The sequence below is a fragment of the Phalangium opilio genome, unplaced genomic scaffold (genome assembly GCF_054372755.1).
Source record: "Phalangium opilio isolate 3A_F unplaced genomic scaffold, DU_Popi_V2 ptg000039l_2, whole genome shotgun sequence".
Classification (NCBI taxonomy): Eukaryota; Metazoa; Arthropoda; class Arachnida; order Opiliones; family Phalangiidae; genus Phalangium; species Phalangium opilio.
In genome coordinates, this window is record NW_028324163.1 from 4,585,900 (window position 1) to 4,657,988 (window position 72,089).

The 72,089-nt window shown below is 38.1% G+C and overlaps 4 protein-coding genes across 4 annotated transcripts; 1 reads left to right on the forward strand and 3 right to left on the reverse strand.

Annotated features, from left to right (window-relative positions):
- Positions 1 to 11,394: 11,394 nt before the first annotated feature.
- On the reverse strand, positions 11,395 to 34,851 carry LOC149680666 (uncharacterized). The gene is made up of 3 exons (XM_089834620.1): positions 34,218 to 34,851; positions 34,035 to 34,168; positions 11,395 to 11,649 (listed from the first exon to the last, which is right to left on the reverse strand). Exons 1-3 carry the CDS (start codon positions 34,849 to 34,851, stop codon positions 11,395 to 11,397), a joined length of 1,023 nt encoding a protein of 340 aa, XP_089690746.1.
- On the reverse strand, positions 34,848 to 37,896 carry LOC149680667 (uncharacterized). The gene is made up of 4 exons (XM_089834621.1): positions 37,131 to 37,896; positions 36,551 to 37,068; positions 35,069 to 36,442; positions 34,848 to 34,970 (listed from the first exon to the last, which is right to left on the reverse strand). Exons 1-4 carry the CDS (start codon positions 37,894 to 37,896, stop codon positions 34,848 to 34,850), a joined length of 2,781 nt encoding a protein of 926 aa, XP_089690747.1.
- Positions 37,897 to 38,036: 140 nt separating this feature from the next.
- Positions 38,037 to 39,341, reverse strand: LOC149680668 (uncharacterized). Its single transcript, XM_089834622.1, has one exon. It carries the CDS (start codon positions 39,339 to 39,341, stop codon positions 38,037 to 38,039), a length of 1,305 nt encoding a protein of 434 aa, XP_089690748.1.
- Positions 39,342 to 62,047: 22,706 nt separating this feature from the next.
- LOC149680669 (uncharacterized) lies at positions 62,048 to 64,743 on the forward strand. Its single transcript, XM_089834624.1, has 3 exons — positions 62,048 to 62,834; positions 62,951 to 63,059; positions 64,671 to 64,743. Exons 1-3 carry the CDS (start codon positions 62,048 to 62,050, stop codon positions 64,741 to 64,743), a joined length of 969 nt encoding a protein of 322 aa, XP_089690750.1.
- Positions 64,744 to 72,089: the final 7,346 nt, after the last annotated feature.

Here is a 72,089-nt window from a genome sequence, read left to right on the forward strand (position 1 = left end):
TCATCAAAATTGTTAAACTGGTCTATAATTTATCGCTTGCTTTATAACTAAATTCCCTCCGAAACTTGCGATATCGGTCTCTAAGCCCTTTCCATTTCGAAGTCAGTTGGTTTCTAATGATATGAATATTAATAATGTTATACACAAAACGTAATACGAAACTTACTTGTCCATTGATGGAACTCATCCTATTATCTTTCATTACATCATCTTTGAAGCTAAAATTCTTCTTATCCCAAAGATATGGGTATTTTCTAATTTCTTCTCCTAAATCATCAGAATCGAGTTTAGTCATTTTGAAATTATGTCAAAAAGATGAACTGATTAAAAGCCACGAAGGAATTTGATGAACGATAATAATAAGTTCAAAATGGGCACTCGATTCAACAAAGCGGACCACGCGGTCCCACAAAACCTCGTCACTCGTATACCGCCTAATATTGGTTTTTGACTACAGTGGAAAAAAGGCGCGCCTACAGATAAATCCGCAACAATAGAAATAGCATCCGCTATGCAGAAACGCGAAGTTCGACAAAGTAATCGATACAGTTTTATCATTTTCCGAAAAATATGCGAAAATCGTTGCAAATTCGTCCATTGAAAACCTGGTGTCAAGGTTCAAAACTATTAACAAATTGATCTCTAAAAACAAAATCTAATATTTTCAAATAGGAACATAAACTGTATATGCGGATGCGAGTTTTCTTCTAATGTCTATAAATTCGTTGTAAGTACTTTAAATAATATGGGTTTTTCATCTAGAGGATTTGTTTCCCCCAAAGTTCAGTTTAAAAAGATGACCCCGTCCAGGCACTTGTTACGCACTTCATTTGTAAAGCCTAAACGGCTTCTGCTATAACACCTTCTCAGGTGGTGGCCAACCCTGATCATATAACCCTTAGTGCACTAAGTTTAAGAGTATTTGTTTAGGAAAAGTCTGATCTTGCAAATACTTTAATCCCTAATAAGACTGAGGAATGCAGAAAATTAGAACTGAAGGAGTACTCCAATCTCTCGGATAACGTAAGTGCAAACCAAAAAATAAAAAAAACAGAGTAATAGTTCCACTTTTTACTAAATGCTTGGCTGCGTTCAGTAACACTCATCAGGAAAAACATCGATGTTTGGGAAAATGAAATCGGTGTTCTTTCGAGGTCATGATGACGTTGCAGTTGTTGAACGGCACAATTTTGGGTAATCGATGCTTTTCTTAATGGCGACGATATTATGATAAAGTTAGGCAAAGGCTTAAATAATAAATCCGAACTATTTACAAAGATATTGTACTTCAATTTATCAATTAAATAGAAATTCTGTCAGAATCCATTTTTTTACCAAAATAATATATTGCTTTTCAGTATTATTATCCATAAGGATAATATTTGTCAATTCTTCATTATTTTAAATTGGTAGAGATTGGGATGTAGTTCCCCCCATTTTTGGTCGCGGCGCAAAATGACGAAATTTACGTCATGAATCCGATGCTCATCAAAAAAACCTCCTCTCACAGCTGATTTTTCTGATGGGCATCAGATGAGCATCATGACGTCACGCCCAAAGACGCGAAAAACCGTTCAGTAAGACATCGATGTCATCTTTTAGTCATCGATGTTTTTGATGCCGGTTACTGAACGCAGCCCTTTATTAACAAGAGCATAAATTATACAAAAACGACTTTTGATTCGCAGTCCTTAAAAAAATACATTTATGCACAATCCATGGCTAAGCAAGACCATTTTTTGAAACCCACAAAGTGCCAGAAATTAGAAATTATTATATGTATTGTAATTTGAAATTAAGTTCAATCGATAAGAGAAATATAGTTTTAATTGCTTAGGTCAAACATTTGTTATGATTCGAATTCTTACATCAAAAACGGGTATGACTGCGGCATTTCGGAACAAATAGCTAAAATCAAGAAAGATTATGATTCGAATTGAAGTTTAAATTTCATACAGTATGTAAAAACAGACAGATAAGGACACCTATTCTCAGGGGCGTTCGAAGGGACTAGGTGGGGGGGGGGGAGCCCACTTCAATTTGTCAACTAGAAAACAAAATTTGCCAAGCGAACCGTGGTAATGTAGTATCAAGTTACTGTACAGACTAAGATAGTAGAACATGCTGTATGTATAAACTGAGGTTTAAATGTGTTAGAGAGATTACATTGTTTTGATGAATTACATTATCTTTAAATTATATTTTTACTCAAATATCTGAATTGTCATCAAAGTACATTATAAAATGCCGCAATACTATTTTAAGTTAAAACATTAATTCTTCTATGTTTCAATTGCAACCACGAGTGAACAATATCAGATAGACCTATGCTATCTGTTAAGTCCTTTTCACTGCTGAGAAGCATTAAATAATTTAGTCTATCGTCTGTCATTGTTGTACGTAAAACATTTTTACAAAAGTTAATTTGCTGAATTTTCGTTCGTTTGTAGCAAAAGAATAGCCAGCAGTAAAGACCAGTCTTACAACTAGAAACGCTAGTTTCAATAAATGTTTCAAGTCGCAATTCAATTTCTTCAGTTTCCAAGTCACTAATTCGAAAAGCTGCAATTGCACAGGGTTTTGAAGATGTGCTATCACCTAAATCTTTCTTTAAAATAGGGGATTCAGACTCAGTTGATAATTCTAGTTCTTTGTAAACGGTTCTAAGAATTTCCAAATCGGCACTATTTCTAATATCTGGTAAAGGACTAGTAAGATTTGTTTCATCAAGTACTTGTGCTTTATTTCCAATTTCAGACTGACTTATAGATACTTGCGACTAAATGTTCGACTCTTTTTTGGAGGCGGGTTCAACCGCCTCTTTTAGGATTGGTAGTGCTTTTACGTTGGTCAGACGCGGGCATATGGCGATATAGGGGCTGTTACTGTAAAGTTGTCAAGTGAAGGTCTAAGCGGGAAGTAATTACAGAGCGTTAAGAGCCGTTTTTCTCTTACCTTTTTTCCATGGAGTATATTTACTGGATTGGTAATGAAAGATGCATTAGTTTGGTTAGTATTCTAGCACTTTCACGTTATTCTGACGCAAGTATGCCTCAATCCCAACTAATATTTTATTTATATTTGTGGGTTAAGCGTCTTTATTAGTTAATATGTATATAGGAACCCCAACCCCGAAAAAAAAAATCCCGCAAGGCTTCCAACCAGAGAATGTGATTTTGTAGGCAGTTTCTTTAAATTATGGATTGCTTTGATATACTATGGATGTTTCATTTGAAGTATAGTTTTGGTAAAGTGAACTTTATTTTTCACATTGGTCTACAAGAAATGCATAATTATGTGCTTTTTTGGTCGTTTTCTGTGAAATTTACACAATTTTTAAATGGTACCACAAATCGCATTCTTCACATTGCACCATGTTAATTTTCGTTGATACGGTAGGGCATTTTCCGCACTTCCATTCCGCTTTCTTACTTTTCAATACTTCACGTATTGCAAGCCAGGCATCTGGCGAAATGAATTCTTTGACGAACTCTACCGTTGTGTCTTTGATGTTAATTACGTCGTCGTCAACATTTTCAGGGATCATATCTATGTCTTCTTCGTCTATTTGACGTGTCCCATTAATAGTTTCTTCAACCTTTTCTTTGTTCACGAAGAACTCGAGGAACGCCTGAATTTGTTTCTTTTTTTCCTTTCCGAAAGATCTTGATAACTTAGAAATAGGTTTTGAACGGCAAGGTACATCTGAAGCATTGAACCTGCAGTAAGAATGTTCAGATTCAGAATTTTTGCTGGTGGTGGCTCCGCTGTTAGGTTGTGACAAATAAAAAAAAAGTGAGGCCTTTTCATTTAAATCTGGTTTCGCGTATCGTATATTGTTTGTCTTTCTTTTCTTCACTGTTGAAAAGAACCGTTTTTGTTTCTCTGCCAACTTATTATGGGGGACATTCTGTATTTTATTACGTTCTTCCCTAGAACTGTCTGTCTTTTGTTTACCCGCTTGGTTATCTTTTTTGGTTTCGGCAGTTTGAATTTCTAAGAGTGACTTTAGATGACCTGGTCTGTTTGGTGACTACGTCTAAAATATTACTGTTTTCACATTTTGTAATGGCACCAATCAATGACATGACTTCTGAAATAAGAGCTTCTTTTTTCAACTCGAGATTTTCTTTTCCACTTTATTCTGCCAAAATCTTCATCAGGAAAGTTTTGTCTGTGGGAACGCTTATTTCATCAATGTCTTCAGTTGGACCTTTTTCATTGTTCACATAATTTGACCCTTTTTCTGAGACTGCATTTCCGTAACTATGAACTCTAGGAGTGGAATCTTTATCTTCAATGGTATTTTGATTGAGGTACCGAATACATAGGTGAATGTGCTTACATATCACTGTGTGTATTAACCGATCCGGACAAGAACACGTAAATTGGTGAATACACGTGTTGCACGCAACACATATGGAGTTGCATTTTTTTACACATTTCTTGCTGCTTAGTAACTATGTACTTCAGATCGTCATTAGCGTCCGTTTCATTGTCTTTCAAGGTGGCTTCGCTCGCGATGGACCCAGAGCACTGTGAGATTGGTTCGACGCGAGACAAAGGCAAATCCATGGTGTGTTTGTACTTGAAGATGGCTCTGTCTTTTCTCACCCTAAACCCTTAAAGCCCTTGTAATAGAACTACTTGGTTCACATGAATGTTCGTGACTCTGAGGTATATCAATATCAGTAGCTTCATTTTTACGACGTTTTTCAGCGTCAAATGTATTTGAAGGTGCTCCAACCCCCTTCAACTGTAACTATCTTACCATTATGTCAAGCTGCTTCGTGAGGTTTCTTATAGTCATTGATAAAAACTGCTTTGCAACTCAAACATTCTACTTTAAAACGATAACTACTCCTCGAACTCAATTTTATTAAGTATCTCGCGGGTCACTTAATTGAGATAAGTATTAAGTAAAATAAACTGTAACATTACTGAAACAAACAATAAATAAAGAGCTAAAAGCAGTAACCAAATACAATGCCGATATGAGTCACGAGATTCACGGGTGCGACGATGCTTCTCACTCAGAAATATTGAAAAAAACCTACGCCCCCGCTTTCCCCCGCAGTGTATCTCAGCTCAGAAGTCTTTCCCGAGGGAAAAGGGCTGAAAGCCCGAAACCGTCGAAACGCGCCTACACTCGCATGATCATGAAGTAGAAAGGCCAGAGAGAATTTAGAGCAACAAAAATTCGGTTTGGGATAAATTCAGAAATCGTATTAAAATAGTTTACCTACAAATTAAAACTACAAGAGCCCAACAGACAAGAACATAATATTTTCGTTCTACCAAGTGAGCGTCAATTTGCCAACTCCAAAAATTTTTTAAACCCTCCCCCCCCCCCAAGGATCGCCCCTGCCTATTCTGAATGTATGATAAATGTCAGAAATACGACACTGCTTATAAAGCCACGAAACAGAATGAGGGAACCCATTTTAGTAAAAGCGACATTTTACTTGAAATAATCATTCTAATCTGTCCCACCCTGAATAATTAAAATTCTGCAAGCTCATATTGTATGAATTCGCCTTAACTATTTGACATTGATAAGTTTTTACGAGAACAGATTCTATGCAATTTCATGCATGAATATCTCAGCTCCCTTTACCTCGAAACGTCGCATTTATACCCGTTTTTGTTGTAAAATTTCGAATCATAACAAATATTTGAACAATGTAATTAAAACCAAATTTCGCATTTCCATTAAAGTTATTTTCGAATTGCAAAACATGTAATATTTTCACATTTCTGGCCCTTTGTTAGTTTCAAACTATGTCCTTTTTCGCCAAGGATTGTTTATAAATGCAGTTTGGACTGTGAAGCAAAACTCGTTTTTGTATAATATCTGTCCCATTTCGGGGAGAAACGTTACTTAGGAAACTGTCGAATTCAATCGTCCAATTTTTTAAAACTAATGGAATGAATTTTGACTAAGTCTTAACTCTCTTTTAGGGAATGGTCGAAAATACATTACCCTGTATCAAAGCGCAATATTCAAGATATTTTCGTTGAAACCGCGTGAAAGTAACCGACAAATTCAAGATAATTATAAAAATGTCCTGGCTATTTCATTGTCATCATTTAACCTTAGGCTTAGCAAGACAAAAAGTAGGCCTAAAATGTTTTAAAAAATTGCGTGACCTTAATTTGAGAACCAAAATTGTGAAAGTGACCGCGAGATTTGAAACTTGTAGCGCGTGATGGCACGTGGTTTAAAAATAATTAATTTTGAAACCTACAGAAAATGGCCAACTTAACTTTTCACTACGAGAAGTGAAATACTATACCATTTCAGCCTTTACCACTGCTGTAAAGTTTGGTTGTGAAAAAAGTGTACCCCCTTGATCGCAAAATCTTGGGTCTAACTCACAAAAATTCTTTGACCTCGCAATATTAAGCTCCATAGAGATTAATATTAGGAGTTCGGATTGAGTATAAATAGAAAATCACTGACGGGATTTTCTAAATTTTATCTTAGATTTTGCATATCGATAAACGAGCTTTACCTGTTGGTAAAATTTTGGAAAGCGTTTCTATGAAACGTCGAACAAATCACGCGCCAATTTTCTTTGATTATGAGGAAGCTCTCACTATTTCTAATCCAATCATAAAAGAAACTACAAGTTTACAGTTCCTAATGATCGACTCGAAAGTTAGAAATTTTAGCGTTGCTATGTATTTGGTTTGATCCGTTCATTCTAGGTAGGATAATTTTTCTTAAAATAGTTTTACCGAATTTTCCATCTGAAATATTGAAAACAAAAACAATCGTAAGTTTTAGAGATAACCCGCAGGTTATAAAGCTAATTAAACCTTAACTTTCGTAACAAATATTAGAGATGGGCCGATACCGATATATCGGATTAGCCAAATATCGGTACCGATACCCATATATCGGTTTAGCCAAATATCGGTACCGATACCGATATATCGGCTTAACCAAATATCGGTACCGATACCGATATATCGGTTTAACCAAATATCGGTACCGATACCGATTTATCGGTTTAACCAAATATCGGTACTGATACCGATTTATCGGTTTAGCCAAATATCGGTACTGATACCGATACCAGTTTAAACCGATATCGGTATTGGCCCATCTCAAACAAATATCATCGATGTTGCAATGAATAATCTTAAAATATGCGGTTTTGTAACGAAGTAATTTTGGTAACCACGTTTAGAAGATAGAGGTCAGGGGAGTTCCGTCAAAATGTTTACTTCTAATGACGATTACATCAAGAAGAGAAATTTCACTTCATGCCTTTGTCTGTAGGGGTTTGTGTTGCAAATCAGGGCAAAACTTAACAATTTCTCAACAAACTTAATTAAAATGAAGACTGAAGGAACAGATATTAATAAAAAACTGTCTCAGTAGACAAAGACTAGAAAAAGTGAACGATAAGAGAAGAAAATGGAATGACCGAAGTCCCAGATATTAAAATTTTTAAGTTTAATGACATGATTATAAACATCAATTATTTAATAAAATACTTATATTCGTTTTTTTTCACCAAAATTCCATTTGCCCAAAATATTTTATCATGAAATTTTGCAATATTGTCGAGAGAGCACGTGCGAGGACTGAGTATTAACCAAAGTACCATAAAAGGGTAATTATGGTATTAATTTTATGCCACTTTTTGATTTTGAAAATGAAGGATGAAACTTAATCTTTCATCATGATTTTCGGTATGACGACCACTAGCTGTTTTACGAAGAGCACACTGTAGACAGTGTATGGAAAACGTTGCCAACGAAAAACGTGAGTGAACACAGACTAATGTCGAGCTGTCTATCTTTTTCATTACTGGACTTGCTTTCCACTATCTCAAGACGTATTTAAAACGTATATATTATTTGAAATAACCTTTATATCCCTTTAAATAACCCTAGAGTATTTTCCAAGGACTGCGATGACCGCTTGGGGTACATGTAAACAATATTGCATGTGTTTGTTATATAGTAATTCCTTCACACGAACCCTTCGCAAAATAATCCAAAATTTCATAATTAATATATTTTGGGCAAATGGAATTCTGCTGCTTAAACGAAGATAAGTATTATTTTAAATAATTGATGTTTTATAATCATGTCATTAAACTGAAAAATTTTAATATCTGGACATCGGTCATTCCATTTTCTTCCCTTATCGTTTACTTTTTTGTCTTTGTCCACAAAGACAGTTTTTTATTAATACATACATCGCCCTTGCTAATTCCCACCTGGTATTATCTATCATTCGATTTTGCTAACATAGACCAAAATTATTTTGCGATACTCCGTGTGATTTCCAATGTGCTAAGGATGTACAATGCCCAACAATGATCAAAGGTAATGCAGTATGTCGCATACCCTATAAAGTTACAAAGAGTGCCACATAAATTTGAGAAATGCCTGCCCCATTCAATACTTGCGGGATACAGTGACCTTGGCACTTTAAGGTGCTATGTTTAGTTTAGCATACATTTTTTCTTATGTCTTTAGCCTACCTATTCTTTCTCAAACTTGTCGCGATTGAGAGCTTCAATAGTTTAAAGCGCTACACACTTTCTCTCTTGAAGCAGGCAGTTTAAAAGCTATATGATAAGCCTCGATTATACGAGAAAGAATCGCAACATTGTAGAGGAAACCCTGTTTGCAAAAGTCTTGTCTATTTACATTTATAGGTATACAATCTGGTTCTGATGTTGTAAGACTAGTGAAAGTCAGGACCGATATACAATCAATCCTCACAATGTTTTTATAAACACAAAGTTTGAAAAAATATTCCAACTAATGCGAGTGTCGACTTCAAATATCGCGGGTGTGAATTTAAAATATAACTATTGTCCATTTAAATTTTGTAAAGCGTCCAGTTCAGAAATTCCAGGCTACTAGTAAGCCAAGAGGCTGCAGGGAGAAAGGCTAGCAGTTCAGTTTCAATTAGTACTTGACCATCTTGGCTTTTCCCACCCCAATCATTTCAAACATTATTCACACATCATGTAACGTCCTGGGATGTGACTATATAAAAGTCTCAAAATGTTAAGTCCCTAAAATTTTAGATTGGTCAAACTAAACATTCAATTTTTACCTCATTTTACTTTTGTTGTTTATAGTGTATGAGCCACCTACATTTTCGAGTACCAACTCTAGGGACTAAAAACGAATGTAATTTTCGGAAAGATGGTTGGATAGGGTTTGCAAAACCGTGTGATGGCACTGTCTATCGCCCAGCTATTCAAGATGGCGCCGGTTTCAAGATGGCGGCTTAAGGAAAAATTAAATCGGCTGTATCTAATTAACTACTAATTGTATTGCAATGTTTAATATCTCAAATGGAAGATATTAAACAGTTCTTTAATTTATTAACACTGGTGTTTCATCAAAAGTTGCATATTTTTGCAGAAAATTACCAAAAAAGAGATTTTGACCTTCTTAAGATACGATGTTTTGTTTTATTGAAGGGAAACACTACGACTTGGAAAATTTTCAACATCATATATCATATCTAAATTAAATAAGCTGCATTTTAAGCTATTATTTACCTTCCTACGTTAATTTATGAATAAGTGGTGGAAAGAAAGATGTAGGGGCTGCCTTACTTTTAGTCAAATCTGGAGCGTTTTATTGTGCTTTATATATTTTTCAAAAAAATAAAAATTACCTTATTCAGTTGGAGATAATAATTTTAATAGTTATTTCGTTTTAAACTTAAAAAATAACACATTTTAATTTAAGTGCAGCAGTCCTTAAAAAAATACATTTATGCACAATCCATGGCTAAGCAAGACCATTTTTTGAAACCCACAAAGTGCCAGAAATTAGAAATTATTATATGTATTGTAATTTGAAATTAAGTTCAATCGATAAGAGAAATATAGTTTTAATTGCTTAGGTCAAACATTTGTTATGATTCGAATTCTTACATCAAAAACGGGTATGACTGCGGCATTTCGGAACAAACAGCTAAAATCAAGAAAGATTATGATTCGAATTGAAGTTTAAATTTCATACAGTATGTAAAAACAGACAGATAAGGACACCTATTCTCAGGGGCGTTCGAAGGGACTAGGTGGGGGGGGAGCCCACTTCAATTTGTCAACTAGAAAACAAAATTTGCCAAGCGAACCGTGGTAATGTAGTATCAAGTTACTGTACAGACTAAGATAGTAGAACATGCTGTATGTATAAACTGAGGTTTAAATGTGTTAGAGAGATTACATTGTTTTGATGAATTACATTATCTTTAAATTATATTTTTACTTAAATATCTGAATTGTCATCAAAGTACATTATAAAATGCCGCAATACTATTTTAAGTTAAAACATTAATTCTTCTATGTTTCAATTGCAACCACGAGTGAACAATATCAGATAGATCTATGCTATCTGTTAAGTCCTTTTCACTGCTGAGAAGCATTAAATAATTTAGTCTATCGTCTGTCATTGTTGTACGTAAAACATTTTTACAAAAGTTAATTTGCTGAATTTTCGTTCGTTTGTAGCAAAAGAATAGCCAGCAGTAAAGACCAGTCTTACAACTAGAAACGCTAGTTTCAATAAATGTTTCAAGTCGCAATTCAATTTCTTCAGTTTCCAAGTCACTAATTCGAAAAGCTGCAATTGCACAGGGTTTTGAAGATGTGCTATCACCTAAATCTTTCTTTAAAATAGGGGATTCAGACAGTTGATAATTCTAGTTCTTTGTAAACGGTTCTAAGAATTTCCAAATCGGCACTATTTCAAATATCTGGTAAAGGACTAGTAAGATTTGTTTCATCAAGTACTTGTGCTTTATTTCCAATTTCAGACTGACTTATAGATACTTGCGACTAAATGTTCGACTCTTTTTTGGAGGCGGGTTCAACCGCCTCTTTTAGGATTGGTCGATTTATTTTAATATAGTAGTGCTTTTACGTTGGTCAGACGCGGGCATATGGCGATATAGGGGCTGTTACTGTAAAGTTGTCAAATGAAGGTCTAAGCGGGAAGTAATTACAGAGCGTTAAGAGCCGTTTTTCTCTTACCTTTTTTCCATGGAGTATATTTACTGGATTGGTAATGAAAGATGCATTAGTTTGGTTAGTATTCTAGTACTTTCACGTTATTCTGACGCAAGTATGCCTCAATCCCAACTAATATTTTATTTATATTTGTGGGTTAAGCGTCTTTATTAGTTAATATGTATATAGGAACCCCAACCCCGAAAAAAAAAATCCCGCAAGGCTTCCAACCAGAGAATGTGATTTTGTAGGCGGTTTCTTTAAATTATGGATTGCTTTGATATACTATGGATGTTTCATTTAAAGTATAGTTTTGGTAAAGTGAACTTTATTTTTCACATTGGTCTACAAGAAATGCATAATTATGTGCTTTTTTGGTCGTTTTCTGTGAAATTTACACAATTTTTAAATGGTACCACAAATCGCATTCTTCACATTGCACCATGTTAATTTTCGTTGATACGGTAGGGCATTTTCCGCACTTCCATTCCGCTTTCTTACTTTTCAATACTTCACGTATTGCAAGCGAGGCATCTGGCGAAATGAATTCTTTGACGAACTCTACCGTTGTGTCTTTGATGTTAATTACGTCGTCGTCAACATTTTCAGGGATCATATCTATGTCTTCTTCGTCTATTTGACTAATGACCTATTCAACGATATTTCCTTCTTTGGACAGGTTTTAAAGAAGTCCTCCGAGGTCAAATACCTTGGCGTGACTTTCGATGCCAAGCTTACTTGGAAGTCCCACCTTGATCTGAGTATCAAGAAGGCCAAAATTTTATTTTGGCGTTTAAGAAGTTCAGTCAGCAAGTCCTGGGGCTTAAGCCCTAGCGCTGTAAACTGGATTTATACCAGGATCATCAGGCCAGTGGTCTCCTATGGAGCTCTTGTCTGGTGGCCCAGGGTTCGCCTTAAAACAGCCCAAGATGAACTACGCAAGCTTCAAAGGCTGGCGTGCATCGGTATCACGGGGTCCATGAGAACAGCCCCCACAGCTTCTCTGGAAATCCTTCGCAATATGCTTCCTCTTCACCTTTTTATTGAGGAGGAAGCTATTATGGGAGCCTGTAGGCTCAACAACCTCGGCTGGTGGAAGCCCAAGCATTGGGACTTCAGTCACACCAAGCTTTTCAGTGAGTACAGCAGTACTGAGCCATCACTCGTGATGGTCTCAGATAAGTCTGTTATATCATACCATTTCGACAAGCCCTTCAGCGTGCACTTTCCCAGTCGCGCTGATTGGGAGACAACCCCAGTCCTCTGGACTGGGGGGGAGTCCGTCTGGTTCACGGACGGCTCTAAGACGGACTCTGGAGTTGGTGCCGGGGTCTACTGCTTGACCAAGAAGTTTGGTTTTTACGAGAGCCTTGGCAACTATGCCAGCGTTTTCCAGGCGGAAATCATGGCCATTTGTTTATGCGCGGATTTCTGCAACAAGAAAAACTATCGCGGACGGACGATTCAGATCTATTCGGATAGTCAGGCCGCCCTCAAGGCGCTGAATCAGTGCCTTGTCGATTCCAGACTGGTGCTCAGCTGTCTGGATCTGCTGGGTTCTTTGGCTGCCCGCAACAAGGTTCAATTGCTGTGGGTGCCAGGGCACTGCGGATACCTGGGCAATGAGAGGGCTGATATGTATGCCAAAAGGGGGGCTGAGGCGAAGTTCTTCGGACCAGAGCCTGCGGTTCCCATCCCCCATGGCATCATTCGCCATAGGATTCACTGCCGGATGTCTGCACTTCAACTGCAGCTCTGGCTTGACATGGATGGACAGAGACAGGCCAAGGAGTTTGTCCCGGGTCCTTCTATGACTAGGACAAAGGAACTGCTTGCCCTCACCAAAAACAAAATTAGGCTGGTCACCAGTCTCCTCACTGGACACTGCCGGCTGAATAGACACCTGCACTTATTGGGCATCGTTGATGACCCACTCTGTAGGTTCTGCCGGGAGGTAGAGGAAACCTCCTCCCATATCCTCTGTAGCTGCGACTACCTCGCGGCCATGAGGTTCGAGCATTTCGACATGCATACTATGGAACCTCACCAGTTCTCTACTGTCTCGGCCAATCGGATTCTCCGATTCATCGAGGCGACAGGACTCTTCGTAGTCTAACAAGCTCGGGGCGCACAATATACCCTTGGTATCGGTGCTCGGCGCGGCGACGCGCCACCCCCTTCAACAATAACAATAACAATAACAATAGCATAGGGACATGGTAGTGGAAATAGTAATCTAGAATTTTGTTCGTTCAAACCTTAATATATCATGAAAAATTCAAGTGAGGAGACGACACTACCTAGAAAGATTGAGATTGGCAGATAACAGCGAAAAAATTATGTTCTACACACACTGGGACTATGGGAGAGTTTCAGGGCCGCAGGTCGCACATGATGAAATTTCAACTCCAGTTACATCAATTCTCCCTGGTCGTATTAGTAGCAGGTTAAGCTATAGTTTGCTCAGGTCCTGTTAGTCTCGAAAGGGTTATATAGTGCTTGTAACTTTTAAAAGGTTGTTGTCATGGCTTAAAAGACCGCTATTACAGTTTTCTTATTGTTTAATAGGTTATTTTGACTCGTTATCTCCCAAAAGTAATTAATGTAATGATAAAATGTTTTCGGGGAATAGAATTGTGGTCGAAAAGCCGAGATAAGTAAATTTTTGAAATTGATTACCAGTAAAATAATTTATTTCAACGGAAAACGGCAATGGAACATTATTTTATTATTATTATATTATTTTTCTTAAGCATGTGTTTGCGTGTTCTTAAACAACTACACAAGGTTAATTACTATTAAAAGATGATTTATTTACAAGTGGGTTACATGAGTCGAGGTCGTCACTATAACTGCCTAGTATTGATAAGGGCTGAGCTATATATACAAGTTATATGCTACGTCATAGAGAGAGGCACAATAGATAAGGAAAATAGACCTAAACGCCTAAAGTCAATATTACACGATAACTAATATCATGAGTAGATATTACACAGCATGCATTTAAGTTTCAATTAAAAAGAAAAATTAATATCTGATCCTTCAGACAAGTGATAACCTCAGTCTTATCGATACTTTTTAGGTCATTTTTGATTAATATCTCTTCCTTCAGTCTTCATTTTAATTAAGAATGTTAGGAATTTGTTCTTCATTTTCAAAATCTGCACTAAGCAGAAACATATAAAGGGGACCATAACTTTAGTTCAATCAGACATTTTTTTATAATGATACTTCAAAAAAAAAAAACGTAAATCATTAAAAGTTTGTTTTCTTATTGTATTTAACATAATACAATTTTTTACAATCATTTATTGAAACGCGAGGCGCCCCCCCTAAAAATTCCAGAAATAAAACCAAATTGACAATTTTACAAAACTTTTAAAAATGCTGATTTATGTCCGTTTAACATTTAGCTCAAAATTGTCATAAGCCCAATATGAAATTCGGATATCCTTAAAACGATCCGAGATTGTCAATTTCAAACTTTTTGTAGCATAAACTAACGTCTGTTTGATATTAAGCTTAAAACCTTAAATAAAATATAGTCAGGGCTACCCTAAAAGTTCACAAAGATGATCCAAGATTGTTAATACGCCTAAAAAGTGCCATCTTCAAAATATGTAGCCGGGGAAAAGAGAGCGCGATCGAGTGGGCTATGCTAGTGGTGGGAAGTCGCGGGGGTTAGGACAGGGATAAAGGAGTTGAGATGGATTGGAAATGATGATGGGCGACCTGCAGCACCGTATCTCTCCCAATGTACCTCGCGCACGCCCCTACCCTTCGGTAGGCGATTGCTAAGTGCTGCCGCGTAGCGCCATTTTATTTGTATGAGAACTAGCTTCTATTTTGAAGATAGAGGATGCACCCTTTACAATTTCGTCCAACACGACCCTACCTATCCGCTGAGGATGCTGGGAGGACTATGGTGCCGTAGGTGGGGGTACACAGGCAACGCTATAGGTATGGGGGTTTCCACTCCATCCCTCTCTCCTTCAAGGTTGGGACTCCAGGCATAGCCGACTCCATCACGCTCTCGACAACGCAAAGAAACTCGCGCCAGCGTGGAAAATAAGGCGGTGGCACAGGGCAAATGACCAGTTTAAAAATTGCCTGGTACATTTCAAAAATTAAATCGGAGGGGGGATCAGTGGTGCACGAGACTACTAAGAAAGTTCAAGGGTAACCAGACTCCACACATTAAAATTCTAATATTTTATAGTTATCCACTTCTTTTGTTTAGCAGACGACGTGCTCTGGTCAATGGTCACGGACCAGTTTATTTATTCCAAGTCAGGAAAGACGCTGGCCTAATGTCCAGTTTAAAAATTCTTATTTGGTCATGGACCAGAAAACTCACGTAAACGCGACGCGAATGACGAAAACTACGTATTTTCCGACTGAGGAGAGGCGAAATAGCCCGGCCTCCTTTTACGTCCCCCCTTGTATTTTGAAAGTGTGACTGGGTCTATGGCGCGCAAATACTAAGGCATCTTATACCTTCTCCCTAGTACACTAGATGTCGTTCCTTGGTAAAACTTTATATAGCTAAAACCATAAGTTTATAAGATATGTTCCATAACATGGTTCGTACAACTTTTGGAAAACAAATTTCCCTGAGATTTCCAGGCTTTTCCCCATATACTTCCCTGAGTTTTCCAGGTTTTTCCCGTATATGGAGTATCCTATGGAGCAAATGTTAACGAAGGAGGGAAGGACTATTACATAGTCAAAGGATATCCCCGTATCTCTAATATAACCAGAGTTACAAGCTTCCAAAATTTAGTGTAATGTTAATCCTATGGAGAAGGCAAAGTACCTACAAGCACCCGGGGAAAGTACCTACAAGCACTCACAAGCGCCTATAAGTACCCGGGTCAAGTACCAACAAGCACCAGGAGCAAGTACCTACAAGCATCCGGAACAAGTACCTACAAGCACCCGGAGCAAGTACATACAAGCACCCAGAGCAAGTACCTACAAGCACCCGGATTAAGTACCTACAAGCACTCACAAGCACCAGGAGCAAGTACCTACAAAAAACCCGGAGAAAGTACCTACAAGGACCCGGATCAAGTACCTACAAGCACCCGGAGCAAGTGCCTACAAGCACCCGGGGCAAGTACCTACAAGAACCCGGAGCAAGTGCCTACAAGCACCCGGGGCAAGTACATACAAGCACCCGGGGCAAGTACCTACAAGCACCCGGGGCAAGTACATACAAGCACCCGGGGCAAGTACCTACAAGCACCCGGGGCAAGTACATACAACCACCCGGGGCAAGCACCCAGGAGCACCCGGGGCAAGCACCCAGAGGCACCCGGGGCAAGCACCCAGAGGCACCCGGGGCAAGTACCCACAAGTACCTACAAGCACCCACAAGTACCTACAAACACCCACAATTACCTACAAACACCCACAATTACCTAAAAGCGCCCACAAGTACCTACAAGCACCCACAAGTACCTTCAATCACCCACAAGTACCTTCAAGAACCCACAAGTACTTCAAGCACCCACAAGTACCTACAAGCACCTACAAGCACCCACAAGGACCCACAAGTACCCACAAGTACCCACAAGTACCAACAAGCACCCACAAGTACCTTCAAGTACCCACAAGTACCTTCAAGTACCCACAAGTACCTTCAAGCACCCACAAGCACCCACAAGTACCTACAAGCACCCACAAGTACCTACAAGCACCCGCAAGTACCTACAAGTACCCGCAAGCACATACAAGCACCCAAAAGTACCTACAAGTACCCACAAGTACCTTCAAACACCCACAAGCACCTAAAAGCACCCACAAGTACCTACAAGCACACACAAGCACCTTCAAACACCCACAAGCACCTACAAGCACCCACAAGTACCTACAAGCAAACACAAGTACCTACAAACACCCACAAGTACCCGGGGAAAGCACCCACAAGTACCTAAAAGCACCCACAAGTACCTACAAGTACCCACAAGCACCTACAAGTACCCACAAGCACCTACAAGTACCCACAAGCACCTACAAGTACCCAAGAGCACCTACAAGTACCCACGAGCACCTACAAGAACCCACAAGTACCCACTAGCACCTACAAGTATCCACAAGCAACCACAAGTACTTCAAGCACCCACAAGTACTTCAAGCACCCACAAGTACTTCAAGCACCCACAAGTACTTCAAGCACCCACAAGTACTTCAAGCACCCACAAGTACCTACAAGTACCAGCAAGTACCTACAAGTATTCGATTTTTTTCATTTTGTGCTACTTAGAATTTACAAATGTATATAACGTTGTGCCGTGCCATATCAAATAGTCTCTAACCATTGTTAGAAACTACAGAGAGAAATTGGGCAGTAACACTGATCATGCCCTGAACTATGAGAAAGAACAATGCGACGGTTGACTAAAGTACACTTGATATTACATCATTTCGCAAAACCGCGAGTAAAAATCTTACTGTCCCTATTGAATTTGGCGCCATTGGTTTTAGAATAATTAAAATGTTCCATTGCGAAGCCTGCCGGTCACGAATGGGGATGTAACGTCTTTAGGAACCTTTAAAAACGCAAAACCATACACGTACTCTCCCAAAAGTAATTAATGTAATGATAAAATGTTTTCGGGGAATGGAATTGTGGTTGAAAAGCCGAGATAAGTAAATTTTTGAAATTGATTACCAGTAAAATAATTTATTTCAACGGAAAACGGTAATGGAACGTTGTTTTTTCTTAAGCATGCATTTAAGTTTAAATTAAAAAGAAAAATTAGCCTCTAATGCTAAAGGAGGGTTCTTTGATTGGCCGTAACTTTTTTTTCGTATTGTGTTTGCTGCTTTGAAATTTTGCCAGTGAACTAAACTTTGGGCCCTAATTTTGTGGTTAAAATTTCAAAGAGATCCAACTAGGCCTAATAGTTAATTCTATAATGAAAAAAAATGTTAAGGGTGGTTTTAGAATCCATAAAATGAATCCGACATTTGGTGAAAGATACAATATTCTTCCATAGACATAACATGGGAATTTTATAAAAAAAAAGAGTATTTTCTCAGAAGGCATATAAGGAAAACTATTCACTCGTTACGTTTGGGAACCATCTTAAATGAAAGATAACACTTCATTCTACCGACTTTTCAAGTTTCATAAAGATCAATTAAGTTTAAGTATTGATTCTTATCATTATTAACACATAGGGTTAGTCCCCCTATTATCGGACACATTTTAAAAAATTATGGTTAAATGTAAGAAAATCACAGAAAACCTTTGAAAAGTTTATGAAATATTTATTTTGAACGTTTCTGCACCTAATGGTATAGAAATAATTCCAAAAGAACGATGTAATGTTGTCCCAATCATGGATTTTATTCGGCAAGTATCGTACCCTATTATCGGCTATTTGGATGTTGATTCGGACACCCATGTTCCATTTATCGGACGCCTATACATCCAACTCGGACACTGGGATCTCAGAATCGGACAGTGGGTCTTTGTAGCCCGGACACTGGGATCTCAGTATCGGACAGTGGGTCTTCGTTATCGGACACTAGGATCTCTGAATCGGACAGTGGGTCTTCGAGATCGGACATTGGGATCTCTGTATCGGACAATGGTTCCTCAATTGGGACACCAATTTTTTTTAACAATAAAAGACCCTTGAAAATTGTTACTTCTCTGACACTTCTGGACCCATTCTGAACATCACTTACCGCTTTAAGCATTAAATATTTACAATCCCTCTCTTATTGTAAGCCTATGTTAAATACTTGTCTTTAAAACGTGTTTGAAAGCTGTCCGATAATAGGTTTTCTACATTAGATACGATTCGCGTTGTATTTTCATGTAAACAAACCTAGAACTAACTGTTAAAGCAGCAATTTATAGAAAAAGTTTCGGGCTTTACAGCCATACTCATAACTTATAATTGGCTTCTATTTATATACCTCTAAACACGATTTAAAAATGGGGGGAAGAATTTTTCCGGCCCCTCAATTAGTTTTAATTAATCAAAAAAATTGGATATCTGGTTCGTTCGCGCTTTCCTCCTCTGACATCGCGCCCCTTCCCTGTTTTTACATGCAACATACAGATTTCGACACCCTCTTTAAAATTAGGTAACTTACAGTGTTCCCTTTTTCCCCGGCAGTTTTATAAACAACTTTTTAAAAATGTGTCCGATAATAGGAGCGTCCGATAATAGGGGGACTAACCCTATATTTGCTTGAATTAAAGCTAAAGTACAAAAATAATGGTTTCAGTGGTTATATTTTAAAATAGTGAAAAAATTCTCAAAATGTGCTTCTCTGGCCGAGAAACGTCGATTTTGAAAATGTTATTAAAACTCGAGGTACATTTTTATTTATTGATCAATCGAAATGAAATCACTTTTAATGAGTATTTTATAGGTAATTTATTTGAATTCGGTCAAATAATTGTCCAGAAAAAAATGCATTAAAAAGTGTACCGAAAAAATCGCATGTTTTTTTTCTTCAAGATGCAAAATACGTGACAACGATTTCTTATTGAAAATTGAATATGAACAGTTTTTTGAATGAATATCGTTATATTTGCTTGAATTAAAGCAAAAAGTACAAAAATAGTGGTTTTAGTGGTTATATTTTAAAATAGTGAAAAAATTCTCAAAATGTGCTTCTCTGGCCGAGAAACGTCGATTTTGAAAATGTTATTAAAAATAAAGGTACATTTTTATTTATTGATCAATCAATATGAAATCACTTTTAATGAGTATTTTATAGGTAAATAAGCTGAATTCGGTCAAAAATTTGTCCAGAAAAAAAATCATTAAAAAGTGTACCGAAAAAATCGCATGTTTTTTTTCTTCAAGATACAAAATCCGTGACAACGATTTCTTATTGGAAATTGAATTTTAACAGTTTTTTGGATGAATATCGTTATATTTGCTTGAATTAAAGCAAAAAGTACAAAAATAATGGTTTCAATGGTTATATTTTAAAATAGTGAAAAAATTCTCAAAATGTTTTTCTCTGGCCGAGAAACGTCGATTTTGAAAATGTTTTTAAAAATCGAGGTTCATTTTTATTTATTGATCAATCGAGATGAAATCACTTATATTGAGTATTTTATAGGTAAATAAGCTGAATTCGGTCAAATATTTGTCCAGAAAAAAATTCATTAAAAAGTGTACCGAAAAAATCGCATGTTTTTTTTCTTCATGATACAAAATCCGTGACAACTATTTCTTATTGGAAATTGAATTTTAACAGTTTTTTGGATGAATATCGTTATATTTGCTTGAATTAAAGCAAAATTTACAAAAATAATGGTTTCAGTGGTTATATTTTAAAATAGTGAAAAAATTCTCAAAATGTGCTTCTCTGGCCGAGAAACGTCGATTTTGAAAATGTTATTAAAACTCGAGGTACATTTTTATTTATTGATCAATCGATATGAAATATCTTTTAATGAGTATTTTATAGGTAATAAAGCTGAATTCGGTCAAAAATTTGTCCAGAAAAAAAATCATTAAAAAGTGTACCGAAAAAATCGCATGTTTTTTTTCTTCAAGATACAAAATCCGTGACAACTATTTCTTATTGGAAATTGAATTTTAACAGTTTTTTGGATGAATATCGTTATATTTGCTTGAATTAAAGCAAAAAGTACAAAAATAATGGTTTCATTGGTTATATTTTAAAATAGTGAAAAAATTCTTAAAATGTTTTTCTCTGGCCGAGAAACGTCGATTTTGAAAATGTTATTAAAAATCGAGGTTCATTTTTATTTATTGATCAATCGAGATGAAATCACTTTTATTGAGTATTTTATAGGTAATAAAGCTGAATTCGGTCAAAAATTTGTCCAGAAAAAAAATCATTAAAAAGTGTACCGAAAAAATCGCATGTTTTTTTTCTTCAAGATACAAAATCCGTGACAACTATTTCTTATTGGAAATTGAATTTTAACAGTTTTTTGGATGAATATCGTTATATTTGCTTGAATTAAAGCAAAAAGTACAAAAATAATGGTTTCATTGGTTATATTTTAAAATAGTGAAAAAATTCTTAAAATGTTTTTCTCTGGCCGAGAAACGTCTATTTTGAAAATGTTATTAAAAATCGAGGTTCATTTTTATTTATTGATCAATCGAGATGAAATCACTTTTAATGAGTATTTTATAGGTAATAAAGCTGAATTCGGTCAAAAATTTGTCCAGAAAAAAAATCATTAAAAAGTGTACCGAAAAAATCGCATGTTTTTTTTCTTCAAGATACAAAATCCGTGACAACTATTTCTTATTGGAAATTGAATTTTAACAGTTTTTTGGATGAATATCGTTATATTTGCTTGAATTAAAGCAAAATTTACAAAAATAATGGTTTCAGTGGTTATATTTTAAAATAGTGAAAAAATTCTCAAAATGTGCTTCTCTGGCCGAGAAACGTCGATTTTGAAAATGTTATTAAAACTCGAGGTACATTTTTATTTATTGATCAATCGATATGAAATATCTTTTAATGAGTATTTTATAGGTAAATAAGCTGAATTCGGTCAAAAATTTGTCCAGTAAAAAATTCATTAAAAAGTGTACCGAAAAAATCGCATGTTTTTTTTCTTCAAGAGACAAAATCCGTGACAACGATTTCTTATTGGAAATTGAATTTTAACAGTTTTTTGGATGAATATCGTTACCTACTTTGACTTACGTTGTTTTGGGTATTGGAATTACAGCGTTTTACCACTGTTATTTAGCCCTAATTTTTTAAATTGAACTTACGGCGTTTTTGTCGTGATTCACGCCATTAGAGGGATATTAAGCAAGAAAAACATGGCGTTTGAGCTCTTGTAGGTGCTTTGCCCGGGTTCTTGTGGGTACTTGTGGATGGTTGTAGGTACTTGTGGGTACTTGTAGGTACTTGTGGGTACTTGTGGGTACTTGTAGGTACTTGTAAGTTCTTGTGGGTACTTGTGGGTGCTTGTGGGTGCTTGTAGGTACTTGTGGGTGCTTGTAGGTACTTGTGGGTGCTTGTAGGTGCTTGTGAGTGCTTGTAGGAAATTGTGGGTGCTTGTAGGCACTTGTGGGTGCTTGTGGGTGTTTGAAGGTACTTTTGGGTACTTGTAGGTACTTCTGGGTACTTGTAGGTACTTCTGGGTGCTTGTAGGTACTTCTGGGTGCTTGTAGGTACTTCTGGGTGCTTGTAGGTACTTCTGGGTGCTTGTAGGTACTTGTGGGTGCTTGTAGGTACTTGTCGGTACTTGTGGGTGTTTGTAGGTACTTGTGGATACTTGTGGGTGTTTGTAGGTACTTGTGGGTACTTGTAGGTACTTCTGGGTACTTCTGGGTGCTTGTGGGTGCTTGTAGGTGCTTGTGGGTGCTTGTAGGTGCTTGTAGGTGCTTCTGATTACTTGTAGGTGCTAGTAGGTACTTGTGGGTACTTTTGGGTACTTGTGGGTACTTGTAGGTGCTTGTAGGTACTTGTGGGTGCTTGTAGGTACTTGTGGGTGCTTGTAGGTGCTTTTAGGTACTTGTGGGTACTTGTAGGTACTTCTGGGTGCTTGTGGGTGCTTGTTGGTACTTGTGGGTGCTTGTAGGTGCTTGTAGGTTCTTGAGAGTACTTGTGTGTGATTGTAGGTTCTTGTGGGTACTTGTGGGTGCTTGTAGGTTCTTGTGGGTGCTTGTAGGTACTTGTGGGTACTTGTAGGTACCTGTGGGTATTTGTGGGTGCTTGTGGGTACTTGTGGGTTCTTGTGGGTGCTTGTAGGTACTTGTTGGTTCTAGTGGGTACTTGTGGGTGCTTGTAGGTACTTGTGGGTACTTGTAGGTACTTGTGGGTATTTGTGGGTGCTTGTGGGTGCTTGTGGGTACTTGTGAGTTCTTGTGGGTGCTTGTGGGTTCTTGTGGGTGCTTGTAGGTACTTGTTGGTTCTAGTGGGTACTTGTGGGTGCTTGTGGGTACTTGTGAGTTCTTGTGGGTGCTTGTGGGTTCTTGTGGGTGCTTGTAGGTACTTGTGGGTTCTAGTGGGTACTTGTGGGTGCTTGTAGGTTCTTGTGGGTGCTTGTAGGTTCTTGTGGGTACTTGTGGGTGCTTGTAGGTTCTTGAGGGTACTTGTGGGTGCTTGTGGGTGCTTGTAGGTACTTGTGGGTACTTGTGGGTGCTTGTATTTGCTTGTGGGTGTTCGAAGGTACTTGTGGGTGTTTGAAGGTACTTGTAGGTACATGTGGGTTCTAGTGGGTACTTGTGGGTGCTTGTAGGTTCTTGTGGGTACTTGTGGGTGCTTGTAGGTTCTTGTGGGTACTTGTGGGTGCTTGTAGGTTCTTGTGGGTACTTGTGGGTACTTGTAGGTACTTGTAGGTACTTGTGGGTATTTGTATGTACTTGTGGGTACTTGTAGGTACTTGTGGGTACTTGTAGGTACTTGTGGGTGCTTGTGGGTGCTTGTGGGTACTTGTGGGTTCTTGTGGGTGCTTGTGGGTACTTGCCTCGGGTACTTGTGGGTGCGTGTAGGTACTTATGGGTACTTGTAGGTGCTTGTGGGTTCGTGTAGGTACTTGTGGGTACTTGTGGGTTCTTGTGGGTGCTTTTAGGTACTTATGGGTACTTGTGGTTGCTTGTGGGTGCTTTTAGGTACTTGTGGGTGCTCTTAGGTACTTGTGGGTGCTTGTAGGTACTTGTCGGTACTTGTGGGTGTTTGTAGGTACTTGTGGGTGTTTGTAGGTACTTGTGGGTACTTGTAAGTACTTTTGGGTACTTGTAGGTACTTTTGGGTACTTGTAGGTACTTTTGGGTACTTGTAGGTACTTCTGGGTACTTGTAGGTGCTTGTGGGTACTTGTGGGTGCTTGTAGGTACTTGTGGGTGCTTGTAGGTACTTGTGGGTGCTTGTAGGTACTTGTGGGTGCTTGTAGGTACTTGTGGGTGCTTGTAGGTGCTTGTGGGTACTTGAAGATGCTTGTGGGTACTTGAAGGTGCTTGTGGGTACTTGTGGATACTTGTGGGTGCTTGTAGGTGCTTGTGGGTACTTGTAGGTGCTTGTGGGTACTTGTAGGTGCTTTTGGGTGCTTGTAGGTGCTTTTGGGTGCTTGTGGGTACTTGTAGGTGCTTGTGGGTAATTGTGGGTACTTGTGGGTGCTTGTAGGTACTTGTGGGTGCTTGTAGGTGCTTTTAGGTACTTGTGGGTACTTGTAGGTACTTCTGGGTGCTTGTGGGTGCTTGTTGGTACTTGTGGGTGCTTGTAGGTGCTTGTAGGTTCTTGAGAGTACTTGTGTGTGATTGTAGGTTCTTGTGGGTACTTGTGGGTGCTTGTAGGTTCTTGTGGGTGCTTGTAGGTACTTGTGGGTACTTGTGGGTACTTGTAGGTACCTGTGGGTATTTGTGGGTGCTTGTGGGTACTTGTGGGTTCTTGTGGGTGCTTGTAGGTACTTGTTGGTTCTAGTGGGTACTTGTGGGTGCTTGTAGGTACTTGTGGGTACTTGTAGGTACTTGTAGGTATTTGTGGGTGCTTGTGGGTACTTGTGGGTGCTTGTGGGTACTTGTGAGTTCTTGTGGGTGTTTGTGGGTTCTTGTGGGTGCTTGTAGGTACTTGTGGGTTCTAGTGGGTACTTGTGGGTGCTTGTAGGTTCTTGTGGGTACTTGTGGGTGCTTGTAGGTTCTTGTGGGTACTTGTGGGTGCTTGTAGGTTCTTGTGGGTACTTGTGGGTGCTTGTAGGTTCTCGAGGGTACTTGTGGGTGCTTGTAGGTACTTGTGGGTACTTGTGGGTGCTTGTATTTGCTTGTGGGTGTTCGAAGGTACTTGTGGGTGTTTGAAGGTACTTGTAGGTACTTGTGGGTACTTGTGGGTTCTTGTGGGTGCTTGTAGGTACATGTGGGTTCTAGTGGGTACTTGTGGGTGCTTGTAGGTTCTTGTGGGTACTTGTGGGTGCTTGTAGGTTCTTGTGGGTACTTGTGGGTGCTTGTAGGTTCTTGTGGGTACTTGTGGGTACTTGTAGGTACTTGTAGGTACTTGTAGGTACTTGTAGGTACTTGTGGGTATTTGTATGTACTTGTGGGTACTTGTAGGTACTTGTGGGTACTTGTAGGTACTTGTGGGTGCTTGTGGGTACTTGTGGGTTCTTGTGGGTGCTTGTAGGTACTTGTGGGTTCTTGTGGGTGCTTGTGGGTACTTGCCTCGGGTACTTGTGGGTGCGTGTAGGTACTTATGGGTACTTGTAGGTGCTTGTGGGTTCGTGTAGGTACTTGTGGGTACTTGTGGGTTCTTGTGGGTGCTTGTAGGTACTTATGGGTACTTGTGGTTGCTTGTGGGTGCTTTTAGGTACTTGTGGGTGCTCTTAGGTACTTGTGGGTGCTTGTAGGTACTTGTCGGTACTTGTGGGTGTTTGTAGGTACTTGTGGGTGTTTGTAGGTACTTGTGGGTACTTGTAAGTACTTTTGGGTACTTGTAGGTACTTTTGGGTACTTGTAGGTACTTTTGGGTACTTGTAGGTACTTCTGGGTACTTGTAGGTACTTGTGGGTACTTGTGGGTGCTTGTAGGTACTTGTGGGTGCTTGTAGGTACTTGTGGGTGCTTGTAGGTACTTGTGGGTGCTTGTAGGTACTTGTGGGTGCTTGTAGGTGCTTGTGGGTACTTGAAGATGCTTGTGGGTACTTGAAGGTGCTTGTGGGTACTTGTGGATACTTGTGGGTGCTTGTAGGTGCTTGTGGGTACTTGTAGGTGCTTGTGGGTACTTGTAGGTGCTTTTGGGTGCTTGTAGGTGCTTTTGGGTGCTTGTGGGTACTTGTAGGTGCTTGTGGGTACTTGTGGGTACTTGTGGGTTCTTGTGGGTGCTTGTAGGTACTTGTGGGTTCTAGTGGGTACTTGTGGGTGCTTGTAGGTTCTTGTGGGTACTTGTAGGTTCTTGTGGGTGCTTGTATTTGCTTGTGGGTGTTTGAAGGTACTTGTGGGTGCTTGTAGGTACTTGTGGGTGCTTTTAGGTACTTGTGGGTTCTAGTGGGTACTTGTGGGTACTTGTAGGTACTTGTGGGTGCTTGTGGGTACTTGTGGGTTCTTGTGGGTGCTTTTAGGTACTTGTGGGTGCTTGAAGGTACTTGTGGGTACTTGCCCCGGGTACTTGTGGGTGCGTGTAGGTACTTGTTTTTACCAAGAAGCGATATCTAGTTCACTAAGGAGAAGGTATAAGATGCCTAAGTATTCGCGCGCCATAGTCCCAGTCCCCCTTTCAAAATGCAACGGAGGGGGACGTAAAAGGAGGCCGGGCTATTTCGCCTCTCCTCAGTCGGAAAATACGTAGTTTTCGTCATTCGCGTCGCGTTTACGCTAAGACCATTAAACACAGATGGACTAGAATGATAAGCTAAAACCCCTATCTTGAAATTTCAGCGCGTATCATCGCCCCTAGCGGGAGACTCCCGAAACATTTCGAGGCATCTTTGTGACCTTTATTATGTCGTCTGCTCTGTTGAATTTTTATGATTGTACGGTCTAGGCACGGTTAGGTTTTTCCTCTCCGCTTTTTCGCCTTTTATGTTCGTTTTCTTATATGAAATTTAAAGTATTAGTTTGGGTATTTAAGATGCCAAGCAAAAGGTGCGTTTTCGAAGTTTGTAAAAATGATCAACGTTATTCTGATAAATCCCATATGAAAGGCATTACTTTCTACACAATATCAAACCCCAAATATCAACTTTCTAAAAGTGAGCTATGGATTAAGGCTTGTATAGTAATTCTTATACCTATTTAAATTAAAAATATAATTGAAAGTAACTTACATTCAACTAAACACTTTGTCTAACTTAGGTTACGTTCTGACCTAACATAGACTTTCGAGCTTTAACGGGCCTAATGTAGTCTGCTATTTCACGCGCTTGGAAATAGTTTCAATATTGGTCGCGGCGTGGCGCTAAAGAGACGCTTCCCACAAGGAACCACTCGCCCTATCTCCATTCCAGTCCATCTGTGTTTAATGGTCTTAGGTTTACGTGAGTTTTCTGGCCCGTGACCAAATAAGCATTTTTTAAACTGGACATTAGGCCAGCGACTTTAATGACTTGGAATAAAAAACTGGTCCGTGACCATTGACCAGAGCACGTCGTCTGCTAAACTAAAGAAGTGGATAATTAAAATATTAGAATTTTAATGTGTGGAGTCTGGTTACCCTTGAACTTTCTTAGTAGTCTCGTGGACCACTGAACCCCCCCCCCTCCGATTTAATTTTTGAACTGGACCACGCAATTTTTAAACTGGTCATTTGCCTTGTGTCACCGCCTTATTTCCCACGCTGGCGAGAGTTGCTTTGCGTTGTCGAGTGCGTGATGGAGTCGGCTATGCCTGGAGTCCCAACCTTTGAGGAGAGAGGATTGGAGTGGAAACCCACATACCTATAGCGTTGCCTGTGTACCCCCACCTACGGCACCATAGTCCTCCCAGCATCCTCAGCGGTTAGGTAGGGTCGTACTAGACGAAGTTGTAAAAGGCGCTCCCTCTATCTTCAAAATAAAAGCTAGTTCTCATACAAATAAAATCGCGCTACGCGGCAGCACTTAGCAATCACCTACCGAAGGGTAGGGGCGTGTGCGAGGTACATTGGGAGAGATACGGTGTGGCAGGTCGCCCATCATCATTTCCAATCCATCTCTACTCCCTTATCCCTGTCCCAACCCACGCGACTTCCAACCACTAGCATAGCCCACTCGATCACGCTCTCTTTTCCCCGGCTACATATTTTGAAGATGGCACTTTTTAGGCGTATTAACAATCTTGGATCATCTTTGTGAACTTTTAGGGTAGCCCTGACTATATTTTGTTTAAGGTTTTAAGCTTAATATCAAACAGACGTTAGTTTATGCTACAAAAAGTTTGAAATTGACAATCTCGGATCGTTTTAAGGATATCCGAATTTCATATTGGGCTTATGACAATTTTGAGCTAAATGTTAAACGGACATAAATCAGCATTTTAATAATTTTGTAAAATTGTCAATTTGGTCCTATTTCTGGAATTTTTAGGGGGTACCTCGCGTTTCAATAAATGATTGTAAAAAATTGTATTATGTTAATTACAATAAGAATACAAACTTTTATTGATTTACGTTTATTTTTTAAGTATCATTATAAATAAATGTCTGATTGAGCTAAAGTTATGGTCCCCTTTATTTTTGTTTCTGCTTAGTGCAGATTTTGAAAATCTAAAACAGTTTCTTAACATTCTTAATTAAAATGAAGACTGAAGGAACAGATATTAATCAAAAATGTCTTGATTAGAATCAATCAAGTATCGATAAGACTGAGGTTATCACTTGTCTGAAGGATCAGATATTAATTTTTCTTTTTAATTGAAACTTAAATGCATGCTTAAGAAAAAAACAACGTTCCATTACCGTTTTCTGTTGAAATAAATTATTTTACTGGTAATCAATTTCAAAAATTTACTTATCTCGGCTTTTCGACCACAATTCCATTCCCCGAAAACATTTTATCATTACATTAATTACTTTTGGGAGTTAACGTGTCAAAATAACCTATAAAACAATAAAAAACTGTAATAGCGGTCTGTTTAGCTATGACAACAACATTTTAAAAGTAACAAGGGCTATATAACCCTTTCGAGACTAACAGGACCTGAGAAAACTATAGCTTAACCTGCTACTAGCACGACCAGGGAGAATTGATGTAAACTGGAGTTGAAATTTCATCATGTGCGACCAGCGGCCCTGAAACTCCCATAGTCCCAGTTTGTGTAGAACATAGTTTTTTCGCTGTTATCTGCCAAAATCAATCTTTCTAGGTAATGCCGCCTCCTCTCTTGAATTTTTCATAAGGTTTGAACGAACATAATTCTAGATAACTATTTTCACTACCATGTCCCTCTGCTAACTTGGAGCAAACTTTCCTCTCTTTTTGCTGCTCATTACCGGTGCCATTCCCTTGAATTTCTGTTCGTTATAACTACTATCATGAGTTTATTTATTTCAAACCAAAATATAAAAAATTGATTCTTTTTCCTTTTGTTCTACTTAGAATTTACAAATGTATATAACGTTGTGCCGTGACATATCAAATAGTCTCTAACCATTGTTAGAAACTAGAGAGAGAAATTGGGCAGTAACACTGATCATGCCCTGAACTATGAGAAAGAACAATACGACGGTTGACTAAAGTACACTTGATATTACATCATTTTTCAAAACCGCGAGTAAAAATCTTACTGTCCCTATTGAATTTGGTGCCATCGGTTTTAGATTAATTAAAATGTTCCACTGCGAAGCGTGCCGGTCACGAATGGGGACGTAACGTCTTTAGGAACCTTTTAAAACGCAAAACCATACACGTACTCTCCCAAAAGTAATTAATGTAATGATAAAATGTTTTCGGGGAATGGAATTGTGGTCGAGATAAGTAAATTTTTGAAATTGATTACCAGTAAAATAATTTATTTCAACGGAAAACTGTAATGGAACGTTGTTTTTTCTTAAGCATGCATTTAAGTTTCAATTAAAAAGAAAAATTAATATCTGATCCTTCAGACAAGTGATAACCTCAGTCTTATCGATACTTTTTAGGTCTTGATTCTAATCAAGACATTTTTGATTAATCGGTTTTGTATTGATTATAGAAAACTAAATCAAGTTACCATTAAGGACCCTTACCCCTTGCCAGGGTTGGCAAGTTTTAAACAAATTGTTTTAAACTTTGGTTTAAAACTTGTTTTAAACAGCCATGAAAAAAAAAACATTAATTTGTTTAAAACGTTTTAAACAAACAGTTTAAAACATGTTTTTTATGGAGAGGAATTTTGAATATTTTTAACTCGTTTTAATTGAAAATGAGCGAAAATATTAAATAATAGAAATAATAAGCTTCAGTCAAAACCTTGCAATAATTTGACTGTTTCATGTGAGTGTTTAATTGTTTGGAAACCCTTCCAGTTGATTTATCCGTTACCAATCTGTATTGAACACTGATATTCAATAATTTGATTTGGAATAACTTATTTTGTCGTATACCTAAGGTAAAGGAACAACGTTTTTCTACACTGTTGGTACATTTTACTGTTCTAAAGTGAGTACGCGTAATATTTAAAGCCAGGCCCTTGACAGTTCTAAAATTAATACGCTTAATCCGTAAACGGAAAACATGAAGCGCCTACAAAGTAGAAAGGGGTGGTGAAGTTTCAATTGTATGAGTTCTGACCAAGAAACTCTGCAGTAATGAAGCGAAAATTCCTTAATAGTGGCCACAAAAGAAATCAAGCATATGAACATTTGGGGTTAAATGAACAATTTTACCCATCACCCTCATTTTGTATGCGCTATTAAAAAATTACATTTTCGTTTTGAAAAGATCTCTTGCTCTTTTTAAACAGTCAGTAGAACATTTCAAATATTCAAAATAGATCCCTCAACACGTACTCCCTTTTAAAGAATTAATTTCATGATAAAATGTTTTCGGAAAATCTAATTTTAAATCGTGTTTTAAACAATAAAAACACAACTTTTTTTACCACATTTTTGCCAACCCTGGCAAGGACCCTATCTTACACCTTCAAATTCTAAATTTTAGGAGCTCTTGATTTCGTCTTTTCGTGTTTTTCTTCTCAATGCGTGTTCGTGGTCTGTTGGTCAAGCTGTATGATACTCGCTTTGGGTTTATGTGGTCCCTGGTTCTAATTCCACACGGACAATTTCTTACACCTTGAAATTCTAAATTTAAGGAGCTCTTGCTCTTTTTAAACAGTCAGTAGAATATTTCACATATTCTGTATTGGTCGCTTAACACGCACTCCCTTCAAAATAATTAATATCATAAAAAAATTTCGGAAAATCTAATTTGTTCTTGAAAAAGCTCAAATATGTTATTTTTCATTTAATTTGGGGGGAATAAATCGATTAACAATTAAATAAGTTGATTGAATTAAATTGTGATTAAGGAATAAATTAATATAAATAAAGAAAAATCGCGATGTCGGATCTTCAGTCAATTGACAAACGTCACTCTCATCGTTTGTTTTTTCTGTCTTGGTCCAAACCAAGACCATTTTGTTTAATCAAGCAGGCTGTGAAAATAAGCGCCTTGCGCTAGCGGGAGTAGTGGCTTAAATGGAGAGCCGCGATGTATAATATATAGACTATTAGATCTGCAAGAGTGATTTTAAACATGTTTAAAACTAGGTTTTTTTGTGTTTTTTACTGTTTTTTTCTACTTGTTTAAAAAACAGTTTAAAACAACAAATCTTGTTTTAAACAATAAAAAACACAACTTTTGTTTTTTTTTAAAAAAACTCAATTTTTGCCAACCCTGCCCCTTGCCTAATATAGAAGACATGCTAGATAGAGTGGGAAAACCAAAATTCATTACAACCCTTGACCTTAAATCAGGGTATTGGCAAGTAGAAATGCACCCTAATAGTATACCAAAAACTGCTTTTGTGACTCATATGGGAAAGTACGAGTTTAATGTACTCCCTTTTGGGCTTTGTAACGTCCCTAGCCCTTACCAGCGATTAATTGACGAAATTTTTAGAGACGCCGATTATTTCCATAATAATAAAATTATTAAACTATGTGGATGGCGAAAAAGAAATTTATTATAGATGCCTTTGTTAATTCTAAGACCTGCCTGCAGTGTGGAATATTCATGAATTATTTCTCAATGATTTTGAAAATTAAATTTATTAGGATTTCATTAAAAATTTTTGTTAATTGAATAATCATGGAACACTCGGCCCTCCCCAGTATAAGTGAAGTATTTTTGTTACAAACGTCACATAGATCCAAAAAGTATGCTACTTTATACCAGATTATCAATGGAAAGGGAAACTATTTTTAGTTTTAAATCATTGAGAAATAATACTGACAGTAAGGTATGTCTTAGAATTGATGAAGGAATAAATCTATTTTGCTTTCACCCTCAATTTAAAGTGAAGAGCGGGTCCAGCGGATCCCCTACAAGTTGACTTTCCTTACGAACTCCAGTTTTGGCTTGGCGAAGGCAGGAGTCATTTGTAGGCGGGATTTATAAGTGCACTAATAAATCCCGCCCACTAGCCTTTACCAAGCCAAAACTGGAGTACAGGGAGAAAGTCGTCTTGTATGGGACCCGCAGGACCGGCGCTTTGCTTTTAAGGAACACAATATTTGAGTGAGAATCCTTAACTTAGAAATAATGTCAAACACATTTGGAAAAAAGTTTTTTAATTTTTACTGTCATAAATTTTTATTATTATTACTTATAGTTCAATTTATTCTTTGGGTTGCATATCTGCACCTATAATGTCCTGTTAAAAAGATATTAGAGCCATTAATCAAACAGTTGCCACGTGATTAGAAATAAGACCTCTTCCCCTCGGGTATTCAGCTGTTTTTTCTTTAATTTTACTTCGCCTCTAATCGTGGCTAGGGGTGCTCAGTTGATGTTTTATTTTAAAATTTTTCTCATTAAGCTGACTTGTGTACGGACTGTCCTAACACCGCCTCCTATATGTAATCCAAGCCCGTTCGCCGTCCCAAAACAATTTCCAAAAATGGATTTTTAATTCGCCAGTCTCTACCGCTAGAGGCGCGATTAATTATAGCTTTTACGTCACGCCGTGACGTAAGAGATTTTGAAAACGACCGTTATTTTCCTATTTTTGTTTAACCTGTCTATGCTAGGTTGGACTCTTGGAGATGAAAACTGCTAAAAGAATCCAACATGTTCCTATATTAAATTTTCCATTTCAAATTTTAGTTTACTTTGTTTAATTTTCTTCGCTGAAGTTATTCACTTTAAAGTTAAACCACCGTTGTTAAAGTACAGTTTTCAAATTAAAGGGTGAAATTGTATACAATTAGTTCAGCGCAGTATGTAATAACATTCAATTGTTTATCTTTGTTTTCCTAGACTATCCTTTATTTAGATATAATTTAGTAATTAATATTCCTAAAATATCCCTAATCACTTTCCTATAATTCATATGATTTTAATATTTAAATCCTATTTTCTCCGTTAATTTGCATGTCAAATTCTAATTTTTCCTATTCAATTTCAAGATTTTCCCTACTAATTTAATCTTGGATTATTTCAAATTAATCATGATATGAGAAATATAATCAAATACTTATATTACTTTAGTCAAGGTTGTCCAACTAGTCGAAGAAAATGTATTGTGCGAACACAACCATTATTTCAAATCTCAGATAAATCTCGCCACCTATTGGGATAAAATGGCATTCCTATACAACATAAAGTCCCCCCCTCCCTAAAAAATTCACCGTGCACGGGCTTGGATTAAATATAGGAGGCGGTGGTCCGAATTAAGATCACAGGCACAACACGCCCAAAGCTGGATGTGGTACATGTCTTTGTCATCCTCTTAAAGTAAAGCGCGTGTCCAGTGGAGCCCCTACAAGTTGACTTTCCTCCTGAACTGGCGAAGGCTAGTGGGCGGGATTTATAAGTGCACTTATAAATCCCGCCCACAAATGCCTCCTGCCTTCGCCAGGCCAAAACTCGAGTTCGTGAGGAAAGTCAACTTGTAGGGGATCCACTGGACCCGCGGTACAGACAGCTAGCTTCTATCAAACCTATGCGCTGTGTAGAATGGGCTACGGGGTTTCTGGGGGGAGAGCTTACGGTTTAGACTGAAAAAATACCGCTACGTGGTTCGTAAATTAACTTAAATCTTTATGTGCGAAATAAACCGACGTTTGATTGAAAGCTCGAGGTATAACGGTAAGTAATTTTATTAATGGTAAAAATGATAAATAAACATCGCGCTGTATAGCGTATCGTTTAAACAAAAGGAGCTTTGTATCGACGCGTCTAGGAATTCAAACTAAATCACACCTCTGCCCTTTCTGCCTTCGCTATTTAAAAAATTTTGGGCATGAAAGAGAGGGCAAAGGTTCATACATATGGAAACTTATCTTAGTTTTTTAAACAAGTTTTGAGATATACTTTTTTACAGTTTTTACAGCTTAAAGTTCTGTTACATAGATTAAAATATATCATGGTTTAAAAATTAGTTTTAACACGCTCCCCCCCTGAGCCTCGATCCGCAGGCTCAAGTCATGGTTGGAACTCAAGCAGGTACAAAAGTTGTACAGGGCGTTTGCAGATGGTTCCATTTGCAGTACGGAGGAGGCAGGATCTGAATACGCCATCTCGTCCACGAAAGGCTTCTGTTACTATGGCAGTCTTCCAACATTGGCGCGGGATTTTTTCCTCCTTGATAAGGACAAGGTCGTTAGGTTTCAATTCCTTGGTTGGATTGCACCTTGTGCGATGATGAGCGGAGCGTAACTCCAAAAGGTAGTCCAGAATCGGTCGTTCAGCGTTTGGCGGTATTTGTAACGTTTGACGAGTGCGTCTCTGGTCACAGGAGCGACTTCAACTTGGGGGAACGAGCGAGATGGCAAAGTGGTGATGCGGCGACCCACCAGGAAATGAGCAGGCGTGAGAACTATGGGTTCGCCGGGGTCTTCATAAAGAAACGCCAGAGGTCTGGAGTTGATCGTGGCTTCCACTTCGGTTAGAATTGTTTGGAGTTCTTCCGCTGTTAGTTTCGCTTTCCCAATGGTTTTTTTCAGAGCAGTTTTACAACTGCGAACAAGGCGTTCGTAAAACCCGCCCCACCAGGCGGCGCGATCTGCAATGAATTTCCAGGTTATTCGGTGTTCTCCCAGGTAGCTTGTGACTTCAGAACTTCTCAAGTTCTGAAAGATAGCTTTTAAGTCCAAATCCGCGCGTTTGAATGTTTTCGCATTGTCAGAGAAAACGGTTTTGACAATGCCTCGTCTTGCGATAAATCGGCTGAATGCCATCAGAAACTTCTCCGTTGTGAGATCTGTCACGAGCTCGAAATGCACCGCACGTGTAACGGCGCACGTAAAAAGAGCTATGTAAGTCATGTCTCCTTCGTGTAGAGAGGTCCTGCGAAATCAAGCCCGGTGATTTCGAAAGCGGGAGCTGGAGTGTTTCGTAGTGGTGGTAGAGGAGCCATAGGTGCTGCAGACGGTCTGGCTCGATACTTGAAACATATGACACAATGGATATTTGGTTCTTGATGAGTTGTCGTCCACGTACGATCCAAAATTTCTCACGGATCTCTACCAAAGTATCATTTACCCCAGCGTGCATAAGGCGATGGTGGTGCAATTGTACGAGAAGGCGTGATAGGGTATGATCGTATGGCATGATCCATGGGTGGCGTTCGCGATAAGTGAGAGTTGTGCCAGTGAGCCTCCCTCCTACACTGAGAATTCCGTCCGCGTCTAAGAAGGGATCCAGAGAAAGAATGGTCGATTTTCGGTCGATGGCTTGGCCGCTAGAGAGGCTTCGGACTTCGTCTGGATAGGATTCTCTTTGCGTGATTTTGACCCATTTCATTTCTGCGTTGTGGATTTCATCAGCTGATAAGGGACCGGAAAGGCTGTGGTTTGGCTTCCTTGAATTGTGTATAAAACGATTTATCCACGCGGTCAGTCGATAGACTCGAGACAGAGAACTGTAGTCTTTTAGCTTGAAAGGCTGCTCTGGATTGGCTACGGCTGCGGAAACACCTTGGAAGATTGTGGCTCGAAATTCTCGTTTGATCTCAGGGTTCAGGGCGTCATCTGGTTTTGGGTTGGAGATAGGAAACTCTCCTGGTTCGCTTAGCCAAATAGGGCCCCTCCACCACATGGCATTGGTGAGAAGGTTACTGGCCTTGAGACCTCGCGTAGGTAGATCGGCAGGGTTGTCTTTTCCTTTGCAATGGCTCCAGATTTCGGGTGACGTAAGAGTCTGTATTTCTCTAACCCTGTTTGAGACAAATAGTTTATAAGTTGTAGCTGCCCCTCGTATCCATTGTAGCGATATGGTAGAATCTGTCCACATCCGGAGTTTTGTTGGTTTAGAGGATAGGGCTTCCATAAGATGTTTAGACAGTCGAGCTCCAAGTACTGCTCCCATGAGCTCCAGGCGGGGTAGAGTAAGCTTTTGTAGTGGAGCTACCCGTGTCTTGGAAGCTACCAAGGTCGTTCCGATTTTATGGTCTATGGTCTGGTTGCGAAGGTACGCCGTGGCAGCGTAGGCTTTCTGGTTTGCATCGACGAATATGTGGAGCTCTGCAGAGGTAACCGGTGAATTCTCAATGCCTGAGAAATAGAATCTTGGGATTGTTAAATTTCGAAGTTCGGTGAGCTCGTTACACCAATCGTCGTATAGGATAGAAATGTCATCTGGCAAAGGCTCGTCCCAGGATACTCCTCGTTCCCAGAGCAATTGAAAAAGGAACTTGGCTCGGATCGTATAAGGAGCCAGAAACCCTAAAGGGTCGAATATTCTTGTGACGGTTTTCAAAACCCAGCGTTTAGTGTTGTCTCGTGATACTAGAAACTGCAAGAGTGAAGTTAGATCATAAATAATGTAGTCTTGTTTGTAGTTCCATATGAGTCCAAGAACTTTGGAGTTTGGGATAGCCTGATTTTGCTCGTCTTCGGTGGTAATTCCGGATTCAATCTATAATTTTTGAAGCTCGGCAGAGTTCGTTTTCCATTTCCTTAGATTCATCGAGGCTTGGCTGTGTATTTCCTTAGTATCGCGTGAAAGCTGGAAAGCATCAAGTACTTCTTGTCCCCCTGATAGCAAGTCGTCAACGTATAGTTGCTGGTTTATGGTGTGACAAGCTTCTGGGTGTGTTTCTTCGAATTTCCTTAAGTGGTGACATACGGTGGCGGCCATGAGAAATGGACTGCAGGTAACGCCAAACGGGACGCGGGTGATACGGTAGTGTTGAGATTTGGTAGGGTGGGGCTCGGTGTCGCCTTGAACCCATAGGAAACGGATAGCGTTACAATCGTCTTCTTGAATGGAAATTTGCAAGAATGCTTTTTCAATGTCGCTGGTGAATACTATTCGATATTCACGAAACCGGATTAATACATCGAAGAGCTCGGGGTTTAGGTTGGGTCCCGATTCGAGGCAGTTGTTCAGTGAAAGGGCTTCTTTTGCTTGCGAAGATGCGTCGTGAACGACTCTGATACGAGTTGATTCATGGTCTTCTCGGATAATCTCTCGATGTGGCAGATAGTAGATGACGTCGCTTGGTTTATCTTGAGTGGGATCAACTTCTTCTACCACCTTGGCTTCAATTTGACTGAGGATTACATTGTGATATTCTTGGAATCTTATGGATTGGCTTTGAGACGGTTGATTAGATTTTCGGTTCTCTTCGAGGCTACTCCAAGATTGTCCTTCAGTTGTGGTTTGTTTTCATTCCATGGGAAAGAGACTTGGTATCTCCCTTCTTTGATTGCAATGGTTTTCTCGAAGTCCTTTAAAACAGGGTCGTCTTCCAAATTAGGTTTGGTTCCGTCCTCTCTGATCCCAATGGAATCAAGGTTCCAAAAGGCTTGGATTTTCTCGGACAGTGTGCTTTCTTCATTGGCATCCAGGGAAGAAGAGAACTTGACAGCAACAGTATTGATACCAACGGCTCTGGATTTGACCTTGGTAGGTCCGTTTACTGTCCATCCAAAGATGGTCTCCATGGCCACAAACGTATCAGAGATACGGAAAATCTTCGTAGTGACAATTTCCCAGTAATAGTCAGATCCAATTGGGAGTTCAATGGCGGTACTGTTTTTGGAACGTGGATTTCCCGTTGGAGCGTCGGCGATCATGAGTCCCTTTTCGGTCATTAGTTGAATGGTATTCTCGTCAGGAGCCGGAAAGACATTTCCGCTAATGTGAGGAATTTCAAGCGCTTCGAGAGTAATAGTTTTCGCTGGAAATTGGACGTTTATTAGTGTAAGTCGTACCTTGTTCCTTTTTACTCGCGTGGGTTTATCGCTAGAAAAGTGGTAGCTGTCTAATTCTTCGAATCCAATGACCGGAAGTTGGAGGTTTTTTGATATATCTTCTTGAATGTAGGTGCGTTGAGCGCCGTTGTCCAAAAGACATCTGTTCTTCATTGTTGTGTCTCCAGAGGGGTGGAAATGAGTGCTTTAGCAGTTTGAAGTAGGACTAGGTTGTCATTGATTCCTTGAATTCCGGAAGTCATGTCTGCTGTCGTCTCGGAACGGGTTTTAGGTTCCGTGTTGACATTCTTGGCTTACCTCAACTCCTTTCTGTCGCATAAAACCTTGTGATGTTTCCTGGAACAGTTTCTGCATTTCTGATATTTGGATCTGCAGCAGTGACCTTCCTTTAGACAAATGAAACAACGTTTCAAATTTGCCAAAATTTCTTTTCTCTCTTCCGAGGATTTGGGGCAGTTCGTCGTGGAGTGTGCATGCGAGTCGCAGAAGAGGCAAACGAGACGTTCCACTGAACCCGTTATGAGACTAGCGGTGCTGGAAGGAAACGATTTTGGACGGTAGTCATTCCGAGGGAAACGGTTCCTTTCGACGGCTTTGTAAAGTGGTTTAGTCGTAGTCTTTTCATCAGCGTGTAGGATGGCGTGTGCACGTTCTCTACTGGTGATCTCCTTTAATAGGTATTCAAGGAGCAGGTGAACTTTCCAATCAGCCTCTGATTCGAAAAGACGTGAAAATCCAAGAGCTATGTCACTTGGGAGACGCTTGTAAATAAGACAACTCAGAATTATGCTGTCTTGGTTAATGTCGACATTCATGGACTTTAGGCTTCTTATTTGGGTTTCGCAGAAGTCATAAAATTTTCGTAGTCCCGATACGTCGTTAGAATTTTTAATAGGTGGTAGGTCGAAGAAGTTGTTTAAGTGTGTACTAACAATTGCTCCTCTTTCCCCAAATCTATTCCTTAAGGTAGTTATGGCGTATTCATAATTGTTCGAGTTTAGGCCTCTTATCGCTGTAGCAGCGTTTCCCTCAAGGTAGGATATATGATAATTGAACTTATCTGAATCGTGGAGATTCTCGTTGTTGTGAATAGCTGTCTCGTACTGGGTCCAGAAGGTTTGCCAGGCGGCGATGGTTCCGTCGAATTTTCGGATCTCCAGTTTGGGGAGACGAACGTTAGGTACGTTCCTCGCTTGTAATGCCGTGTAATGAGGGTTCATTAATGGTGGGATATCCGTGCGGTTCCCGTTGACCTCCCTTAGAGCCGCTGTCCTTGAGCATTCTAGTTTTCGTTGAATTCTTCCTTTTGCCGCGGTGATCTCTGAATTGTAGTTTTCGGCGCTTTCCCATTCGGATTCAAGGTCATCCTCTTCGGTGATAAACGCTTCAATTTGGTTGTTTAACGTGTTCAACGCTTTCTCGAACCTTGTGAGTTGGTCAAGGTTGACTTCAAGTATTTCGATGTCTGGTTCTTCCCGCTGAAATTCGTTCTCGGTGGAATTCAAAACGCGAGTTGTATTGCCGCGAACTTTTCCTTTTTTCCGAATAAGTATGCGAGCGGTTGTACCGGACTGATTTAAACCATTTTCTGTTGCCATTATGTTAGTTACTATTCGCGAGTGTACCGACTGATTTATTCCGAATTTGATTTAAAGGTTATTGTTCCCGGGTTTCGGCACCAAAAATGTAGAATGGGCTACGGGGTTTCTGGGGGGAGAGCTTACGGTTTAGACTGAAAAATATACCGCTACGTGGTTCGTAAATTAACTTAAATCTTTATGTGCGAAATAAACCGACGTTTGATTGAAAACTCGAGGTATAACGGTAACTAATTTTATTAAGGGTAAAAAAGATAAATAAACATCGTGCTGTATAGCGTATCGTTTAAACAAAAGGAGCTTTGTATCGACGCGTCTACGAATTCAAATTAAATCACACCTCTGCCCTTTCTGCCTTCGCTATTTAAACAATTTTGGGCATGAAAGAGAGGGCAAAGGTTCATACATATGGAAACTTATCTTAGTTTTTTAAACAAGTTTTGAGATATACTTTTTTACAGTTTTTACAGTTTAAAGTTCTATTACATAGATTAAAATATATCATGGTTTAAAAATTAGTTTTAACACGCTGTAAAACATAGCTACATGGACCCTTAGTTGCAGATGCTTAACCTCATTATTAAGCAATTACATATTTGAAAAAGAAAAAACAATGATTTAATTTTAAAGATATAGATTAGAATGATATACGTATTAACATGAGTGAATCCTCACTCAAATTTGTTCTTAAAAACGTCATTAAATTGTAAATGGCAATATTTACTTAACCTATATCTGCCAAGTTAATAGTGATAAAGTAGAAAAATTAATTACCTGGCAATTTGTTTCAATGAAATAAGTACGGGCAGCGGTGTAAATGTTTTCTATTAATTTTAAGTTCCATTTAGTTTCATTTCCCTCTTTGTCTTCATCTATAATGTATAGAACAATTATTTCACATTAACTATACTGGATTGATTGGATTTTGACAAATTTAAAGACGTGCCAGCATAGTGTAACATCATGGCAATCATGTAAATAACTATTCTTTAAACCAAGTCTTGGCTCCTGTGGTGCCCAAAACATGCTTGTTCATCTACACACAAATTTTGCCTTGCCAAAGACACGAAATAATCAGAACTTGGCAACGAGGGCGGAGCTAAAACTTGCCTTTGCTAAGCTTGGCGGGCCCGGTAACTCCACCCCTCGACCATGGGAGCATCTAGTGGTATTTTTTTAAACTACATCACAGCTGAGACTTGGTTTAAAAATGTGTGTTGCTTACTGACATCGCACTTTCTATGGATTTTTTTTCAAGTTTTGTCAACTGGCCATAAGTGTCTATGGTTGTTTTTCCCCTAGCGGCCATAGTTTGTGCAGTACCCGTGGTCAAAGTTGTACTAAATGGAGAATTTGCATTAGATACTATTTTATTACCTTTTTATTCATGAGATTTTAATAATAGTATTTTCGCTTAACTTATAGCGATGTGGCTAATGCGTTAGCTTTTTGAATATTGGATCTTCATTGATTTCCGAGCCAGGCATTTTTTAACGTCTGATTATTATCTAATATTTCTTAATTGGTAATTGATAGTATGATTCTAAACTATATTTTTAACAAGTTTCGAAAGTTTTAACTTGCCATTTCTACCTCATTTATTGCAAAAAAGCTCGTTTAAGAACAATGTCACAAAGATGATAATAGTGTGAATAAGTGGGGCTTTTCATTTAGTCAAATAATAATTCAATTCTATAGTATAAAAAAATCTTGTAGTGGTCGGTAATCAAACCAAGGTACAGAAATCAAAGGATAATGCTTTAGCTACTCACCAACTATAATGCTATTAAAACCTTATAAATAGAAACGCTAGAAAATCGTATGTAATCCAAAATTCTACTAGGTTTCGTCCAACTTTGATCACGAATACTGGACAAACTATGATGGCTAGGGAAAAACGGCCTGGGACAATTTTGATCAGTTGACCAAGATTGAAAACATTAATATAAAAAAATCCAAAATGGTCTTTGATAATGAAACAACCGTCCACTCTTGGTAAAAATAGTAAAGTCGAGATACAATGGTACATGAAACCCCAATCCCTTACGTGAAAGAGGATGTGGGATTAGTGTTCTCTCTTGGCATTAGTATGTTTACTTGGAATGGACGCCTAGCCTTGGCCTAAGGTCATGTTTCACTTGATATAATATTCAAATTAGTCTATCGATATATGATTTTTTGATTAATAAAGGGAGTAGAAAGCTTGGATTCGAAGGTAGATTGTTACAGTTCATGTTTCTTTCATCCCTCCCAAATGTTGGGTGCGATTTCGCCTACAAAAATCTAAATGACTTTGTACCGCCTTTTATGTGGACTTGAACAGGAAGATTAATTTTTAAGCCTAAATATTTTATACTAACATTTATTATTTATAGATGCAAAAGGAACATCATGAGGCCACCATTCTGGTTTTTCCTCTTCACGAAAGAAACGTGATGATCCTAGTATGTGTTGGAGAAATCGACTCTTATCTACTCGGATTATATTAACTCTGTTACCTAAGAAATGCGATGTTAGTTTTTTAACCGGTTAATAATATCTTAATACTGTTTTTAGTAACTGCTATAAATAGCAATGTTATGTTATCATTTAATCAGTCTCGCTCTCTCACTTGTTTAATAAACAGTTCGTTATTTTAATTTGGTCTCTCTCTTCCTTATGATTATCTATTTAATATAAGTTAGGTATAAGGCTATGAAAATCTATCAGGTTATGGGCTCAGCCACGTGTAAATACTTATGTTAAGGACAGTCGGGTACCAGTTAGTATTATAGTATAAGACTTAGTCTTCGGTCAACACGTATACAAGATGGCTTCAAGCGACTTGAAATCTCTCGTCACGAAGTTGAACAATACTAACTATCAACTATGGAAATTCAAAATGAAGATGGTACTGACCAGAGACAATCTATGGGAAGTCGTCGAGAAAGCAAAACCTACGTCGGAACCTCCTGCTGACTGGGATAAGAGAGACAAGCAAGCCCAAGCTGCTATAGCACTGTCAGTGGAAGACGATCAATTAATTCATATCGTTCACGAGAAGACTGCCCATTCCATGTGGGAGACACTCCAGAAGCTACATGAGCAAGTGAACATCACAAGCAAATTATTCCTGCTACGGAAGATGCATCAAATGCGCTTTAGGGACGATGACCAAAGTATGCAAGACCACATAGGGTCCATGTTGGAGATCGTCGAAAAATTACGAGGAATCGGAGAAAAGTTGCCTGATACACACGTCGCTGCCATGCTACTCTGCAGTCTACCGGAATCTTACAATGTCTTGGTCACAGCCCTCGAAGTGAGACCGGAAGCAGACCTGACACTAGACTTAGTGAAAGCGAAATTACTGGACGAATTCAATCGACGTCAAGAGACTAGAGCAGCTTCCTCTAGGAATGACACAGCGTTGCAGACTTCAAGTCAAAGCAAAGGTCGAAGATTCAATAATCAACGGCGTCGTCCAAGCAGAGGAGTCTGTTATCATTGTAACAAGCCAGGTCACTATATGAAGGACTGCCGAAGCTACAAAGATAAGCTGGATCGAGAACATGCTCACAAGCGAACTCATGGTATGTGGATTCAGGGGCCACCAGTCACATGTCCAGCGATCGGAAGAATTTCAAATTCATAACGCCGAAATCAGAGAAGATTCATCTCGCCGACGACTCAATCATAATGGCAGAAGGGATTGGCGATGGCATGATTGACTGCCTCGCTCCAAACGGAGAAGTACATAGTATAGCCGTGAAAAACATCCTTTATGTTCCAAAACTAGGAGGCAGCTTACTTTCTGTACACCGTTTGACGCAGACAGGACACACTGTCATCTTTGAAGGCGACGAATGCAGAATCATGGAAGGTCAAAACGTTGCAGCTTTCGCCAAGATGGATGGATTCCTTTATCGACTTCAAACCAAGCATATAGCAAAAGTTGCCAGCAACTCGCATACAGCCGATTGCATTCACCTCTGGCATAGACGGCTAGGGCATCGGGACATAGATGCCGTGAAGTCTCTTTCATCGAAGAATCTTGCCGATGGTATCAAGCTCTCCGAATGTCAGCGGAAGGTTATTTGCGAATGTTGTCTAAAGGGAAAGATGACAGCTAAACCATTCCCAACATCTACGTCAAAGACCAAGGTGCCTATGGAACTAATCCATACGGACGTATGCGGGCCAATGCCGACAGTGACACCTGGCGGTAATCGATACATACTAACATTCATCGATGACTACTCAAGATTTACACAGCTCTATCTGATGAAGACCAAGAACTCCGTTCTAACTGCATTCAAGGATTTCATTCCATCCGTAAGGACCAAATTCGGAAGATACCCGAAAGCTCTTCGATCAGACAATGGTGGAGAATATATCAGCCATGAAATTGAAGATTATCTCAAGGATCTTGGCATCGAGCACCAGTTGACCGTTCCGTATAATCCACAACAGAACGGAGTTGCGGAACGCAAGAATCGATCTTTGACGGAAATGGCCAAATGCATGCTGTTAGACGCACAACTCGAGAACCGTTACTGGGGTGAAGCTGTCACGACCGCCGCCTATCTTCAAAATCGTCTGCCAACAAGAGCCATTGACGTAACACCTTATGAGCTTTGGAGTGGTTCAAAGCCACGTATTGTACACATCCGTGTATTCGGAAGTAAAGCCTATTCGTACATTCCCAAGGAGAAACGAGTAAAATTCGGAGACAAAGCTTTTAAAGGAGTACTGGTCGGATATGGCTTAGCAACGAAAGGCTATCGTATTCTCAATCCTGAGACTGCCAAAGTTCACTTCAGCCGTTCTGTCACTTTCGACGAAGGAACAGGAGACAACACCTTTGAAGAAAGCATCATATCAGAGCCAGAAGGGTAAAAGGAGACTAATTCAGCTGACTCCTTGATCACGTCACATCCGAAAAAGGAACAATCAGAATCATCATCTGATGGAGAACAAGAATCTGAAGAAATACCATCAGTTCCTATTCTTCCAAGACGATCGGAAAGGAATAATAAGGGCATTCCACCAAAGAGATTGACGTACAAGGCAACGGTTCAATATCCTCGCGAACCAAGCTCATGGGAGGAACTCGCCGACTTAAATCCTAGAGAAAGGAAGAACTGGACAGATGCTGCTAAAGAAGAAATATCATCTTTGCATGAAAAAGGCACCTGGGAGTTAACAGACCTACCACCAAATCGGAAGGCCATTGTTGTCGTTGGGTTTTCAAAGCCAAACATGATCAAAATGGAACACTCAGCAAATATAAAGCTCGATTAGTCGCCAAAGGCTATTCTCAGAAGTTTGGCGAAGATTTTGACGAGACGTTTGCACCTGTCGTGAAGTACGAGACCGTACGACTTCTACTCAGTATCGCCGCAGCCAAGAACTTATTGGTCAAACACTATGACGTCAAAACCGCATTCCTGCATGGAGACATAGTCCAGGACCTGTATATGGAACAGCCTCCGGGTTTCATCCAACCTGGAAATGAAGAGAAGGTCTGCAGACTCAAGGCAGCTTATACGGATTGAAGCAATCTGCAAGGGCCTGGAACGTCAAAGCCAATCAAATTCTACTTGATGAAGGATTCAATCGTAGCAAAGCCGATCCAGGACTTTACTCGAAATTGGAACAAGACGGTACCTGGACGTATGTCCTACTATACGTAGATAATCTGTTGGTGTTGAACAAGAATGAAGCCACCATCAACAATCTGTACGAGAAACTAAATAAGCACTTCGAGCTGAAGGACCTAGCAAACGCCTTGTATTACCTCGGTATCCAGATTGAACGAGGAATTGATGGAAGCTTTACAATCCATCAAGGAACTAAAGTAGCGTTCATGCTCGAAGACTTCGGCATGCAAGATGCGAAGATATCCAAAACTCCTATGGATCCCTCTTATCTGAAATTGTCTGGAGACGAAGATATCCTACCTAACAACAACCGGTATCGAAAAGCAATTGGAATACTTCTACACATCGCCACCGTTTCACGACCAGACATTGCAGTTAGCATCAGCTACCTATGCCGAAGAGTCTCAAAGCCGAGAGAAAGAGATTGGACGGCCGTCAGACGAGTAATGCGTTATCTCAAGGGAACAAAAGATGTCCGACTTCATTTCCCAGCTTTGAAGGAAACACCAGAACTTGTCGGCTACGTCAATGCAGATTGGGTCGGTGATCATCAAGACCGAAAATCAACGAGCGGATACCTATTCCAATTCGGACAGGGAACGATCGCATGCTCAAGTCGCAAACAATCAACTGTCGCGCTCTCATCGACAGAAGCCGAATACGTCGCGGCAGCTCATGCCGCCCAAGAAGTCATTTGCAACAACAGCTTCTTGAAGATGTTGGATTCCCGGCTACCACGCCAACCTGCTTATTTGAGGACAATCAAGGATGCATCAAGATGAGTCTTTCCGAACGGATCAGCGCTAGGACGAAACACATTGACGTCCGATACCACTTCCTCAAGGATATGAGAGAAAACAACATCATCGTTATCAACTATTGCCCAACCAAGGAAATGACCGCCGACATGTTAACCAAGCCTTTAACAAAAGAAAAACTAAAGTACTTGATGTCCAAAGCCGGATTATCCGATAATCGTCGAGAAGGGGTGTTGGAGAAATCGACTCTTATCTACTCGGATTATATTAACTCTGTTACCTAAGAAATGCGATGTTAGTTTTTTAACCGGTTAATAATATCTTAATACTGTTTTTAGTAACTGCTATAAATAGCAATGTTATGTTATCATTTAATCAGTCTCACTCTCTCACTTGTTTAATAAACAGTTCGTTATTTTAATTTGGTCTCTCTCTTCATTATGGATTATCTCTTTAATATAAGTTAGGTATAAGGCTATGAAAATCTATCAGTATGAAGATATATATTGAATTAGAATCCTGAAAAAAATCTAAAACCATGAAAGGTGGTATATTTCTGCAGTCTCAAGCCTATACACACTGACGTGGATATATCGTAACCCAAAATTTGGACTTCCACCAATGAAATGTAGTATCCCTTTATTTTTAATGAAGTCGGTTTGGAAAATAAATACTTTTCTTTTATGTTTCACTTCAAAGTGCATAAAAATATATAATACGAGGTGTGAAATAGTTTACAAAATTGCATGTTTGCCAAATGGCGCTAGCGGGTGAAACTATTTTACAACGATAATGTTTTGTTACGTTATTCAAGTTCTGTCCACTGGCATAAAATATATCCCTTTAGACCGAATCTGTGTTGTAAAAGCCTCTCCCGTTTGTCCTTATCCGGGAGGAGGGGGGGATGAGTTTTAGTATTGTAATAGTACTCACGATGAGACTTCATAATCAACGTAACAAATTCCATCATCTGGTTCGAAATGAGGGAGTCACTCGGTGGTTTCTCGCAAAACTTTATGGCCTCCATTTGCCCTAAAATATTGAAAATATAAAAAAATACCAAACTATGAAGGCACGTCCGATATGGCCTTCGTTTTCCACCTCAATCGCTATAGTCTTGTATAGTGAAACTTGAGTACTACTACTTTTTCTAAGAGGGTTAACATTCTGTATTCATAGGACTGTAGATTTTCCTACCACGTATATCAAGTCAGCCTGAACAAGACTATTCTATCACACAGATTTCTTGTACACAATATAGTGCCTCTTTGCGAATGTTACAATGAAATGTCATTCATAAATTTTATGTATTTATTAAATAATTTATTCATTTCAATATGTTTTATTAAAATGAATAAAATACAACATGCAATTTACAAGACTAACACACAATTTTTTTGGATTGTACAATTTTCAAACAGAAGTATGCTATGCAAATGTAGGTCCCTTACAAGCGTGGAAGATATACGTCAGATATCAAAACATTTAAAGTGACATTTTAACTTAATGAAAGTTTCAAATTTGCGTTTTTAAACTATAAAAGTAACACGAACGTTTTTATTTATGAAAATCCTTTTTTGAAATAGAGCTTCCTATTGAAAGTGCATTTATTTCTTTAGCAGTGTAAACTTCATGTTCATCCTAAAGGGACTTGCTAACAGGCAACATATCATTGCCGAAAAATTGCACATCAAGAGGTCTTGAAGAATACCTTAAGCATTCTTCAGGACCTCTTCAGGTTAATTCTTTCGCTAAGAGTACCCTCAACACTGAAAAATTACATTTGATAATTTGAAAATCCACCAGCGCTTTAGTAGTGGTGACAGGCGGGCTAAACAGTTTAACCCTTGTTAATCAACTTAATATACTTTTACCAAGAAGCTGTCAGGCTTCACCGTAACTTAAAGCTAATAGTGAAATCTATGTTAATTTAACAAATGGGAGAAAACTTATGGGACTCTTTGTAATACATTTTGTTAAGTTTCAAGTTATCTCTTCCTTGGGAACGTTATTTGTAAATTTCTTGAACCTCCACAGACTTCAGAACTATAAGCTTGAATGAATAATTTGCTAATAATAGTAACAAGTAGAAAATAATTTTTTGTGAAATAATATATAAGATAATATAAAAAGCAATAGCTGTAAAATAAGTACGTATGCACTGAGATCTTGAAAAATTATTAAATATATCAGCCACTTTGGTTTGCTGGCACATCTATGATCTTTGACGAGATCGGTGTACGCCAAAGCCCCACTGGCTTCCTTACTTTTCCAGAACCAAATAAATGAAATAAATATCTTTAAACAGAAAATAGATTTTACGGACATTCGAGCTGCGAATTTCCCCACTGTATGAGACATTAAATTTTAAATCATTGATAAAAACGTATGTCGGACGCGAACGTCTGCGACGATCTCTGACACTCCGGTTAGGGTTCAAAAAGCCACTTCCCAACCCCTTGCATACCCTCCCCGCTAGCCAATCTGCCTTCTAGTTTTCAACGGCGGTCGGGTAAAACTCTTTAAGCAAATTAACCATTGAGCACAAACGTCTATAGACGCAAACCATATGTGAGATGCCAAGTGGTAAGTGAAGTCCGCACCCGAACGGTTCCTACTATGTTTCTACTATTACCCCTCTCCTAGCCGTAAGGTTTTTGGACGCGCTTAAAACTCGCACGGTCGGATAAAATTGAGCAATGAGGTGTGAACATTCGGGTTCACGTCCGAAAATTCTTAAGCCCCTGCGTTATGAAATGGATTCTGCTAGATGTCGCTAGCCATTTGAATAACATTACCATAAATGTTTTATCGCAGGTAAGTTGCCTTCAAGACAGACACGTATGCAGTAAGTTCCTGCGACATTAATGAACTGCTGGAGAAATAACATCATTAATTTTAATTTGAAAAAAAAGAGCAGATAACTGAACTCGAAAAGATAATTTAATATTTGGCAAGCGACGAATTTTGAAGAAAAAAAAAGAAATCCCCATACACCTCCTGAGTTTCAGGATCTGAACCACCCTGTATAGAGCTTCAAAGTCCAAGGCACAAAAGCAATTACACCTTCAATAAACAACCCCTAGCATGATTTTTTGACCTGTTCTGTATTTTAAGGTTTTAAGAGACATCTAGGTACACATCCGCAATGGCATTCGCGAAACAGAAGGGGAAAAAATTAGTCAAAAGTATAACAAATTATAAAAAGACATTTAAATATCGGAAAAATTATGTAATATAGGTGTGGTCAGCCTGTTATTTTAATATAACCCCAATTCTAAGCATGATATGCAAGGAATCCCTGTGATTTACCATTGAAAGTTGTACATGCGGCATCTCAATACATGATTAAAAGAAAATGTCTCCTTAGTACGCCCAACATACAAATGTCGTAGTTAGCCTTATCAGCAGGAGTTAGGGGGATTTAAAAATCACGAAATTCTGTCAGTGACACAGTTAATGTTTTAAGGTTCCCTAAATTGTATATCTGAATTTCGATAGAATTGCAGTCTTCATTCTCGAAGTAATCCGAAAACATTAGGTTTCCATACAATATAATTCTCAGAAACATTCATAAAATAACGTTCATTGGCCATTCCAAATATATGTAAAACATAAAAAAGCTACATTGATCAAGTCAACTTTTAAGAATATTTAGGATATGCAATGTGTCAGTGTTATCGGCCTAGGCTGATTTCAAGCAATATATAGAAATTCTCTTTTTAAATTGTGAGTGTCAACTCTACCAATTTATTTCCCGGTTGCGGATGATGTTAATCCATGTACCACCCAAAGTGAAAAAATTAAGAATTACCTTTGCGGTGTATTTGAACCACCGACATCATTCGCAACAGGGAAATAAAATCTTTTTTTACTGTCCCACTCTGTAACGTTTCATGCGTTGAATAACGGTAAAAAACTTAATTCCTATGATGTCGTAGGTCTCGGTATTAGCTCAGTTGGTTTGAGCGTGGTACGTTAACCCACAGGTCAGTGGCTGAAATCCACCCCGAGGTAATTGTTCATTTTTTAATAGGGCTCTGCTAATAGTGAATTTTGAAACGTAATCGAATACGAATCGAATAGTGAATCTCCTATTCGAAATCTGAATCGAGTAATCGTTAAATCGAACACTACTCGTTTTCCAAAAAAAAACTAATTCGAAAACTCCTTTTATTCAAAACGAATACCGACCCTGTTTTACCAGAAGAATATTCGTTCCAAAACGGTTAACCGTTTTTTAAATACATTTACTTGTCTAAAATATTGTAGTCATTTATAGAGAAGAAATAACTTTAAGATATACGTATAATTTCACTTCCATTATTGAAATTAATAGAGAAAAACTGTTTAAAAAACAGTATTCGTACGTTTTCCAAATTCATTTTCCAATAATTGTTTTATTCAAATACTTGTTTATCTCCAATTGGAAAATTCGACTCGTAGAATCGAATGCTCAATTTGAATTAAACAAATACTATTAGAGTATTCGCACAGCCCTAACCTACCAATATCTATTTATAGGCGGCTTGGTATAGCTTGGGGGACATCAGCTTACCTAGCAAACAGCGCAATCGTCTTAAAATAAAAAAATACTTAGCATATGACATGGGACCATAGTCCCTCCCCTTTTCTATCGAAAACAAGTGTTGAATGTTGTCAAGAAACACATTCGGAACACAATTAACTCCAATAATAACGCTGAAATGAAGTTCAACGATCCTTGACCTTAGAAACGAATGAGCCGCGCAATTTTTAGCGTCCTCCGATTGACAGAAAATTCCTTTATTCGAAGATATTTCCATCATCAAAATTTGATTTATCTAAAATCACAGTAACTTTCAAAATTTATAATAAATTAAGGAGAAAGTTCTGGTTAATTATTCTAATCTTTTTATGCAAATTTTAACACCATTAATCAAGTAAAAATAACTTGTTTTTCTACTTCATTATCCCTTTAAGCTATAGTTTATAAGATAAATAACATTGAAAGACTGATAAATTGAAAAAAAGTGACAAATAGTAACAAATTCTCACAGAATTTAATTTAAAAAAGTGACTTAAAATCAACACCTGATGTTAGATACCTATTATAAAATGGTTCTCACTCTCCATTTTTTTTAAACATGCATTAAAATCATACCTGGGAAATCTCTCATTTTCACGTCTTCTGGTGTAAAATCTGAAGTAACAGCTCCTTTCAAAAATTCTTTTGAAAATTCCTCCAAGATTTCTGGTTTTATTGTACAACCTGTAACTATATGAAGAAATGAATTTTAATTGTTCATCAGGCTCTTTGAACAACTTGCAATGCTGCTGCAGTTTCAATCCACCTTATTACCGATACATTTTCCAAGGCTTAGCGAGATACTTTAACAACATTGATTTTAAGTTCGATATCGGTTGTTTAGGCTCTAATCGTCTGGTAGGTCAGTTAAAATCAATGTTCAAGTCAAAATCAATTAAGCCTTGACACACGCCCATAAAATCCCATTCGACCGTAATGTATCCGAGTTTGGCGGTAAATCATTGCAGTAATTTGGTCTAAAAAGCCCCTATAGTTATCTTCTTATAAAAATGTTTTAGCCAATTAATGTTTTTATATTTAATATATATAATGAAAAATTAAAGATGATATTGCACTTATATCTTTTTGGGTACTAATTAAGGTTACCCCCATTTCACCCAATTTAAAACACCAAATTCCCATTTACCCAAACCTCATTCAACCCAGTTCTCCTATTACAATTAACCCAATATTGCTTACCCAAAAAGACTCAAATAGAGTAGAATTTGATGGTTTTATTTATTTTTTTTCATTTTATAAGGGATACACTTACTTGAAGTGTATAACCGCTCCAAAGAAGAAGAGACGTCCTCCTAACCAAACCAAACCTAACATAACAGTTATGTTTTGGAAAAGGCATATTATTTGAGAAATCAATGAAGCTAAACATCAATATTTTGGAAAAGGCGTAACATTGTTAAATGATTTATAAAATATTACTAACCTAACTTAACCAAACCTAACCTAACATAACCCAACCTAACCTATAAAAACCAAAATAAAATACCCCAGCTTTAACATCCAATTTGTAACTCAACCTAACAATGCTATATTTCTCGTTGTGAAATCCTTAATAGGGATAGGGCAAACCCATTCTTGCCACGTTATAGGCTTTTATCTCTTACCTCGATTCCATCCCCCTAACCTGAGAATTTCAGTATCGCGCCTACAAACGCTCCCTAAGTAGAGGTAGAAAATGACGTCGGATGTTCTTTCCCTCCCTGACAAACGCCCTCTCCCTATACTGCTGAATTGTAAATTTGCCTACTATATTCAGTAGCTGCAAGGAAATTAAATTCGATAATTATCGATTATTCAGAATTACACTTATAATTCAATTTTAGTAAACTCACCTTCCTGATGGAGATTCGAACGAAGATTTTCTGAGTGACGAATGGGATTCGTTCCAATGGTATTCGGTTGAATGGGTAAACTCCATTTTTAATAGGTGAAATTGCTCAAAAATTGGATTTGTGCCAAAAAAGACGCAGTCTGCGTACTGAAACAAACATTAGGCAATTAAATTCAAGTCACAGAGTGTGTTGAATCTCCCAATTCCAACTATTGTAATGAAGCTTCAACTTCCAGGAATTGAGGAAAGATTTTTTAGCCAAGCCGCGGCTTTGGCAAGAGCAAGAAGGTCTAAATCAACACCAAAAAGAATAGCAGAAATATTATTTTATCGTGAGTTCCGCTTAGATAAACTAAAACAGCAGGGACAAATAAAAAGTGCCTAAAACAAATACGTAACAAAATGTAATGTGATATTTTTTTTTTAATTTTCACTTAACTTGTCCCTCCAATGGTATTAGAAATGCGAATTGAAACTCACTTTTTTACTTAGTAAAAATTAATCTTCATTCATGGAATAATTCTAACTTTTACTAGGTAAATAAAGGAACTTTTAGCTCAAATTTCTAATATTAAAATTAGTAGTTTTTAGTTAAACAATTTAATTAGGAATGAGGCACTTCCAAATAACACGAACGTTAATATTCACTCAACTTGCCTGAAAGTCCAACCAAAAAATTTTAAGTAAACTATTGAAATTTAATAAGAAATGAAAGCTAAAAGCCATTTAATTAGTAAAAATTAGTATACATCATTCCTTAACAAATTCCAATTTTTAATAGGTATATTAAACTCATTTTAAATATTAAAGTTTGTAATTTTATGGTAAATAATTTTCGAAATGGTCACTTAAAAAAAACGAATGTACAAAACCAAATATCATAAGTCAAGATGGAGCAATTCTCCAACTTTTTATTTGTGTACCAAAATAGAAATAGGCATTACAGGGAAAAAACTAAAATTAATGAGAAACATTGGAAAATTTTGAGGGGGAACTTGGGGTCAAACTTAAATTTTATTTGAGAAGGCAGGATATTTTTTGAGAGAGCATTGCTCCCTGATGCCCCCGTGGCTAAGAGCCTGAAGATGACATATCACATCGAATATTGAATATTACAGTTCAACATCGTTATTACCATAACCACAATGTCCAGGACGTGCTAGAATTCAAACCATCCTGACGGAGTAGGTACAATTATAGCCACCGGAATGCCTAAAGACAATTTTCATTATCTTGTACAGTTGAAAAAAGAGTACACTTTCAGGTCAAAGATATGTTTATTTGCTAATATCAATAAAATGATATGCTACATCGCCTTCGATTATTACAAATGACAATTCTAATTTAATACAGTGCTACATAATATGGTTAAGACGAACGGTGATAAGCAACAGGGGCGTCGGAACGTTTTTGAACCTGGGGGGCTGAGAATTTTAGCTGGCCTTATGTGTGTTTGAGAAAAATCCTTGAATAATGGGAAGTTTCAAACAAAGGTGGACATGAAATCAGGGAGTCCTTATTCACGTACACAATCAAACAAAATGCAATTTTGAATTTTGTTTTGATGTAAGCTGGGTAAATTCTACTGGTTTGAAGTTTCACTTATTGACCCATTAGTCATTTTAAAAAAGAGAAACTTATAAGCATAGTCAAGTATTACGCACGGTAATTATAATCCGTTTCAACGTAAAAAATATTTTCAGTTAATATCGAATAAATGAAAATTCACTTTGAGCAAGCACTATATATGCAGCCTTTCTTCCGGGGGGGACTGTGAGAATTTACTCTGATAGTCAGGCCGCCTTTAAAGCGCTGAACCATTGTCAGATAACTTCTCAACTGATGCGCAGTTGCCTTGATCTGCCTGCGCGACTGGCGTCCCGCAACAGGGTCCAGTTGTACTGGGTGCCGAAGCATAGCGGACATCATGGCAATGAGCAAGCCGATAGGTTTGCTAAAAGGGGGCGAAGGCCAAGTTCTTGGGACCGGCACCGGTCGTCCCCATACGCTAGACGGAGTCTGCATCACACGTTGACTGTCCTTCAAAATAAGCTCTGGCATAATATGGAGGGTGAGGGCCGGAGACAGACGAAACAGTTTGTCAATGGCCCCTGCAGGTCTAGGGCTAGGGACCTTATTACGCTCAGCAGATGGAATATTTGGCTGGTCACCGGTCTTTTGACCGGACACTGTCGGCTAAATAGACACCTCCATCTGATGGGCCTTGCTGACGACCCTCTCTGCCGGTCGTGTCGGGAGAAGGAAGAAACTCTTCACATACTGTGCGAGTGCGATTACTTCGCCTCACTCAGATTAGAACACTTCGATTCACATACTGTGGAGCCCTCGCGGGTCTCTTCCATAACGGTGGAACGAATTCTACGCTGCACCGCGGCCATAGGTCTCTTCAAGGCCTGAATATGAGGGTGCACAATATGCCTCTGGCATCGGTGCAAGGACGTGAGCCCCCCTCTCAACCAATAATAATAATTCAATACTTTGGTTGTCTTTATTACTTGAAATATTTGTTAAATCAGTTCGTTTCGTTAACCACTCAAGAACAGATTTTGTTCTTTGACATTTTGTACAATGTTATTGGTTAAATTATGTCGGCTGCTAATTTTTAATGGTGGCAAAGGGTTGATCTCTGGGTTGACCGTTGACGTACAAAAGGTAATTTTTAAGTAGACGACACGGTCACGTGAACAACCGGAACTAGTTTCTCCAAATTCAGAGCCGGTCCCTATTTACAAAGATTCTGCTTCTCTTGGTATATTCTCTTTGCTTAAATTGAGAGAAGTATCAAAATTGGACGATTTTTGCCATAGAACATTTGTGAATAGCCGCTAGTGAGATTTTGAGAAAAGCAAGTAAAATCTACTCTATCCGCATTGTGGATCGGGCCTATTTAGGAAAGGGAGGTTGTTCATTGTCTTGGCAGTGGGGGATCTATTATAGGCCTAACTCTCTCGAGAGTAACAAAAATATTTTTCACTCGGGCCCTAGCACTTGTCGAGAGCGGTGGAAACTTATGCCTTTTTTGTTTATGAGCCACGGGGATCACCTAATCACAGCTGAATAATATAAGATTTTAAAATCTATTTATTTTTACTGGTATTATTAACATTTATATTATTTATACTTATTTTTGGCCTACATTCTGAGGGGGCTCAGCCCCCCAGGTTCAAAAATCGAGGGGGCTTGAGCCCACCCTGCCCCCGGCTTCCGACGCCCCTGATAGGCAACTATCTTTATTCTACGCTTATGGACTATTAATTGTACATGTAAAGAACAAGTATTTGTTTCTCGTGCTCACATAAGAGTTTTAGCATTGTAGTTTGATAGAGAATGGCGATGAACAGTGAATTTTGAGGACCCACAGAAATTACCCTTTCTAATGAGCAAATTTTAGCTTGAATGGCCAGTACATCTCGAGCAGCCTTTGATAATAAAGGATTAACATAATGTTTGTATCTCCATTTAAGGACTGGATCACCATCACTATCCAGTACAGGTTCTTAAGTATAGTCTTTAATCTCGGGATGTAATTCCGCTATGATGCTGAGCATGGGCAAAGAGGATTCCAGAGTTTCTTTCAAAGGTTTGATCAAAGGCAACGGGGGAGTCTTTGCGCAGTTTTTCTTCTCCATGCATTCCACAAAGTTAGGTGATACTGCGACAACGTTTGTTTTCAGCCAAGGCAAAAAGATTGAACATACTGTTAAATCGAGTAACAAGGTCTAGGGGAGGTGATGACTCAGGACTTTCGTTGTCAATTTGATGATACTTTAGGGAATTTGCACCTAGTGTAGAAAAAACGCCCCAGTTCTATGAGCGCACTTGATGAAATTCTTAATGAGATATCGGAATATATCTCTTTTTACCCTCCTTGGGTTTGACGTTTCAGGACTGATGTTCACATCCATATTAATGGATTTTTTTATAAATATATAAGGTGTAAAATTTAAGAATTTACCATTGGAATTTTAAGGCGTTCTAGAACGCATTACTTCCTCTTGCGGAATCTTCAGCTTCTTTCTTGGCTTGCGACAGATTTTTCCGTAGTAGCCCCAGCAGTTACCATTTTGTGTTCATTTTCTTCTTTTAACTTCTTTAACTCTTGATGTTGGCTTCTATCACTAAACTCCTCTTCAGTTCCTGATTAACGGAGGTGCTTGTTGTCCTCGTTAATGAAATCACTGAGGATTAACGTTGTCCTATCACGACAACGTCGAGGGCATATATTTGGGTAAAAACCCTCTTTTTTTCGGGCACTGTGGCCCAATCATTTGACACCAAAGAAGGCCCCAAAAATCGATTAGCCTGAATGTCTTCTTTCAACAAGCGTATGTCTGCGACACAGTTAAACCTAAATTGTGGTTTTTTCCTGTGAAATTAAAATTTTATTTAAGGGATCACTATGAATGAAATAATCTCGGGACTTGCCTATTTGGTTTCAGAGGGGAATTTTCCTTGTCAATTGTATTTTCTAAATCATTCTCATTTAAAACGGTTAAATATCTGGTCGAAGCATTATCCTAGCAGGCTTAAACATTGGAAATTAGCATAGAAAATGACCAAACTAAGCTTACCTTTGTCTTTCCTTTGTTGGCAGAACTTTGTAGTTTGTACTTTCAAGTCCTGCCAGAAATACTAGATTTTATCCTTGAATATGGTGTAAAAAATTAAATATTCTTACCATGCTAATCGATCCTTAATTGAAGGTTTATTCTGTGCACATATAATGCTTTAACGTAGGAATTGTACAACTTATACCACAAAAAAACTTGGACATTTCCCACCATGAACAAAATGTTTGAAAATATATTTTTAGGATGAAGTCTTTTTATTAGCTATAGATGGCGTTAATGACACCGAAATTCGCGGAATTTTTGAAAGGTGAGAAGAGACAAAAAATTGTCTACCAGGTCCACGGTGGCCAGAATGCCTAAGAAGACCCGCGAATTGGAGAATTTTAAACTACTCTTACCGGTACGCGGGTCCGAAGGGTGAGCTTAATCTGTGTAATAGCTTACGAAGCCAACTTTCAAAGAATACAAGGAAAATTCCCTAGTCTCGTGCCACAACAGGCTATAAGCGATTCGAGACGGCAATTATGAATGCCATTAAAAATGTATTTCCTAGGACTGTCAGAATATCTCTATGTTTTTTGTTTTTTGTCAGGTGTGTATCCGTTCATCAGTAGATATCAACCACGCCGTTTAATTAATAATTGCAAGATGAAATTTAACTGTGATAGGATATAAGGAGAAATACTATTTTTAATGGGCCGATAGTATCGGCCGATATATCGGTTGTATCCATATCGGTGCATCCCTATTTATGACTGTTGAAGGTAAGACCGTTATTAACAGACCAGGTCTCAAGCCGAGAAAGGTCAGCTTGGAGAAGACTAATATCAGTGAAAGAGTGAATTTCGCGGTTATATTTCAAGGTCATCTGCAAATAAACAAAGGGGGGATGTTAAGATGTCCCGAAGGTCATTGATATAGATTAGGAATAATAACGGACCAAGAACACTGCCCTGGGGGACCGCTTTAGCAACAGGAACGGGGTTGCCAATGCAAGCATTTAGGCACACTGACTGGGATCTGTTTTGGAGGTAGGATTTAAACCAACATAAGATATTGTTACGAACGCCGAAAGAATCGAGCTTGGCCAAAAAAGTATCGAATACCTTAGCAAGATCAAGATATACGACATCAACACGTGTGCCTGAATCATAGGCGGCCAACGAGGTATTAAAGGGGGACAGTAGGTTTAATTTCACTGACTGGTTACGAAGGAATCCGTGCTCAAAACCACTTAGGACGTGGCTAACGAACTTTAACAGCGGGGCGCGAATGCATTTTTCCAAAACCTTACAAACTGTATAAGTGAGACTAATAGGTCTGTAATTATCGGCATCACTTTTTTCCCTAGTCCTTATAGATAGGGGTAACATGTGCTGCATGAGATTTTGCAGCAGCATCATGTAGGAGTTTTTTGAGAAGTTGTGTTTCTTGTTTGTAGGCCATTTGCGTTAAATTATGACGAAGTGAGTTACCAGACGTTGAATGCCGACATAGTTTCTTCCAAAGTCTCTCTCTTTTTTGGCGATCGCGCGTTTGGTGGATACCGATATCGAAGGACGGGTTGAATGGGCATCCGAGTGGTTAAAGAGGGGGTTAGACTTGGCAATGTAGTCAAAGAGGGTTTTTTTTTAAATAATTCCAAGCACCTCCAGTAGATAAACCGGAGATGGCGGACATAGTCACCACGCGTGTAGTCAAAGTCCAGGGTGAAATGGACAGAGTTAGATTGAGATATGCCAAGAAGGGGATATAAAACGTGTAGTACCGAGTGTTCACTACCTCCAATTGGTGGTAGGGTGGTGACCGTTGGTATTATAGTAAGTTTGGTTAATATAAGGTCTAGTGTATTGGCACTCACTAAATGGGTTTGGCTGTAACGAGTGGGGAAATTAACTTTTTGCTGGAGAGCCGTGGAATGTAATAGTTCAAGGAAAGCTTTATGAAGCTTTGTCGATCGTATGGTACATGTTAAATTGTACCAGCATATTTTGGGTAGGTTGAAGTCTCCCGTAATGATAATTTCTCCAGCACGAGTTTAAAATGACTTGATATTTGGTAGAGATTAGAAGTGACCGTTACAGACGTATTGGGAGCACATTAGACGGAGCCAAGTATGATCCAGGAGGTTGAGAAACTAGGTTTTGTTTCAAGCCAAACAGCTTCAGAGTAACTCACATGGGAAGTTATGCGATGAAGACTAAATCTTGAGGGAGATAAATAAACACCTCACCACCAGGGCGATCAGAACGGTCTTGACGTAATAGGGTATAGCCAGGCAGATTATAGACCACATCACTAAGTGAGGGAGTAGCCCAGGTTTCGGCTATGCAGATACAATCAGAATTCCAAGTGTGAGTTAACGCAGATAATTCTTGACGTTTACCATATAAATTTTGGGCATTAAATGAAATTACGACGAGACTGGTGGTGAAAGGTGGGGTATCAGTTAGTTTTTTTTCATGGGCAAGATGTTGTTGGAATGAATGGGTTGGTATTGATCAGGAATGGAATTGGGAGAGGAGAGAGGTATCAGCATACTATGGGAGGCAGACAATGGATGAGTTGAATTTCCAGGGTTGGGCGTGACTTGTGTGTCAGTTCCACGGATAATTAATTTTCCCTGACGAATGACAAGGCTTGTTTCGCCTCTGGCGCAACGGTCGCGTAGTTCCACTTGTAAACTACGGTGGAGGAGACGCTGGGACAGACATGGGCGCTATCCTCTCCTTTTGGAGTGAAATGAGCGTTTTGAGAGGAGAGACTCAGAAATTATACTATTGTGAGGGGAGGGTGAGTGGGAGTGGTAGGCCTTTAACAAAACAATAGGCAAGAAAATGAGCGCAACACTGTAATATCATGAAACATTGGAGTGAACCTCTTTGCCTACTCGAAAAACCTATATTAAAAGAGCGCGAGTTTTTACGGGCGGTGTAAGAGGGGTGTAAAAGGGGGTGAGTTTGAAAACTATGCGTTTTCAAACAATGGCTCGTGAGTGTGAGAGGTGAGTGGGAGGATAAATATTTTGGGAGAGGGGGTTCTCTCCTTCTCGCCTTTGGAGTGGGGTGAAAATAAAAAACTTTCCACTGTATCTCGATGGGGGTTTGGGCGACTAGAGGGTAGGAAGGTAAATAGAGAAACAAAACTGACAGCTGTGTATTGAAATAGTCATGTGACTGTCTGGGTTCCCTCCCTCGGCTTGTCCATAGCCCACTCGATCACGCGCGTCACGACGCAAGCTGCTCGCGCTATAGAAGCCCGTTCAAAAGGCCAAAAAGTGCAACTTCAGGATTCTTGGCGGGAAATTTGAACTCGCCGAAAAAGTAACATCAAGTTCTATGGGAGGAGGTCAGTTTTTTGGCCATATCCTCTCATCTATTGATCGAAATGACCTGAAATTTTTATGAGACGTGTGGTTCAACGAGTTTTATTATTCTGTGGATAGTTTTTTTGTAAAAATTATTTTCAAAATCAAAATGATGGGTTCAGTGCTAAGACTGAATTGATCTTCGGATCTACTGGCCCAAATGTCCTGAAAATTTAATTAGAGGTGTGTTATAATCGATTATATCTAAAAATGGTTAAAACTTTTCATAATTAATTAGCTTTACAAAAAAATTTAGTACTTTTACTCCCTTTCCAAGATTAAACGTATTGCTTAAACATTACGCTAAAAATCTTATAATTAAACAAAATTATAGGCTCTAAAGCCTAGAACACACCTTTTTTGGGGAAGTTCAGAACCCTTGTGTTTCTACCAGAAGCATTTTTTATGTAAACACTATTTTAGTTCAAAACTGTTTTTATTAAAAGTATCACATATTTTACAAAAACAAAGAATTAAGCATAGATAAATCATGATTAAGAAACTGAAAAAGGTTGGGAAAAGTATTATAATACCAGTTGCAATTGGTAAAAAACAAAGATTTAGTGTAGAGATAGTTTTAAACTATAATTAATTGTCAGGGAGGTCCATGTAGAAGAAAAAACTTCCTCACAACGATCCACTTCTTGTTCAATGACATTCTGTACTGTAGCTTCTTAGTTTTGAAGCTATGTTTTAACATTTGTTAATTTTCTTGAATATCATATCATTTCTTATTTTGAGGATAGACTCCATATTTTAATCGATTAATCTTTTAAATGCCTCACCCAACAAGTAAGGATAACATTTAAAAATGGCCAATGGCTCAAAAATGATATTGTCAGCTGGGCATAACTCCAAGGGTTTTCCTGACATCTGCCCCTCTGCACGTTTACAAAGCTTAGAAAATTGGTTCAAGACGTCTAGGATTTATAACCTATTACTCCCTAAAAGGCAGGTTAATTAAAGTTTCAGGACACTTGGGCCATTAGATCCAAAGATATTGTGTATTAAGTACTGAATTTACAACTATGACATTGTAAATTAATTTTTATTAAAATAATTATCCACTCTAAAAGCTTCAAGCCTTTTTAATATATTAGAATACATTGTAACACACCTCTCGTTAACATTTCAGGACATTTGGACCAGTAGATCCGAAGATCAATTCAGTCTTAGCACTGAACCCATCATTTTGATTTTGAAAATAATTTTTTTAAAGAAAACTATCCACTCTAGAAGCTTGAATCTTTTTTAGAGCAATAAAACTCGTTGAACCACACGTCTCATAAAAATTTCAGGTCAATTCGACCAATAGAAGAGAGGATATGGTCAAAAAACTGATCTCCTCCCATAGAACTTATGTTAATTTTTCGGCGAGTTCGATTTTTTTTCAAAAGTCGCGCTTATACATGTAAACTGAATTCTTTGAACGGGCTTCTATAGCGCGAGCAGCTTGCGTCGTGACGCGCGTGATCGAGTGGGCTATGACTGGACCGAACGCGTTAAGTCGTGTCCAATTTTTTCGGCTACCATTTCTTAGAGAAGAAATAACAAGATTGAAGGTATGTAATTAATGTTTAATTATTTAGTTATATAAGATTTCTGACAACGAATAGTGAAGCTAGTTAGGTTTAGGACTTAGCTCCACGTGGTCTATTGTCAGAATTAAGTGTTACTCGGTTACAGCTTCGGTTGTCACCACGCGTAAAGCTAAGCCTAGGTTTAAATCTCGGGATTTTAGATAGTGGACATTGAGATTTCTTTCGTCTATTGTCAGCACGTACAAAGCTGCGTTTATAGAGGCCTGCCTTTGCGCTGGCTGACAACCAAAGCTGAAACAGACTATAATCCTACAGCATAAAAACAAATTTCCTCACGCATGGTTTTAACTCTAACTGAAACTAGAACTGTTGGTAGGATTTATAATAATGAGTTCCCAAGAGTTAGAAGAAGATGAAATTAACGAAGATTCTTCGGAATGCCCAACCGAAATATTAAGCCTTGGCCAGGCAGATGTTGGTCATGGTGTTGCACAACTTTCACAAATTGGAACTGGAACTGGAACTGGAACTAATTTAATGTATTCCGGGGGTAATTTTGGTGTAAATTTTAGCAATAGAAATCACAGTCACGATGAAAATTTGGCCAGTCTGTTTGTACCGCAAAAAAACTCTGGTTTAATACCCATACTCGTCCCATTTATGGACAGAGACGAACGTTTGCAAAATTTTGTTGGATTACTTCAATTACTTGGTCCTATTTTTAGGCCAGATTTGACAGTAAACAACAACGCCCCCAGTGATAATGTTACCGTAATTCGTAACGTTTTACCATTGCGCATGCAACTGTTAGTTAGAGCACCATTAATGGGGACAGGTAACACCCATAATTTGGTGGCACTTTCTCCGGTGACGGTAATGCCACCAAATGTTGAAACATCAATGAATGATGTGGATTTACGATTTGAAAACGTTCAGTCGTTACCTCATAATCAATTTCTAGATAGGAAGAACGAAATTACTTCTTTGCGTATCAAAAATCCTGCCAAATTGCCTAAACCAGCACCCGTGTTTAATAGTAACTCTCCTGCATATAAAGGACGGTCTTTTTCATTTACACCATTTCGCAGTACTAATTCACGTTATCCTAGACGAATGAGTGGTCATAAACCACCTGTAGTTTATAGGGAAGGTACAGCAAAGAGAAAACCTCTACGTATCCTTTTTTTTTTTAAAAAAATTTAAAACAATCTGAAGCCAATGAACGTGTTTGTTTAATTATTGTGACAATATTTAAGGGATTTGATTGTCTTTAACACTAATTATTATTAGCTAAAGAGCAACCTCGTGTTTCTATTGAAAGTGTAGATAAGAATGCTAGTGACGAAGATCTATTGGAACAATATAAAAGAATTAGGTTAGAACTTAGTCATCTTACAACGTATAAGCCTTTACCTGCCTTCTTCAGTTGTTGTTTATGGGGGTGGGGTGGGATGTTCGACGTCTTACTAGAAGGGTGAAGATGCAAGACAAACATCTACCTCTTTTCACTTATGATTCAACCTCGCTAACGCTAGACGAGATGTTAGAATGCAGTCAGTTGTGGAGAGTTAAAGCCTTTTAACGGGAACGAGGGGCTCATAAAATTTCTGAATCAAAAGTGACCGCGTTTGATGGTATGTGTCAATTGAGAGTCAAAATAGAGTCTAATCCAAATTTTTAATGTTCAACATAATATTCAATCTTGTTCATAAATTTTCACAAACTTTTTAAGGGTCAAAATAAGAATTTAATCAAAAAATCAAAAGTTATATCTAAGGGAGGTTTGCAATTTATAACCTCTATGTGAGGTTTTTAAGTTCAATTTTAGGGGTGTTAAGGTTAAAATCGTGCAGTTATGCACTAAAAACGATAATTTTCAAAAATAGAAAGTTAAGATTTTTTAAAATTGAATCAATCGGTCAACCAAAATGTAAGTTCTTTAACCATAGTTTCAAGTCAGTTTATTAAAATAGTTTCAAGTTTTTTAATTTCTTACGACAAGATGCTCCTCTTGCATATTCTTCTCAAGGGTCAAGGGTTAAGGGTTCTTTTTTCTTCTTATCGATTTAAGGGTTTTAATTCAGGATCTTATTTTCTTCTTTCTCGATTTAAGAGATAATTATGATTTTTTTCTTTTCTCGCGATTTAAGGGTTAATTATTATTCTTTTTTTTTCGATTTATTTCGCTCACTCGTGCGCCTTCTCTTCTTCAACTTAGGGGTTAAAAAAATGTCTCCGAGTTTTCTCCGAAAAAATACGTATTCAAATTGACGAAAAATAAAGGTATCAAAATGAATAAAATAAAATCTCCTATTCTCTTCCGATGAATTAGGGATTCAAATTGATGAAAAATAAAGGTATCAAAATGAATAAAAAATAAAATCTCCGATATAAAATAATACTCCGGACTTCTAAGGGTTTTTTAAGAGTGAGCCGACAGGGTCTCGTTAAGCAGTTCAGGAATCGACTGAGGGTGGGACAGGAGGGACTTCGTATATATAACTTTTAGTTTCTCGCAAGGATTTCTGGGACAATGACGTTTGTTGATTGACTTTGGTTTGGCGAATAGTGGACCATATTTATGACGTAGCCGGGCGGATTCATGTTATCAACGAATAGGCAAAACTTTTAAATCTGGGACCAAATGGGGATTGGTCAGTTTAAGGGTTCTAGAAGTTTTTCGGGCCAGGTACCAGGATAGTGACTCAAGGTCTTGTTGCTTGGGGTCTAAATCAGCGTGACATTTCTCTGGGTTCTTGGAAAGTATTTTAGTTGCAAGGTATTTCATTTTACACTATGGATATAGGGGTATAGGATAGTTCTAGAAAGTTTTGTGTCAACATTGAGGGGCTAGTTCCTCATCTATTGTACGAAAGAATTTCTTTTCAGTTTATTTTAAAGGGATAGGTTTAAGTTTAAAGGGTTAGTAATATCTTTATAATGTTAATTTAAGGTATTTCGTTACTAATTTAATGATTAATTGTAAATTTAATTTGATTTTTGTGTTAAGATGGTTACATATCCCCACCTCTTCTGAAAAATTCGTCCCCGAACTTAACATATCGATCTTACCATCACCATAATGAAAATATTTTTTTCCTTTTTTTTCTTTTTTTTAGATATATATAGGGGTTAAATGATTTAAAATATAGGGGTTAATGGGTTAAGAAATTTATCTCTTATATCTACTGGATGTGTTTTCTTTTAGGGCATAAAATTCAGGTTTCACCCAGCGCCTATGGGGGGTTTGATAATTGGGACTGGTAATATTAAAAGTTATTTCAATATCCTGGGTATCTTCCGATTTCTCATTAGTGGATAAGGCGATATTTTTACGGCATTCATTTTTTCGATGTCCATCGGTATGACAAGTTTCAAATTAATAGAGGGGTTAGGGAATATTCCTGCGTCGATTTTTAATTCCATTTCTTTATATTTCTGGGGTGTAGCAGAACTTCTGTCCTTATGGTAAGGGTCATTGTTTCGAGGATATCCAGATGATGAATTTTTTGCGACATAAATATTGCGAGGGTAATTTAAATGGTTTTTATGGTTTGTGTAGTAAGGTTTTAAAATGAAGAAACGATAGTCATTATCGTTGGTTTTTGTCTCATATGGACGTTGTTTTTGGGGGATAGGGGTATGTCTAATATTTTCAAAAGCTTGCGTTTGATTATCATCTAAGGATGAGGGAGGGTTCGTGTAGTTTGCAGGCATTTGAGGGTCCATGAATGAAGTACGTCTTCTGTTGCGTCGACAACGTCGTAGTCTCTTCTCCTCTTCTTTAATCGTGGTTACACGTTGCGGTTCCGTAATAGGGGTTTGAGTACTTGAAGACTTCATCAACTTGTTTCTATTAGAAAACCAGTCGTAGGGGTAAAAGGCAGTGCTTTTATGTTTCAATTCTTCTTTGTCCTCGTCTGTTTCATCCTCTGTAAGGGAATTTTCATTCATTCTCTCCTCTTCGATAGAGAAGTTTTGCAATTCTTGTTTTTTCTCTGCTTCTATATCTTCTATCATACTTATTTCATTTGTCAGAATCGTAGTAGTAGGGGTTACTCTAGGGTTTTGAATAAATGGAAACACCCAGTATTGTCCATTTACTGTGCAAGTGATATTATGATCCTCGTAGTTCAGTTTTGCTCCTACATCTCTCATCCAATCGGATCCCAATATAATCGAAAAGTTTGCCTTCTCAATTATGTAAAATTCAATTTCCATAGGGGGACCCATTTCATCATCTAATTGTATGGGAAGTTTAATTGGGCCTTCAGCTTTAAGAGGACAGTTAGGGGAAGCTGAAACGAATTCTCTTGTTTTCAGACGATCAAAATCCATTTCTGGGTAGACTTGTTCAGCGACATTTTTGACCATAAATGATGTACATGCTCCCGTGTCTAGGATTGCAGCATAATTGCCATTGGGTAATTGTAGGGGTATACTTCCAGTTCTTGGGACGAAATTACGTATCACGTTAATTAAGTTGTCATGTTGTGGGACAGTTATCTCAACCGTTCTTTTAGGAGTGGTATTTTGTTCTTCATTTATTCTTTCTCTTGATTGATAGTTTTGTTTTTGGGGACAATCTCGAGCCATATGGTCCGTAGAATTGCATACAAAGCATTTAGGCCTAGCTGATTGAAGATACGATTCAAGGGATAAGGTTACTTCTTGTGGTCTACTTCTTTTATTTGGGCAGTTATAAACAAAATGTCCGTATTCCTTGCAATAATTGCAAAATTTGTTTATTAAGGGGTTTCGGGGTTCGTTTGTTCCTTGATTTCTAGGGTGTAAAACTCCCATCACTGGTTGAAGTTGCTTCACTACCTCTAGAAGTTCATCAAATGTGGTACATGTTTTCAGATTTAATAGGGCTTCATATTCGGGCATTAATCCAAAAACTATATGATCTAATCGATCTTGCTCAGAGGGGATAGAGGGTAATTCATCATAAATATTTATCATATCCTGAGCATAATCTTCAGGGGTCTCATTGGGTCTTTGCCATATTGTTTGAAGTTTTCTCTTGATTATTTTGGAATAACCATCTCCCAAATATTTTTCTTTAAACTTATTCTCAAAGTCATTCCAGGTATGAAAATGATTAATATTTTTCCAATACCATTTCTTTGCTTGTCCTTCGAATGCTAGGGGTATATGGGTCAATAATTCTTGAAGGGTTACGCCTGTTATCATCCCATACTCGTAAGCGCTATATAGGAATTCTATAGGGTTTGATTCTCCATTAAATCTTGCCGTAAATTGAGGAATTGGTAAAGTTCTATTTCTCTGGGTTGAATATTGTAATTTTTCTCCTCTAGGAATAAAGGTAATATCAGATATATTTGATATCTCTTGTTCTTTCTCGTATACAGGAAATATAGGACTTTTCAACTTGTCTTGGAAGGTATTCTGACTTAGTATAGGTTCGTTTCTTGGAAAAAGTTCCTCTCTCTCTGGTCTCAAGGTAACGTTTGTAGGGGGGGTTGAAAAATTCTTTTACTCGTGTCGTATAGGGGTCTTCCGAACGTTTTTCTTCGTAAATATTGGAGGGGAGGGATACTTTCTTTCCTGTTTCTTTTTGGTTATAAGGGGTAGTTGTAAATATGGGGTCTAACCTCTCTTCCTCTTTTCTAGTCTTTTCGACTCTTCTAAGGATTTCATCTCTATCAATCGCATTTTCTTCGGGTGATTTTGGTATATCATTTATATGGGTATGTTTCGTATTAATTTGATGGGTATCAGATTCCGAACTCGAACTTGAGTTAGATCTCAAAGATTGGGGAGGGGAACCTCTATGGGTTTCTAATGAATCTCTAAAACTCTTATTGAGTGTCTCTAGCGTTTCTTTAAACATTTGTTGTGATTCAGCATTTTGCTGTAATAGTTTTAATATCATTTCATCTTTAAGATTAGGGGTAACTAATTTTTTCTTTGGATCCAACTAACCAAGACATAAAATAATTTTATCAAGGGTAGAATTACTTTGTCATAAGACAATATGATTATTAAGATAATCAAAACGTATACTAAGAGATCTGATGTGTCCATTTGACCCATGGTGATTGCTCGATTACTTTCAATATTTTTCAAAATATAGGGCATTTAATAATTGAACCAATCTTGACTCTCTTCAAGACATGTCAAAATCCATCATATTGATAAGATTCCGAAGGATCGGATCCTGCCGACTGCGCCAATTTATAAGCTTTTTCTTTATGCTCTTTAAGATTTTATGGGGGTAAGGTGGAGTGTTTGATTCTTACTAGAGGGGTTAAAGTATAAGATAAACACCTACCTCTTTTCACTTATGATTCAACCTCGCTAACGCTAGACAAGATGTTAGAATGCAGTCAGTTGTGGAGAGTTAAGGCCTTTTAACGGGAACGAGGGCCTTATAAAATTTCTGAATCAAAAGTGACCGCGTTTGATGGTATGTGTCAATTGAGAGTCAAAATAGATTCTAATCCAAATTTTAATATTCAACATAATATTCAATCTTGTTCATAAATGTTCACACACTTTTTAAGGGTCAAAATAAAAAATTAATCAAAAATCAAAAGGGGGGGGTTTCAATTTATAACCTCCATGGAATGTCTCCTTTAAGTTTTTGGGGTTTTTTAGGTTCAAATCGTGCAGTTATGCACTAAAATAATAATGTTCAAAAACAAAAATTTAAGATTTTTAAAAAAAAATGAATCAATCCGTCAATCATATTCTAATTTCTTTAACCATAGTTTCAAGTCAGTTTATCAAAATAGTTTCAAGTTTTTAATTTCTTACAAGTTGCTCCTCTTTTCCATATTCTTCTTAAGGGTTAAGGGTTCTTTTTTCTTCTTTCTCGAGTTAAGAGATAATTATGATTTTTTTCTTTTCTCGCGATTTAAGGGTTAATTATTATTCTTTTTTTTCGATTTATTTCGCTCACTCGCGCTCCTTATCTTTTTCAACTTAGGGGTTAAAAGAAAATGTCTCCGAGTTTCTTTTCCGAAAAGTTAAGTATTCAAATTGACAAAAATAAAGGTATCAAAATGAATAAAACAAAATCTCCGATTCTCTTCCGAAAAATTAGGGATTCAAATTGATGAAAAATAAAGGTATCAAAACGAATAAAATAAAATATTCGATATAAAATAATACTTCGGACTTCAAAGGGTTTCTTAAGGGTGAGCCGACAGGGTTTCGTTCAGCAGTTCAGGAATCGACTGAGGGTGGGACAGAAGGGAGAGAGTAAGGGTGACCCTATAAACCCAAAAATTTTACCCCCATTCCTTCCCCCTTTTAGGGGGGCGGGGGGTAAAATTTTTGGGTTTATAGAGTCACCCTTTGCGTTGGGGGGGATGGGGGGGAATTGATGACGTCACGTGATGGTTTTGGCGGGAAATTTGAATTGTTGCGTCCTTGCTTGTGGTTGTTTTGGGGGGCATATTTTAGCGTCCTTGGTGGTACATGTTGTTCATTGTTGCGCCACCTGGTGGTGTTGGCGGGAAATTTGAATTTATTTTTAGTGTATTGGTATGACGTCACGGCTAATTTTTGAAGACGTCACTTGGATGATACCTGTAAGGATAGGCTTATGCTAGGTTTATGCTAATATAGATCCTGAAAAGGATAGGCTTATGGTAGGTTATTCTAAGCTTATTATTATTATGAATCAGATTTTCTAGTCAGAAAACATTTAATGAACACAATCAATTCCAATTAATTCGCGAATGTACGCGTCGTTATTTAAGCAAATGTAGAATAAATTATATAATTGTAGCTTACGCGTCAAGTTTTTGTCACGAACCAAGTTACAAAAATCTTCGAAAATGCTCGAAGGAACTATACACGCTGCTAGGAAATTTTTTACACGGTCGCAATCATTGTGAAACATAGTACCGCGACTTACATAATATTTTTCATATATATCATTCATGCGTTTTACAATAGCTTCGTACATGCATTTAATAACTTCGGCTTGATCATTTAAAAGCTTGAAGTGAAATCTCATAAAACTAAATTTCTCGTTCAGTTTCCCTGCCTCGGCCTTTGTTAGAGTGAATACACTACCATCGTCGAATACTATATTCCCCTCCATAACGGTTATTTTTATTTTCAAGTTCAAGTAACGATAATTACCCCAGTCGCCCCTTTCCATAGCTGGAGTGCTATTCTGAGTCGTTCGTTAAATTTACCGATAAGAATTCATCGAACGGACTAACGAACGCGCCGTAACGAAAAACTTTTACCGCCAGAATTTTTCGTATTCTAAGCCCCCTTTCGGTAGGAATAGTTCCGTTCGCTCTTTGCCGCACGGAAGTGGTTTGGCATTTTCTCTTCCTTAAATTTCAAAAGATATTAGAGGCTAAGTGTTTGGTCACGTGGCTTCAATGTGGCCAATCATAGAGCCATTAGAAACTTTTTCTTCACCGTGACCGAAGGAAGATATTTTGGAGAGCCGAAAACAACTAGATAAATTGAGATTTCATTAAGAGAAGAGAAACATTGCATAGAATTAACTGTAAGTATTATATTTTGAACACTATAATATACTACGTTTCTTGATTAACAAAGAAAATTTCTATAACATTCATTATTATTAGCATGTCGTTAAGCCTTGGCACTTCAAACATTGTTATTGTTGATGTTGAACAGCAACAATAACAAAGTTTGAAGTTTATGGCTTAAGATTTAAGTACATATATTAAATGACTAAAATGAGTGCCTCTTTTTTAATATTTGCAAATTCAACCAATGTTTTTTTGGCTTCATGTTTTAATTTCTTCTTGAGTTATTTCGACCTTGTTTAGAATATTACTGTTTTATTTACTATCCACTCTAAATAGAGGCGAACTACATATGTGTTTTTGTTTTAATCTAGGAAAAATATGCCTCGTGCTGCAAGAGTTACAGAGAGGCAACGGGCATTGCTGTTGGAATTTATGGAGAAACACCCGGAACTAGTTTCTGGTAAATTGACTAACACCTTTACAAGAGCGACTCATGATCGCTTATGGGGAGAAATTTCGGATATTCTGAATGCTGATGGCACAGGACCAACTAAAGATTTAAAACAGTGGAAAAAGGTACAAGTTAAGATTATGAGAAATTTATTTATGTACATGTTATGTTATTCCAAATTATTTAATTAGTCATGGTCAGATTGGAAATCTGACACAAAGAGTAAAGGTGTAGCTATTAAGAAAAGCGCTGCGTTAACTGGTGGAGGTGAGAGATCAAAACTAGTTTTGACAGATCAAGAGCAACGTTTACTTGCTTTTATGGGGGAGATGTGCGTCGAGGGAAACAATGCTATTGGAGAGGCTGGTTTTGGGCTTGAAGTATTTGAACTTAAAAATAATTTTAATGGTAAACCTTAAATTTAAAATTATTCAATCCGTCACAGTCTTGTTTTGAAGGTACAATCAATGAAGATGATTCTATACTTGCCAAAAAAGCTAGATTATCTACTAGTGATAGTGCAGCGGCTAAAGATATACCTGCCACTCCCATACCACCCCTTCTTGAGTGTCGAGCTTTCAAAAAGTATGAAAGCATCTTGAATACTACTTTTCAATTTCATAATTTATAGCAATGCGCCTCGTTGCCGCTTTTGACTAAGATTTCTTGCACATACATGGCTCACTCCCCTAAACTGCAAAGCAGGGTCTCAACTATTATGGAGAATTTTTAATGCAAAAAAGTAGGATTCTCTTCGTCAAATTATAGGACTATACAGGACTCATACATGATTAGATTTAGAGCGAGGATTACGTTATTTTTTTTGAAAACATAGGATTCTTTAGTAAATGAGCGTTACATCGCACCTAGAACTAAACAAATGCTGAAGGGCTCACAAAGACGTACATTTAGATTTACTTGAAAAAGTGACTACTAATTGAATGAAACGCTAAGCCAAAAGAGACCTAAGTGAGTTAAAATTACCAAATCAAGCTATTTAAAAGGGTCAGGTAGGAAGAAATGTTTTCAGAGATGACAGATTTTCAAAACTCTTTTTTATAATTAAAAATATTTTAAAATTCTGTGCTATAATTCAGTTCAATCTTTGGGCTTGATATTTAAATAGTGTTGTAAATTTTCCGGAAAAATAAAACGCGGAAAATTTTCCGGAAACTTTTCCGGAAAATTTTCCTCTTCGCGGAACATTTTCCGCTAATCGGAAAAATATAAAACTAGCAATTATGTGAGCTTTGAGTCAATTTATCCAACTTTTAAAGATTTAAAACATTCCCCAGTTATTTTGCCATCTTTAGTAGATTTATTAAAGTACCGCCAAATATTACTGGTTGATTTTCCCATAATTTGTGATTTTAAACAGGGTTAACAAGCTTAATAACATTATTATTATTATTATTATTGATGAGGAGGGTACGCGCCCTAGCACCGATGCCAAAGGCATATTGTGCATCCTCGTAATCAGGCCTTG

What these genes read in the sequence shown, in the direction of transcription:
- LOC149680669 (XM_089834624.1), top strand. Translation starts at nt 62,048, where the DNA reads ATGAGTTCCCAAGAGTTAGAAGAAGATGAAATTAACGAAGATTCTTCG. An exon ending in AGCAAAGAGAAAACCTCTAC is followed by an intron (nt 62,835 to 62,950) that starts GTATCCTTTTTT and finishes AATTATTATTAG; the next exon opens with CTAAAGAGCAACCTCGTGTT. An exon ending in GAACTTAGTCATCTTACAAC is followed by an intron (nt 63,060 to 64,670) that starts GTATAAGCCTTT and finishes TTTTGTGTTAAG; the next exon opens with ATGGTTACATATCCCCACCT.
- LOC149680667 (XM_089834621.1), bottom strand. Translation starts at nt 37,896, where the DNA reads ATGAAGAACAGATGTCTTTTGGACAACGGCGCTCAACGCACCTACATT. An exon ending in TGCTATCAGGGGGACAAGAA is followed by an intron (nt 36,443 to 36,550) that starts GTACTTGATGCT and finishes CAAAAATTATAG; the next exon opens with ATTGAATCCGGAATTACCAC. An exon ending in ATCGCCTTATGCACGCTGGG is followed by an intron (nt 34,971 to 35,068) that starts GTAAATGATACT and finishes ATATGTTTCAAG; the next exon opens with TATCGAGCCAGACCGTCTGC.
- LOC149680668 (XM_089834622.1), bottom strand. Translation starts at nt 39,341, where the DNA reads ATGGCAACAGAAAATGGTTTAAATCAGTCCGGTACAACCGCTCGCATA.
- LOC149680666 (XM_089834620.1), bottom strand. Translation starts at nt 34,851, where the DNA reads ATGACTTACATAGCTCTTTTTACGTGCGCCGTTACACGTGCGGTGCAT. An exon ending in TCCGCTCATCATCGCACAAG is followed by an intron (nt 34,169 to 34,217) that starts GTGCAATCCAAC and finishes GTCCTTATCAAG; the next exon opens with GAGGAAAAAATCCCGCGCCA. An exon ending in AAACGCCCTGTACAACTTTT is followed by an intron (nt 11,650 to 34,034) that starts GTACCTGCTTGA and finishes ATCGTTGAATAG; the next exon opens with GTCATTAGTCAAATAGACGA.